At 34.9% G+C, this 72,089-nt stretch overlaps 1 protein-coding gene across 6 annotated transcripts; it reads left to right on the forward strand.

Moving 5' to 3' along the window:
* Positions 1-3,163: 3,163 nt before the first annotated feature.
* LOC117116109 (neuroblast differentiation-associated protein AHNAK-like) lies at positions 3,164-50,330 on the forward strand. 6 transcript variants are annotated; one of them, XM_033260065.1, is made up of 5 exons: positions 3,164-3,392; positions 30,275-40,803; positions 41,460-42,014; positions 44,170-46,140; positions 47,623-50,330. In XM_033260065.1, the coding sequence occupies exons 2-5, from the start codon at positions 30,312-30,314 to the stop codon at positions 48,108-48,110; spliced, it is 13,506 nt and encodes a 4,501-aa protein (XP_033115956.1). In that variant the 5' UTR covers positions 3,164-3,392; positions 30,275-30,311; the 3' UTR covers positions 48,111-50,330. The 6 variants fall into 6 exon arrangements, with proteins under 6 accessions (XP_033115956.1, XP_033115959.1, XP_033115955.1 ...); XM_033260068.1 differs by lacking the exon at positions 3,164-3,392 and adding an exon at positions 8,099-8,115; XM_033260064.1 differs by lacking the exon at positions 3,164-3,392 and adding an exon at positions 21,068-21,375.
* Positions 50,331-72,089: the final 21,759 nt, after the last annotated feature.

Genomic DNA, 72,089 nt, shown 5'->3' on the forward strand with positions numbered 1-72,089 from the left:
GGTTGTAACATATTAAATGGGTAAACCAACTCAGAGACCTTTGTAAACAGTCATAACAAAACACTCACTGGCGTGTTTCACAAGCACAATGAAGGTTTATACTTAAAGGCCTATTTCTGTAAACAATTGAAGTTCAATATTTTCCTATTTTCATAATTGTTATATAATATTGAATACCAAATAAGATTGATAGCCCTAATTTTACCAAATATTTATTTATATATTTATTTATTTCTGAGTTTTAAAGGATTATTATAATGTCATTATAATGTTGAATAACTTTTAGAAGTGGATGAAATAAAAACAACATAGCCTTTAATAATTGGGAATTCATATCCAATTTAATTTATAATGGATTAATCTTTAAAGCTTTTAAAATTTAAGCATATTCTTCGAAACATCTGAGCTTGCTTGAGCTTAATCCCCTTCCCCCACCCCCCCTTCTGTCGGATAATAAGGGAAAACAAACAAATTCTGGCACAATCGTTCTTTAAAACGACTCTCAGACCATAACAGCGTTAAAAAGAAACAATTAATAATATTCCCATTTTTTCCCCCAAGATGTTATCCAAAAGGCACCGATGTACGGGTGAGGCAGTACCGAAATTAGTAAAGGAAAATTCTAAGGAAATACACAGAGCAACTGAATTATTCAGACAAGTCAACAAACAATATCAGCATGAAAAAAAATATTCGTTTTGGATGCTTCATCTAATACTGTACTAAAACTAAAACTAGTCTGCTGCCCTCTACGTTATTTTAATGCAAACAATTAAATTGCGACATGAGCAGTTCAGGTCACGTGACTACTGGCCGCTCTCTATCTGCCATCTTGGTGCCCATTGATCAAGTCAGTGGTGCGTAGCCAACAAAAATAAGATAAGCTTCGAGGCAAAATGATTGAAATCATGTTAGTTAAAAATCCATAACTCCGTAACGAAGAATCGTATCACATTATTTTTTTTTCTTGAAATGTTCTTAAAAGACTATTCTACACCACTATATAAGTTTTAAGAAATGAAAAAAAAAATGTTTCGACCTCTGCCACAAGATGGGAAAAGAAGAGCCTATCTAAATAGTGTATTAAAATAGGCCTCTGCAGTACAGTACGTAGGTAGGTAGTAATATCAAGATACTAGGCCTAGATAGCTATAAAAGTAGCGTAGTACTTTTTCAGTTACCGTATGACTTACGGATTTCTCTTATTATATACTACTAGTTATTTTGGAGATACCATCGGACTGGGACCCTAGCTGAGGCGTGCCACAAACACCCATTTACTATACTAATTTCTAAGTTGCCCAGTGCAAAGGCCTAGGCCCTGTCGCCTACTATTTTATGAGCCGAGCAAACGCGATTTTGTACGCCTAGCTAAGGCGCTATGCAATTTTGGTCAAGCAAAAACTGCATGTAATATAATAATTAATAATAGCATATTGAGAATCAATTTCTTTTGGAATTTTGTTGATTAACAGATATTTACTATGAAATGATATAAAATTTTCTTATTAATATTTTTATTTATTTTTTTCAATTGCCTATTATTTTTGCAATCGCCACACTGTAGCCTAGGCTTTGTGGTCACTCATGCATGCAAGGCACCAAAATGGCTACCCAGCAGCGTCTCATATCGCAACTCTAATTAAACTTTGTTGTAGCCCCATCTAGAGGTTTTCGTTTTGGTGTATTTTTCTTGTTCGTAAACGCTTCTGACCAATCATAAAAAGAATGAAAGAATGTTTAAGTTCGGGTGGGGCTGGGGTAGCTTGACTAGCACTTCAAACAATACAGTAATTCTCCAAGTTGAAAGTTTGGCTGCGAACAAATGCTATCAAGCAAAAGCTACAGGATCGCCTTTGTTATCGGTTAAAACCAATTCAGACTGGTAATAATAGATTAGATTAGATCCAGGGAGGAGTACTGGTAGGACCAGGGAAGTGCTATAGACTTTATCACCTCCCTGTATACGAACAATGCCTTTAATTAATTGTAACGATCGTATACATTGCCTGTTCAGTCTTTTTCAAAGTTTCAAGGTTTGTTTGCGTTGTTTCAACTGGTTCGTCGAAGTAGAAACAATAAGGAATTTTAAAGAAAAAAAAAGTAGTCAAATGGAAATTGAAACGTTTTTCTCTACATCCAGTATGGGCAACCAACAGTGACAGTATAGTGGATCATTTAATAGTTTATGATTAAACCGCAACCAATAAAAGTTATAACACCATCCGTATAAGGCCAAGTAAATTAAAAAAAAAGTAGTTTCTCGTCCTAATATTTTGAAAAAGGGAGAATGAGGGCACATTTTTTTTTTACTGCAAATCCAGATGGTTGAAGGGAAACACCTACTACTTTCTCACATTTACCAAGTAGACACATTGAAAGCAAATAAAAGAAGCACTAGACATGATTCATAGGCATTTGTATCCCCAACCACGACGATCAAATGATGCAGTTCACTAATAATAATAATAATAATGTGAGTTAGCCAGATTTTCGTACATTTCATGAAAATAAAGGAAATTTAAAAAATAAAATAAAAATGGTGAGGCAGAGAAAAAGGATGCGCGAGGGGACGAGAAACTAGTATTTTTTTTAAAATTTGGTCTAAGCCAAAAAAAACCCGTTTCAGATACTCAACATTGTACATATCTTGTAAATTTATTTAATTAAAATTTCACAAGATATTTGAACTGTATATATATTTAAGAATTTTGTTTACTAATGAATTACAATATCGAAATAGGCCGACTGTGTCTAATACACTATAATACTGTACTCGTGTATTACAATGCTTAGATGCTAAACAAAAAGATAGTGGTATCTTGGCCGCTGCGCAATCATTTTTTTTGATAGGCATTTGATTGACGCGATACTCGTCGACCACCAACTGAGGGTGACAATACCTTTATTGGCTCCACTTTCGCACTACATGCTGAACAATTTTTCCTACCAAATGTTTTTTTTGCACGTCTTTATTCTAAAACAAAAGAAAAATACAATCTTGACATCAAAGCTCATACTGAAGTAGTTCGCAGACGCTGCAGGTGGAATTGATTCATCCCATCACGAAAGCCATACTCCATGCTTGAATTCTAACAACAATATCCCTGACGTAATTTTGGAAGAGTCCACTTGCGGTGACTTTCTCCACCTCTACCACCTTGAATCAAGATAGCCTTGAATGAAGCATCAAATAGCAGGGGTTAGTTGCTGCTTCGCTCATCGTTTCTAATCTATTTCACAAGTTGGCCATTCGAAAACTTATCTTATTCGCTCTTACAAACTGCAACTATTTTGGAAGATTTTCTCCGACTGTTTGATTGAGATCGACGTTGAAGATTTTAAATGGAATTTTGATGAATCATTTGCCGTTTCCAAGACAACGATTGATAGTAGGTTCATTTCATTGTTATTGTTGTTTCAGATTTCAGATATTTATCATCAACGTTGGCGCACTGATGTGATGATGCATATGCAAGGTTATTCAATGTTACTTATGATGATAAATTCAGTGTTTTTTAAGATGCTTTTCCTTACCAATAACTTACCGCCATTGCGTCAGACGGTTTTTTTTTTGTTTTTTTAAAAATCAAAAACACGTTTAAAACCACAATTTCAGATCTTTTGAATGTTGTGATTGCCTTTGGCATAGTAAATAGTAGGTAGAGAAAATCTAATGGCGTTTTGCTTAATAATCACATGATATTGCGCTGTTTGTATTGTATTGCATTTTATTGTATGTTAAATGTTAATTATAGCAAGTGTCTGTAGCCTGTAGTAGGCTCTGCGGAAATTTTAGTAAAATGCTTGTTTTAATTGTTGTGGTATTTGTAATTTATTAATGGATAAAACTTAAATTCAGCACCATTGGATTTTAAAAATACTATGGTTGCTGAGCTAAACCTTCGGCAAACGTCCTTACACGGATTCAATATTTCAATTTTTTTATAAAGATGTAACACCTTCCCCGAGAACACTGTTAATTGAATCGATTAATCCATACATTGAATTTAACGCATGGACAGACAGTAACCGTAGTGTTACTGGCGAAGTAAAAGCAACGTAACACCAGTATGTTGCGACTACTATCGCCTTACTATTTATGTTTTGTGTGCAAAGGAGATGTGTTAGCATTGAAATCTGATAGCCATCTATGATAAAAGGATTGGCCAGAAAAATACTGTACCAAATCCGTTGCATCCATCGACCATCAACGGAGTGAGTTTACTTTGCTTGTTGCCGCCACGATTCATTTTAATTAAAATGCGGGTTCAATATAAATCACAGAGGACGCATTTGTTATTATTTACGCCAGGAGTAGTGTCTATCTATTCCAGACGTATACAAACATGGATAGATAAGTTACTTATTGCTCATGATACAAACATATCACAACATTTAAATTCAAACTGGGGTATATTCATTATGTATTTATAGGCAACTCCTTTGAAACATGAAATACGTCCACGTGGGCGGTGTAAAATAAACATCGTAGAAACATAACTCAATGGAACTTTCCGCCAAGTCCCGCCCCTCGAATGTCCACAAAAAGATAGCGTAAACGTGCATAAAAAGACGTGCGTGTGTGTGGGACACGCGTGTTTGTGGGACAAGTGCGTAATCTTAGTGACGTTCTGATTGGTCAGTTGTTAAGTCTGATTGACTAAGCCCCGCCCCTTGGATATTGTTGCTAAGGTCCCACAAAAACGACAGTACAGTACGGTAAAACCATGGTAATACATACGCAAACACGTGCGTTTGTGAGACGTGACACGCACGTGTTCCTGACCCTGCTCTGATTGGTCAGTTGTTAAAATAAGTTGTTAGGCAGTTTTTGGAATTATGCGAGAAAAATAACGAAAAGCTTAAAAATCATTTATATACTGCAATTCGAATGTTCAATTGCTATATTCAAAACATATAGCCATCTATGAAACATAATATAAATGAATAATATGAATGTTGATGGTTTTCGCAGGCAGTCAAATTAATTTTACTTTATAGTTAGGCCTACTACTGTTTGTACCAGTTTTTTCCTCTTGTATATTGTAGGTCTATCAAAATGAATTACTACTATAGTACTGTACTAGTATTACTCTGGTTCTTTCCAGTGGTTATGTATAATTGTTATCTTTTTGTGCCAAAAATAACGCATTATTTAGGCTGGGTGTTGTATTACTTTTTTTTTTCATCTCGATTATGTTTATTAATTGCATATCCGGCTTGGCGCGTGTGATTGCTTCGAGGACTATATTGCTATCCCGTAGGAATAGTATTCAAATTCACCACATTATGTTAATAGAGTCCTTTGATCAAAGGGCGAATACGAAAACACTAAATGCAGTGGATTTGTATAAATACATCTCTCCTTATCCGTTACTCAGTATGCTTAATCCCAAATCGTTGTTACAAATACAATATTTTTTTGGTATTGTATATCGTAAATTCCACGTAAATATAGGCCTAACTTTGGACGCACCTTGTCGTCATGTAAAGTATGTCACTGTTTCGAAAGTGTAGTATCCAAATCAATTATTATTATTATTATAATTATTAATGCTGTCCATTCAATTGGAAGCGAGGTTTGCTGCCCTAAAAATCTTGATCTTCTGCGCCATCGTTTTCTTCATTCGCCTGATATTAAAGTCAATTATTAATCAACCAATGATAATCGTGTAATCGTGTGTATTTCACCAATTTTTATACCTCCTTGATTTCACCTCCTTAAGGCGGTACTATAGTGGAATATGAAAACATGGAATCTGTTGTGACTGCAATCCAAGCAGCTGCTAAAAGTGTTAAGCATGACGGTGTCCAGTGAGCATACTTTCCTTGACTTGTACTGTAAATTGAATAATTATATTTAAAATATACTGTATTTTTTTCTGTGACGGATAACAACACTGTTCATTCTCCGCAATGCTGTTTTCAACACAAATGAACATTTTGTGTGTTTTATAACTTCCATGCTGTTGTATATTGTGCCTAATGTTTTATCAAGCTTTTTCTTCTTGCGCGACAAGCAACACAACTAAAATTTTAACTCCTTAGTTATTTTTTTCCCTTTTTTTTTGTAAATTGTATATTAAGCCATGATTAAGCTGTGACCTGATTATTAATATTCGCAATCGATTTTACACGATGCTACTATCTTCTTATATAAACGAATCAACGCTCATGCTGTATAGATTATTTTCTCTATTCCTTATTACGTAATTCATAAGTTACGTAATTTAAACAGAAACCGTGAGTGTATAATTGGATAAATAGCAATAGATTATTTTATCCCTCTGTATATTCAAATAGATTATAACTAACGAATTGTAGAAAAATTAACAATTCAAAAATCAATGAGATTATCATGCATATGTAGGCCTATTTGGGGATTATGTGAAGCATTCGATCGATAAATTATAGGCCTATGTGGTTTATTTTGTAGCATTACCAAAGAAATATTCCATTTCTGAACAAACGGTGATGCAGGGTCCTGTATTTTTTTAGCACCCACCACCAGTGGCGTATCTAGCGGATAGGGGTTGGGGTGCACCCCGTAGATACGCCAATGTTCACCACACTTTATAACAACAAATAAATATACTGAATTATCTCATCACGGCGTGAAATAATTTCTCGTCGAACTAGCCAGTTGGGAAACCAGCATCGTTGTGAATTCACATTTTATTTTGAAGTGGTACAGTATTGGACATAGGCGAAATAGGCTGTGACTCTTTCAATGTTAGGCCCTATTGTGATATGGAACTTTTGTTATCGTCCTCGTGTGACTGTTTATACATTTCTAATGACCATGGGGGCCAAGGTGCCTTTGTTAAATAAATCAAATTTACTTTGCAAATTACATTGGTCGGTTGCTTTGAGTTGCAGAGAATACAAAGCGACAGGCCGCTTCTCTTAGGTATTAAATAGAACCGTCGCAACACAATGACAGCGGAACTAATTTCTATTGTATTATTTAATTCGTTCAGACTAAGTGTTCAAACATGTTTTGTAAAATGTTGGTACGTATTGATCGGTTCTTATTTTAAAACAATATAATAACAAAATAATAATACAGATGATGATGACTCCGATGTATACCCTCTGTAATTGTCTTCCTCCAGTAAATGTCGGTGTCCAATGTCGACATTTCGTAATAACCAGGGCTTCTCGTAACCGAACTCTTCCCAAATGAATTTTTGCTCAACTTACCTACGATAAAAAAAATCGCCTACCGCGGATATTTCGTAACTTTTAATGGCTACAAAAAATGTCCTCGGCAATCTTACGAAAAGTCCGGGTTACGAAGTGTCTGCCACGGCCACCTGATGAATATAATGCCAATTTTTTTTATATAGCAAAAACTAATGATTAACCCAGGTAGTTAAAGTAATAAACATGATTATTATTATTATTATTATTATTATAAAAACTTTATTTTTACACGGAAGGCTTGTCTCACTCGGTGGGTGCTCTACCTACAAGGCCGTACTGTTTCTGCTTCTTGCGCTGAAGTCCGTGGCTCAAATCCGGCCAATGTCGGATTTTAATTAGAGTCGATCGCTCGGCTCCTCGAATAAGCCTCGCATAAGAGTTAGGAGAGACAGGGGGCATGGCCCAGCCACAATTCCTAATGACAAAATAAAATAATAATAATAATAATAATATAGGCCTAATAATAATAATAATAATATAGGCCTAATAATAATAATAAATAACGAATACAGTAGGTGAAATTTGAACTTCTTCTAGGTCATTCAGGTAGGCCAAATATAGTACCGTGTTGGTAAACAAATATTATGTGCCCGAATTAATTTCTGAAACCTGGTTCCATTAATACCAATAAAGCTTGATATCTACATAATTTATGTATGTCCTATAGAATGGTTTATGGCTCCAAGGCTTTCATCGCTGAAGGCTAACAAACAAAACTCGACCTTCTTATGTTTTCATATTGTTCAACCTCGAAAAACATCACCAGCCAATAAGCTGACATTCTGAGCTTTCTCATCAGAGAGCATTATGCATTAGGAAGAAACTATTTTTTATTGTTTATCGATTGTTCGTTTTTATGGTTTTATCCAGTCCATCTAGTACCTGGTTTCAAGCTGAAACTGTTACGTGAGTCATCATTTGCTACATTTTATGTTTTCTTGTTGTAGAGTAATATCAAGTGCAGCTAAATACCTAATATTGTTGGAATTCCAGAGTTCGTGTCGTTCGAGTTGAAAATGTATATAAGACGACTGATTCGGCCTATAAGGACCGAGGAGTGTAAGGACGTAGGTTATTTGACAGGGTAGGATTTAGTTAAGTCCTTATAGTTACATAACTGAGATCAATTCAAAAATAATGGGCTATTAAAGGATAATAAATTTTCTATATATATTTTCATCATCCAATACAATATTAATAGTATTATTATATACAGTAGGTCCAATAATTAAATATCAAACGGACTGTAGTGTTGGGGGCGCGCGCGTGATGTCACTGATAGCGGAAGGATCCGTATAGAGTACCGTATATAATAAGAATATGATTATGAACTTAATGCAAATCCCGATTCAATGATGTTTATATCAATAAGCAGAGTAAATGATTAATGCTACATCAGCACGTTTCGTTTGTAGACTGGTTTGTCACGTATTTAGTACATTCCTTCCAATCCCAATGTCCAGGGTTCAAATCCAGTGAGATACCAGAATTTTCGTTCACGACTAAATTCCCTAAGCATCATTAAAGGGACTGGAGAATGTCCTGAATACAGTACATAGTATGAAAGATTACAGTATTCTTTTTGAGCCTCTGTTATCCATGCTAAAGATGTTCCCCAACACATGGCCAGAAAGTGGCTGGTTTTAAGTCTAAGAATGTGAGCAGATGCTAAGCGTACATGGTATTGAACTATCTCCAAACATAATTTCACGTTGTCAATAAGTATGTTAAGGATTTCGTAAATAATCTATTTAATGCTGGCCTACTTCCAGACGGAAAGTGTTATAGGTAAGAAGAACAAGTAAGAAATGGATGGATACAGCGTTGTTTTTTTTTTTTTGTCGTCTACATTAAGTCTTGACCTTTGTCAGATAAGTTCCATTGCCATCAGCATAACCATCACCATCACTTAATTTATGTCCATTTAACTGTGATAGACATCATATAGTATACTACTACGAAGATCGTAGATTGCTCTCGTACTCCTTCTAACGTAACACCGACAAGAGGCTATAGTATTACCAAAGAATAATAATACTAATTTGCACAATACTTGACAAAAACATCTCTCGACTGAGCAATAGAGACGCGTCGAGATTGTTTATATTGTCAGTGGAATTTCGGTTACGGACAGGTATTTAAGCATTGCGCATGCGTTATATATATTTGTCCAGATCCTTTCTACATGTTTGCTTGTGAAATTTGATAACAGTCGGGTCGAGCGTTCGCTTGATTTCTCTGAATGTCAAATACATTGTTCACATATAATGCCCGACTTGGTTAGGTAAGTAGCTTTGTTTCTTGTCTCCAATATCAGATTAATTCGAAAAGAAAGCTAGATATGTATTACAAATTGATTTAAAGGCAACCGGGGACAAAGTTGCAATACAAAACGATTGTTTAATTTAATTTATTATTTTTAAAAGAACTTCGATGTTATATATGTTTTCTCTCAAATGTAATTGTGGGTGCGTTTACATGATGATATTTTTTGATAACATTAAATTGATTTCTCTCTTTTTTACAATGTATGCTTTCTTCATTATTTCAAATAAATTAATGCAATTAATTAGGCAGAAAGTGCATTTTATTAAGTTTGCGTTGTTGCAGTTTCCATGTACTTGTTTAGACAATGTTCATCGATGCGACAGTATGGCTTGGATGTTCATTAAAATTATGATTTTTAATTAAGACCAATGAAATATAACATGGTAATAAGACGTAGGCCTATAGTTTACACAAGAAGGTACTTGTGTACTCGTATTAATTTTGGATAATTTTTAAAAGTACAGTATTACTCTCATAAACGATCCCCTCTTGCGCGCGTCCACGAAGCGGAACATTATTGCGTTTTACTTTCTCTGACAACGCAAGAGTCAATCATATATTATTATGAACGTCTTGGTATTTACCACCTTTGCTATCCCTCGCCAAGATAAGTATGACTCCCAGCTGTTGCAAGACATCTAGGCCCATGAAACTGTATTCGACGCCATTTGGATATTAATGCTGCAATGCGAATGCCGTAATCTATCTTCAGTCGACAAGGATATCGGACAAAGATGACGATGTTAAAGATGATGACAAGTTTGCGATGTGATAGATGATGTAAAAGTCTTCTGCTAAATGCTGCCACTCCCCTATGACCCGTCCAGGTCAATTTAGTGGAACTATAAAGAAAGCAAACACTGTTGTACAGTATGCCGAAGTCATGACAACATTCAGTTAGAATTTAAAGAAATCATAATTGACCGTATTAAAAAACATTAAAATAAAATAATAATATTGAAAAAACAATCATCTCTCTTTTTACTTAATATTAATAATTTTTCTTAATTTTTCAAAAGGATGGTAGGATTTTAATGTAGACTCTTTGCAAAGGTGAACGTACGTAATTTAGGCCTAGTTGGTTATGTGATTGGTAGTAGGAGTGTATATTTATATTATTTCTATTTCAAAATAAACTAAATATGTTGCAAATGGATGTACAACATCAATGGCCGTATTCGACTGGTCGTTCTTCGTTAAACCACGCCCACCTGCGCAGAGGTAAATCCTTAACGAAGACAACCAGTCGAATAGAAAACTTGTAAATACTCGATAAAACAAAATGGCTGCATAGTTACCGCGATACACGCTGTGTAATCAAGATTGCTCCAGCTTGTGTCAATATGGGTTATAAAAAAATTATATTCATCTAGTTTTTGAATTCTGTTGGCCTATAATTATTTTTTGACTTCATGTGGGTAAATATTATGATTTTTATTTTCTGAAATTTAATCTAAATTATATTAACACAAATGTTGTTTCTAAACTCACCAATCGGCCTTGTTTGTTTTGGTCACGTGAATAACGCTGATTAACGCATTCTGGTTTACGTTAATTTTCGTTGTCAACGAAGTCTTCGAACCAGTCGAATGAAAATAATACTCAACGAAAATTCGTACTCAACGAAATGAACAAGTCGAATACGTCCAATGTCGCGGTTCAGTCATGAAAATAGACCTTTCCGGAGTTAGAATCAACAATACCCAAGGGGCGGGGCTTGGCGGAAAGGTTCATTACAGAATTGTCACGACCACATGTGACTACCCATGTCTCAGAAAAGAGACCTTTAGAACATTTTAGCCACATGGAGGGTAATTCCTCCATGGAGCAACCAATTACAATAGGCCTACTGGACGAACTGTTATTAAAAATATAAAGAAACTACATCGATAAACTACACTTTTGTTTTTATAAGAACCAGTAAAATTTTGCCCAGACTCAGTGTTCTTATTTTTTAGCCAATTTCAGGCTCAAAATGTTCTTATTTTACACACTTTTCAAACATAGAAAAGTATTGTACAGCAGTATACAATGTAGGCCTACTGGGAGGTGAAAGCTGCCCTGCAAAAAATGGCCCCGAATGGGAGGTACACCTACTGAACTGTATTATAGAGGGTATTGCATAGTCACACCTACTGCACATATAGGTAGATATAATTTTTTGGTTGTTTCTATTTTGACATTCTACCTCAGCCTTAATTTTCTTATTTTGTTCTTAATTTTTAAGCAATTTCAGCCTCAGTGTTCTTATAAATGTGTTCTTATAAAAAAAAAGTGTATGATTACAGTAAGAGTCAATGCAGACAATAATGGAGATAAACACTACAGTATATTTAAGCATGGAGGAAAGAGCTTTTTTTCTCATGAAGGTACAATCATGTTTGTCCAATTCACTATACAGGTAATAGTGATTTCCAATAAACGTTCTCGGAAACACCGGAAAGAAATGTTGAATTTCTTTAAGTTGTTCATTAATTTACTGTTAGAAAGGATCCCGCAGGGAACATGGGATAGGCATATTTACCCATTCCAGCCTGGGAATAAGTTACTTATTGTTTTGTGAATTTCCAGAGTTAAAACATTCTGAACGTTGGTTTCGCACTGAATACACACAATCAAGCCAATCCGAGATTTACAGGCCTAGGCCTACAATATTAAAACAAATTAATCTTTTATTATTAAACATATGCCGCCGTATTTGAATATTTTTTATTTAGGCCTATATATTGTAAATAAAAAGATATTTTGTGCAGTGCAAATTGTAGGCTTAGTCACGTGGTTAAAATTTCTTAATTTCATTCACAAAATAATTTACATGAAAAACTTTTACTAATATTTAAGTAATTACTAAAATACTTATTTAAATAAATAACATTTTATTTTTGATGTATTTATTATATTAGATGTTGCTGGAGTTATTGAATATTATGTAATCTTTGAATGGATTTTAAAGGGAAGTTGTCGGTCCGGAGTTTAGATAGGCATATATTTAAATACGTGTGAGAGTACAGTATACAATAACCGTTAGTAGAATTGGCTAAGACCCAAGTACTAGTCGAGGCATAGGCCTATTTAAAAAGCATTAACTAAATTCAGGTTGTAGTGAAGGTGTTGAGGTAGGTCTATGAATGTTATAATTATCTCTAAAATTATTACTACGTGGTTTAATGGTCTCGCGGAAAGTCATTTCGGGATCCCTTGAGGGCATTGGCGGGTCTTTACACCTGAGGTCAGCATTCTCGCAATGTTAATGATCACCGGCCAAACTCTGATAAAATAAATAGTTTAGGCCTACAGTACGATGACCATTAAATGTGGGGCACAGGTCAAAATTTGACCTTGCTAATGCGTAACAATTGAACTATAACCCTGCATGTATTCAAGTTCGGCGTTTTATACCTCGCGGCGGGTATTGGGTCATTTATCACGACGTAAATTGAATGTACAACTCTGGTGCAAATATCAGTGGTAATTTTGTAATAAATATTTGACATTACAATCATGGTGAAAACTTTTGATATACATGACAAATTGAATTTTTATCAAATTTAAGCACTTATGTTGCAATATATTATTATGTACATTTAAAACATTTGAAGCAAACATAGCACCGTTTACTAAACTTGGTAATATGAGAAGTTTAGGTCAGGATCAGTGGTGGATTCAAGGCGGGGTGGGGATGGGACGTCGGCCCTAACCCCTTATTTTTTTTGAAAATTATTTAAATGAGAAAAAAAATTATATTCAATTTTAAGTTTGAGTGCCATTTCCACTCTGGAGGGAAAAGGAGCGTAGCCACCCTTTTTTACGTTTGTAAATATTCAAAAATCTGCATCTCATTCACCGTTCCCCAGTTCTTCGTCAAACAACTTTGTCTTGGAAAAATCAGTTCTACAACGTATTCATTTAGTTCCCTCCGCAGTCCGACTTTAATGCCTTCTGAACTAGTAGTGCCCTGGTATAATGTACTTTTGATGACAGTTTACACTGTCTCGTCAATAATATATAAACTAGGGCGCGTACACTTCAGTTATACGGTGTACTTTGTGCATGTCCCATCGATCTTATTTAACAAACGATACATTGTGGTACTGTATAATGGATGATTGGACCAAATATGCGAGATATTCCAATATGTGCTGTGGATGCAGATATGATAAAGTTTAATTCAGGTTAAGACTACCGTAATTAATCATCTGTTGATTGACTATCTTCATAAGTATGTAATATATATCTCATTAATCTGTTCCGTGTGTACATACCAGACAACGGATAATATTGTCGTACCAAAATGATAAGCGTTGGATATAATTGTATCCAGATATGACGGAGTCGTACATTTACTTTTACAGAAGCAAGTCATTATGATGTTTTTTATTCTCACACAATATACATAAGGATATAGGATCAGATACTGGAGCGGATCCAGCCCGGTAAGAAAGAGGGAGTGTGAATGTGCCATAGAGATAATAATAAGAATAGCACTATGGAATGTGCAAACCGAGTTCATTAGGAAGAGCTCCTAGTAGGGAGGGGTACAAGGGAGTGAATCCCCTTAAACCTCTACTAGCTGAGATGACGACTAAATTGGTGTCCATGCATTGAAAACATTGAAAGATGGAAGAGTGTCAAATTAAACCAACCGACCAATCAGAACATGAGTCATGATTACGCGAATGTCCCACGGAACGGCTCATCGTTAGAGCATAGAAGAATATAATATATTTGAGCGCTAGAAGTGGGGGGGGGGGGAAGGGGTGAGGATTAAGGTAGAGCATTACTGTATGGATAATAGAATAGAAGAATTTTAGATCATCGACCTGTAGCGCACTAGACCTCAACGGATGATGACGATGATGGAAACAGAAAAGAGCTAGGATTACGCGCATGTCCCACATAAAGGTGTATCGTTAGAGCATGTAAATAAATAAATTGAGCTAGGAGTGGGTGGATTATGGTAGCGCATTAGTGTATGGATAATAGATTATAAGAATTTTAGAAGATCATCGACCTGTAGGCCGCTCTGTGACCTCAACCGACTGATCACAATTGAGGAAGTATACAGTACCGGTACTTCTTGCAGTATCTTGTATGTGTAAATTTAAGCTTACAGTGTTGACTGTACTCTCAACTTTGTTGGTACATCGGTAATGAGAAAGGTTGCTGGTGATTCTCCCAATGGTGTGACTTACCGGTACAGTACCTCCTTGTAGGTTTCAAGTGCTTGAGTTTCCCTTTGTACAACGTTTGATAAATAAACATGAACATAAAAACAGGTATTCCGATTAGAAAAGTAACATCAACGTCGTTTTCTAAACATGGCATAAGAAATAATTGCTTAATACTTTTTTTTATTTTTTTATAAGAACACATTTTATAAGAACACCGATGCTGAAATTGCTTAAAAAGAACAAAATAAGAACAAATTGAGGCTGGGGTAAAATGTCAAATACGGTTTTTATTTTAAAGAACCTAGAGAAAAACCAACAAACCTATCTTTATCTTATGTGCAATAGGTGTGACTATGTGATACTTAATAATAATTTTCTGTCTTTGAAAGTGTGTAAAATAAGAATAATATAAGAACATTTTGAGCATGAAACTGGCAAAAAAAAAAGAACTCTCAGCCTGGGCAAAATTTTTCTGGTTCTTTTTTTTTTTTTTTTAAATTTTAATTTATTACTGTAGGCCTGCATTCAGTAGTAGGTGAATTCCGCCTTCCTATGATTGAAATTTCAATTATAATATTAATTATTCATACATAATTTACATATAAACATACTATTAAACCTACAATCACTGTTTAATGTAAAATACTGTACATTCTATGTTTATAGTAGTCTCTTTTATTGATCATTCAATGCAAACAAATTATTTAATTTTTTCTGAGATTATTTTAAGCGCTATGAGGTAATCGGGCGCTAAAACAAGCTAATTCATATGGGGTTTTTTTTCTATATTTTGAATGCACTTTCATGTGACACTGATGTAAACATAGTATATTCATAAATATTATGATTAAAAGTTACGTATTAACCATATCAAGCTAATCCACACATAGGGGCTTATTTGATTTATGGACACATTTTTGGCAATATGTTCATTTAATATAATTTACAGATAGACGGAAGTATTATATAGCCTTACCAGTACCGATGACTTACTAATAGAAATAGTTTTGGTAACGTTTCAAATTCCTATTTTGCGTTAAAAACCCACCCGTAAACACACGCATTGGGGAAGTGAAGAAATAACTAAATTGCCAATGTATAATTTCCTTATAAGTTCCGATGACCCATTTGGCCCTCAATACCGTCTGAATAAGGAGGTAACGAGCAGACTGTGGGCTTGGCCTGGTTCTGTTTTATTAATTTGTGACTGAATGGACAGATGCTGAGAAAGGTATTAAAAATCCACCTGCAGGGCTGAGGCGATACTAGTACATTTTTACCCATTTGTAGTATACTTTAAGTTTTAGATTTATGACGTTCTTGTGTCTTGAAACCCATTCTCACCAAGTCCGCACCACACGCGAAGCAAACAATAATACAGCGTATGTTTAAAATTTCCTTAGTAGACGATTTAAGCGTTTAAATTTTGCGTACTAAGGTACGTACGGTAACCACCCGCAGGGTTCTGGTTGTCATTATGATCACTATCCTCTACACCACCATCATACCATCGTTACCATCATCACCATGACGTCATTGGTCTAAGCATAGGGTATAATGGTCTTAGTAATTATGTACTGATACATCATGAGGGCGCTTCTGCTAACCTAAGATTTACGTATGTTAATTTTTGCGTAATGATTTCACTTTTAATGAAAAAAAACGTGGATATTGTTTGAGGGCGATCTTCCTGATGCAATCCTGTCCTAGTAGAATATTTAAATTACAGTATATATAGGCCTAGGCCGGCCTTTGTAATTACTGAAGATAAAATTCGAATACCGAATAATCCTTTGCGTGTTTATAGCGTTGCGGCATAATTGATGAATATAATAATTACAATGCATGATAAATAGATAAGTGACCCTGGAATCATTACTTAAAATACCAATGTATTATTTCCTCTTAATACGCGGTTAGACTTAACACACAATTCTGAATACTGTACAAAAACAAGGACGTATGGCCTGGTGACACTGTGTCTGATGAAACTTTTATTAAGTACTGAAAACCACTGAAAAGTAGTTAGGTCGCGAAAAAGTTTCTTGATCAGGCTTTATATTTTTACAGGATTGTGTGGATTTTTAGGAAAGTGAATTGAAGGAGACAGCCCAAAAAGATAAAGAAGAGGATGGGAAACGTGTTTCCCCCCTCCCCCCACCAACTTTTTATTTTTATTTTGCTGACTTTTCCTCGCATTTCAAGAAGTATTACGATACGCAGGACGGGGCGCGACAAGAAAAAGCATTGGATTTGTGGTTGCGCGTGGTTCACGCATCTCTCAAATCTCAATAAATCTCGTATATGTGTACTATGTATGACCATGGAGGAATTATTATTATTATTTATTCCTCCATGGTATGACGAAAATAAATCTTGAATCTTCAATCTTGAATCTTCTCTCTGTGGTTACATCCGGCGTCACACTGTTTGAGAGTTTTGGTAAATACAAAACAACGGAAATACTCACCACACAACACCATTTGCTTGTATAGAATGTGATACGATTTGCGATGGTTAAATAATAACAGGATTTGTGACAATGATACATGTAGGCGAGGGGATACAAACAATATACAGTACTCTACTCATTCTTCCGATACCGAATTCTTTAAACTTTATTACAATCTATTAGACCGTGACAAACACTAAATGTGTTATTCAATAATAATAGAACTATAATAATATGTACCATACATTTTGTTGTTTATCTAAGATTATTTTATGTTCTGAAAACAGTTGTGCGGAAAATCGAACTCCGCAAGCGTTCGTAAATGTTTAAATTTATCAATTATTCATATAGCAGAGAGTGAATGATACGGTGAAGTTTATACCAGGGCACAGCATCAAGGCTGTCTCGACAATAATACGCAAAATAATGTTGTAATGCTTATCGATTGCCTCTACTCTACGTCTGATGGACACGAGCGCGTGGTAATGAAATTATATGGCGAAGTATATGCTATAGATCGGTTCCGATGCGTGGTTAGTGTCGCGACAGAGTTCTTCCGCGGATTTGACATTATTGTTAGCTGCCAACTTTTACAACAAAAACATACTTGAAATGTGTAGGCGATCATCCTTTTTGATAGTGACCTAGAAATCCAGCTAATTCAGGTGAAATCGCTTACTGTACTTTTATGTGATTTGTAATGCAGGGAGAAATAGGGTAACGATTTATCAATTTTCAACAGGTTAGTGTTAAAAATTAAATAAACAATTAATTCATTTAGCTTTAGTCTTTGACAATATTATCTGTATTACAGTACTTACGATGGAATAAAATACCTAAATCTTAATAGAAGATTAATTAATTCCGAGTTCTTAACAATTGAGGGCGCATGTCAAACCATACCTCCAAATTTGGATAATGTTTTCGTGTCAATATCACGTGGGAATGATGAATATAAATATGTTTTTCAAATAATTTATTCGTGTGACATTACATTTGATGGTATTTGGCAGACACTGATATAGTAATATATGCTAATTAATGCATAATTACCATACTCTTCGAACATTGCATAAATAAATAGTAATACTGTAGGGCCTATTACATAATAACATTTTTCACTTTAGAATTGTACTTGAAATAGGAGCAAGTAGAATATTATCAACGTGACACGTGAATCATATAAATTTTAATTGATGAAATTACATTTCGGTATCTTTATTTCAACATCAAATATGTACATGAAACAAATTGCAGTATAAACTGAATTGAATATTGAGTAATTTGTAGGCCTAAGTAAAAAAAATAAATAAAATTGTTATTGATAGCAATTTCGTTAAATAAAATACCTAACGAGCGTTTGAATGGAGCATTTTCAAAATTACGATAATTACTAAGAGATATATAAGCTACAATACAAAACACCTATCTTATTAACTTTACATGCGGAATCAATACTTAACTCAGAATCAACATTTGATCGAAAGTGCCAAGAAGCATCCATATTTTCATAATTTCATCATTTACATAACATACTTTATAAGAGTACATATCTACATCCTCCATGTGATTTTCCCTCCTTAATTGTTTCTCGTTTTGAAAATTAAAATATTTTTCTTGCGTTTTTTTTTTTTTTCGAAACTTAAGAACAGCTCAGCTCGTTATAAAGTCATTCCCCTGCTTAATTGTTTCTAGTTTTGGAAATTAAAATATTTTGTCTTGCGTTTTCTTTTTCGAAACATTTAAAAAAGCTCAACTCGTTATAAAGCCAAGAACAATTCAATTGAACTACTTAGAACGAGAGGATCTATTGTGACCATGTAACACAATGTATCAACCTTGCCAAGGTTCCAATTTACACCTGTTATTGTCTGAATAGGCGTGTTCCAATGGTCATTATGCAGTTGATGGGATGGAGAATAGAGCCATTTTGAATGAATTTTTTTTAATGAATACACCTCGCGAAATGGACTAAATAATTTCGCCAGGGTGTTGAAATTAGGCACCAGGGCTCATGTTAGCTGATATAGCCTACCTGTTCCTGTTCAGGTCTGACAATTTCCGGCTGAGGGAAGCTGGGTCGGGTAGGGAGTACTGGTGAGGTACCCCTCCCCTTATGCGTCTAGAAAAACTGGGCAATTTTTAAAGGTGTTCGAAGAATTTTTGGAACGTATTACTGTATGGCCAAAAATAAATAAAAGAAAATATGATTTCCTTATTTTGGCCCGACGAGTTGTGGTAGACGGTGGGAGAGGAGGGAGGGGTTTGGTCTGTCCGACGAGGGTTTAATCCGTAGCGCCGCTATTTGCATCATATACGGTACTATATTAAGGTCGCGATTTTTTTTCTCTTGATTGAACCGATTCTGAGTTATGCTGTTCTAATTCCAATCAATTGCACTGGCCATCATAAACGTTAATGCATAAATGATGTATTATCGCTCGATTCTTTTTGTGTTTCGATGTCCTGACAATAAAATAGAGCTGTCACAGCATTGTAATTATGCAATAATTGAACCGATAAAAATGAAATGATGGTAGTTATATTGTGGTATGAAATCGAGGCTACGATCACATAATATTTTAGTACAGTACGATAGGCTCGATAATCAGGGTACTGTATACTGTACGCGTTATCTAATCAATCGGAAGTTAATTCTGCCTGTATATTAACTGTCGACAAAATGCTGGTCGGAATAGTTAGATTATTCTGATACTTCTCATTGAACCCGGTACCCCTAACACATAAATACTTTGGACCCTCCCAAATTCCAATACAGTATCCCAGCAGACAATGCTGAGTTGACATTCTTTTTCCTGTGTTTTACATCTGCCAGATCCATCCCTCTTTTAATTTTTTATTTTTTTTTCAATTTCAAAAGACATTTATTTACTTCCATAGAATAAACACAAAAATATACAATACAATATAATTTAAAATAATAACGTAAATAATCGATGGAAGAAGGCATGATCCCGAGAAGATAAAAAATCTTGTGGGCATGCCTTGAAGGAAATGAAAGTCGATACAGACATTAAAGAAAGAAAGAGAAAAAAAACAATGAAAAAAAAAATAAGTGAATCTCTATTACGTGATTATGATATTCATATTTAATATGGTGGTAGATCCAGAAATTATTCTTGGTATCTTTTTTATTGCTCAAAATTAAAAATATAATCGCAGCCAGTAGCTGAATTGGCGTATTCTTATTACAAAGTAAATATTACATTGCACAACAAGAACTCACCTAATTAAAAAATATACAAATACAGGAATTTCAACAAATTACAGTAAAAAAGATTAAAGATTAAAAGAAATCCACATAGATTTAAGGCCCATGGAGAAAATTTTGGAGATGCAGGGCCAAGATCGTCTCGGTTCCAACATGAATGGGATGAGGTACACAAATATCTATAGATGGCGGGCACTATCAGACATAAATACTGAATGCAATTCTTAAAAGTTTTTTTCCAATTTGTTTTTAACTTAAGAAAAACTTTATTGGGGGTGGGCGTGGGTTGGCGGCGGCCCTGTTGGATTTTGCATGCACCAAAAAATAATCACATGCAACAGAATATAAGGTAGTCACTTGCCTGGGACCATCTGTATTTTATTCGGGCCTTGAGTTAGCCGATCTATATACAGTAATTAAACAAACAGCTTTTTAGATTTTATTTAGTTTCGTTTCAGAAGAATACCTCTTAAGTCATCGATTCAGTAAAGTTGTGTAGGTCTATTCATGGTCTATTCAGCTACCATGTTGTGGTTTTTCATTATTTTGCTACGCGTAGGTTGACTCGGTTTTAGTCCTGTGCTTACCTATTAAGTGAAGGCAACCAATCGTGACGCGGTTTGAATTGTATCAAGGTAAGCTTCATACAAACGCGCATTAGGATTAATGAATAACAATGCTGAAGACTTTTTCTCAAAACGTAAATGGAATAGTCATTTGAATTGCAAAGTGGCTACCACACAGTAAAACGAGTTTAATTACCCAGCAGTAAGGTCGCAAGGGAGTGTACCCTAGGCAAAATAGCAGGTATTACCGAGAGGGATGGCTTCTGAGTTACGATGCTAAGCTGAAGTTTTTGTTGCTGGAGTTTTTCAGAAGGATTTTATATTCTCACTCTGAATCGCTTATAGTATTTTGTATTTGTTTATCAAGCTTCGACCAGACGATTGGATAGCCGTATTTGTGATTGTTTGGAACGAAAGGTTCGTGTACTGAATTTTCTTCGATCGTTACTAAATAATATGTCTAGGTATAGCATTATTTATCGTCCATAGCACAACCAGGTGAACATTCAGCATGTTAAAGCAATCTTTTGCATGGGTTTCACGCTTTTAATTTTAATATGCTGCAAAATACGGTATTTAGACACACTTTTGGATGTTCATTATTAGAGTAGAATGCTTTGCTAGTTAGTAAGGTACTTGTGTACATTGGGTTTGTGTGACTGTATAGTAAAATTATTTATAACATGATCAATACATTTGTATCGCAATTTCATTTATGTTAATGTATTGTCATGGAGGCAATATAATATAACTGCACACGTTTAAATTTTGTATCTATGTCATCATGGAAATATCAACGCCGGGTATCACAATTGCCAATTGTGTTTTCCTTCATAACTAGGTTACTTCATATTTACCATTATTATTACTGTATAAAATAGTCTAGCATCTTTATTTAGTGTACATACATACGGTGTTTATTTTATATTGTGTTTATATTTTCTGCTGTTAGAGAAATAGATAGAAGCATTTCATGTGCGTCAATAAATGAAATCTGAATTTAATTAAGTAGTGGATTCATCGATTAGATAGTTGGATAATCAACCTATTAAGGTGACTTTTACGATAGATTAAACTAAGCTTATCCATGTGTAATACTGATATATTATTATAATACGAAAAGGCCTAACATTAAAAGTATAATCATGTGATGTGTGAAGAATGCAGACCTACATCGCTTCACCACCACCACCACCACCATGTTTGCACATACTATCTTCCCTCAATATCGTATTCATGGCAACATGTTGGTACTTAGCTTAAGTAAGCCTTGTATTCATGGCCAGCTGAACCGGCGACCTAAAAGGTCCTTGAAAAAGCAAAGCGTAGGTTACAATAGCTCGCATCCTATTTACCTCGCATTTAATTAATTTGAAATATATTGCAAATAACCATATGTTTTAATTCCCTTGCACGCACGATACCTAAATTTGAAAAAAAAAATTATTTAAATATATAAAATAAATGCTTTAAACTACGATCCGACGTTTATTAGAATTACAGTTAGGCCACATTTAAAACAGAAAGTTTTCAAAACTTCATTTTTTTTTTTTTTATCATAGTAGAGCAATTTTAGGGCGTTGCACAGTCGCAAAACAAGCGCGCAAAACAACTGGGTTACTTGCGTTTGCTCCAGCGCGTCTAGTGTAAACTCAGCCTTAGATATACGACTATTTTGTGTGCGTCGCGACGACCATTTTTATGAAGAAAATGAAAGAAAAATAACTGAGTCTTTAATATCCCCTTTTCTCTAAAAAGCACGACGCCTGATAAAAAATGACATCGTTTTAATATTATAAAACCACGTAGGCCTATATTGGATCTGTGATAAAACATATTCCTCCATACACTGACCACCAACGACCATCTGTTGCTACTTGCACCGCGTGTCGAGTGTGTGAAAGATTTTAAGTAGGCCTACTGTTCGTTCACAACGTAGTCTATATACTGCTCATCAGATTATTTTTTTCCATTAAAGAGGTCATTGTTACTTCTAATAAACCAGAGGGTTGATCGAAACTACCTGATTCATTAAACATATCGATCCGTTCGCAACGATAATATAGGCCTACAGTAATTTTCAAAGCAAAGAATAAAATAACAAGTATCCTTAGCATTTTTTGATCAGTGACTTATTAACTTACATTTGATGGCAAAAATATACAAATTGATATTTTTGCGTCAGTATATTCATGTTTGTATGTTTTATACCATTACGGGTACTTCTGTCTCACCCACAAGCTACCAGAAAATATTAATTTGTTTTTAAGTGGAGCTTGGGTTTGATTGTGAATACCGAGATAATGCCCCCACCCTTCCAAAAATGCAGGATGGTAAATAACAATACAATTGTTTTCTAATGTTATTGCATCCTCAAAATACACGGTCTTAATTAGGCCTGCAATGCAATTGTTAATTAAGTTCAATTGTGATTCCAGTAAAGTAGTCGCCAACGTTCCCAAACTTCTCGTATTATTTACCCTCTGAAGTTGTAGTGCAGCCAACCCTTTAACATCTTATTCCAAACTCTTTTGTTGTTGTTTTTTATTTTTAAATTGGTTCGATAACCATAAGGTATGTAGGCCTAAATCGAAAGCTGCCATAGGGTTAAATCTTATTCTTTGCCGATTATGTGGCTACAACAGAAAGGTATTGTTATATTGGGGGTTTAATTTTTTCTGCATTCTGTTGGCAGAAAACAAGTACATAATAATCAATGGTTTACAGAATATCATAAATCCAGCCTACTATAAAGGAATATTAATTTATAAATGTACGTTCCTATTTTGTGTATAATACAATACTCTATGTACACATGGAAATATATTAGGCCTATTCAGAGATGCTAGTTATCAGGCCTACGTTTATTGGTTCCAAGGTGGGTCTCGACGGCGTTTCGTGGTATTTATTTTTGTATTTAAAAAACAATCGTAACGATTGATATCTGTGCTTTCATAAACGATATTGTTCAGAAGTATGAGAGTTGGAAACAGGGAAAATGGAATTTTAAATCTACTAAAATATTATTTATGTAGGCCTATCTAATTTTTAGGTATAATAATATCTCAATGCATACCAGCAGGTCTTTACAGTTTGATGACAGCATTTCTCTCTTTAGTGCGGCATTAATTACACAATGTTAGAGTGGCGTTTCGAATGTTACCTTTTTATTTACCCATAGGACACTTACGGTTTACCTTTTTTATCAAATTACCATTTAATTATTTCTAAAATGAGCTTTTAGTAGAAATGCGTCATTAGTACATAGCAATTGCGGTGTAATTAAATTTAAGTATTTTTATGATACAAGGACCATGGAATATTTAGTCCCTTTGAAATAGGTTGTTTGGTGGTGACATAAGATAAAAATTAAGCTTATTGAGGTACTTGGCGAAAAAATAAATAAAAAAGCAAACAAACGTCCCGTTTAACGCGAAGATTATGAGAGCGCGAAACTCCCGAAAAACCCGAAAATACGTCAGGTTTGGTACGCAGCGATTTTTGAGATCGGCGATAACTTAAGGAGTTTCTATCTTTTTTAAAATTTTATTTCAATCGTCCAACAGGAACTCTTCGTTCCCACTTACTTATTCCTCCATGTTTTGACACTCAACATCTACTGCTTTACTACTATTATAAATTTTATCCTTGCCATGACAACTGAGTATCTATACGAATCAATTTTGGGCCGGGGGAGCAGTCCTGGTAGGGAACACATGGGCCTGGTCTTCTGCGAACGCATCGCTGAATATGAATAGATAAACCCACTAATACAAATACTGTAGGCCTAATATTATTACTGTACCTCTTACTCATCGGTTATTTGAGGTCAATCATACCATGGTCATACCTCCATATGATCTGGTTTCATACATAATAAGAGCATATACGAGCTAAGGGACACTGAACTTACTTCAGAGCACCCCGAAGGCTTACCGTAGTACTGCACATAACATGTTAAATCGTTAATCAAATAATTAATTGTTGGCAATAATAATGTTATGGTGTGTGTGTTATTTGATCAAATATATTTCCTACGGACACAGTAAAAAAAAAAAAAAAAAAAAAAACATGTTGTATACTTTTCGACTCATTATTTTAGAAAACCCCATTTTAAGGCATCTTGCATTGCTCAGCTGACCCTGGATAGGCCACGATAAACTCATCTCAGTAACCTGGACGACAGAATTTAGCTAATGATACTAAGTGCAACTAGTATACAAAAATAGTCACAATTCTAAAATAAAAAAATTCTTGTATTCATTGTGATTCTAACTCAAGAATAATTGCTTAAATATTTACTCATTTTCCCAGTACAGGACACACTTTTCTCGAGGTTTGGTAATATCGTACATGATATTGTATTCCTCATTTCGGAATATACATTATACGGAATTATTTTTTAGTAGCTCCTATAATTTCGAATCTTAATAAAACAAAAGTCTGGAAGCCTGGTTGGTACATTATTTTTCATCAAGATTTTCTGTTTTATTAAGATTCTAAGTTTATTAACGATTGACCCCTCAAGTATTCAGTAACCAAGGCCGCTACATAGTGTTGGCATGTGTCTGTATGCTATATCCCAGGGGTGTTTTTCTCCAGATTAGGCATACAAACCAACATTTGTGTTTTAAGCAAGGAACTGTTTTGGAGAATGCTTGTGAAACTTCAGTCTAGTAGACTAGTACAGTATATTCTATCTTAATTTGTGTTTTTGTTACATATGCATTGTGAGAAATTACCAAGCATGAAATTATATTAAGAGCATTTTGATATCTGAATAAATTGTAAATTTATAAATACGATGCATCTGAAACTTTTATGAAGCGACAAACAAAACAACTTCAGTGATCTATTATTAAGGCAACCCCATACAACTGTGAATAACTCGTTGAATCTTTTTTTTTGGGAGGTGGGGGGACAAGTTTCTGTTTGTTGCGTGAATTCAAAGTGACTTTTTTACAACAATTTTTCTCGTGGAATTTTAGAATCTTTTAACAATCGCTCCGGTTTTTGTTTTGTTCTAACAAACAGCAAGCTTTAGCAGGCTGGTGATTTGGAAGAAAGCAATTTTCAATGGAATGTATAGCTAGCTTCACGCGTGGGCTCTGGAATGTATTTTGGGTGTGAAGCTTTGCGCATGATCGTAGAGATTTCCGAAGACTTGAATGTATTTTGCCTATTAAGTATTACGCCCAGTTTGTAGGAAGCGAATAGAGGTTAGATTTTGCACCACGGGATACCTTCAAAGAAAAATGGAATAGGACTAATAGTTCACTTGAAACATTCTGTCGCTACATTTTATAAATAGGAATCCAGGCAATAGATATAGGTAAGAGTAGAATTTATTTGTAGTAGGTTTTCTTTCCTTAATGATGCTGTTAATTATTCAAGTTTTAAAGGATACGCGGGTACCAAACAACTTCGCCACAAGGGGGCGTGTCTTGGTGGCGTTGTATGGCAACTCTAATAATTACAATGAATATCATGTTTATACTCTGCCTATACAAGTACTATACTGAATTTATTTGAAAATGCTTATAAATGTACGGATATATGCACACGGTACATATGTCGGTTTGGCAACAAACAACTATGATATCGCTGCCCATAAAGTAGAGTAAAAACGAACATTACTAGGAGGGATATTTTTACTGGTTTCATGTGAATTAGGTAGGATTTGTGATTCGAGGCTAGAGTCATGACAATTCGTTTAGATCGATTTAATTAATACCAGAGTGTAATTAATATTTAGACCTATTGCATAGTCGAATGAACTCACCCGATTATGAATCATTTATTGATGAATTAATTCTTACAAATCATGTAAAAATATTTTGATATTTGAGAATTCATAGGGCCCAAAGGTCATGAACGAATTCGAACATAGATTTTTGGTTGCTACCATGGCGATGGCAAAATAAGCAACGCTGTACGTTGCCATATCTCTTGGGGATTCTCTCCCTTATGACGGTATTTTACTATTCCCCACGGCAAGGTTAACTTTTGGAATGTTCTGAATGCAGACTTTGTTAAAAGTTAAGCTATTAATTTTTGGTTACTGAATAATAGTATTAGTTAAAATTCAAAAGCAATTCCTCCATCAAGTATATTTCGGGCGTCAATTACAACCCTTCTGGAAAAATATTTACGTTAATAAAATTCACTGCCAGTGTTGTGAAGTATATTCTAAATCATAGATAATATTGATTATTTACTGTTCTAATTTTGTTTGATGAACCTACAGTATTCCTAGAAGGGAGATGCAATAGAAAGTATAATATTATTCTGCTAATATCCACAAGATGGCCACGTATCTGTGGGACATGCGCGTGTTTCTGGGTCCGTTTGTTCAATTTGACATTTTATATATTGGTTCTTCAATTCCAATGACATTACCGTAAATGCTCGAATAAGTGCCACACCAAACACAATTTTTTCGTTGGGCACCGCTCTCGAATAATCACCGCTAACAGCATAAATTTAAAAACAATAAAAGTCTGCTAAAAGATTAAAATGGCTAAAAAAATTAAAATTGGTTAAACATTCTGTAAAAAAATCAGCTTTGGCAAAGGCAAGCAGATTGGGGTATACAGAATAGGCCTATCTTTTCCACATTTTATTAAATTGTCTCATAGCGCTTGGGAGAAATGATTTACAAATTCTATTTGTCCGCATCCTTGGATATAAGATACGTCCAGTCCTGCTGAAGGCGAGGTACTGATTAAGAGGGTGATTAACATCTGATATAATTACTTCCATTTTTTAAAAATTAAAATGAATAAATAACACAATGAAGACACAAACATTTTTTTTTATAAACGTTATTTACGATGATGTAGGACCTATGATAGGACTAACGAGAATACGTGAAATAGGGAACGGGCATGGAAAGCGCCACAGCTATATTTTTTATAAGCACCGCACCGAAGCCTCCAAAAATTTCATTGCCGCTTATTCGAGCATTTACAGTATGTCACTGAATTGGTCCATGGTCCATGACACTCATTAAACTAAAAGCAACACAACTTTTAAGCTTCATAAAGAAACTTGGTTTACAAAGCATCGTCCATATAAGAGACAGTATATATATATATATATATATATATATATTATATAAAAGAGTTGCATATTAGAGGTGAAGGAACAATCAAGTTTAACAAAGAAACACAGATTAATCCAAATATTAGATTTTTAAACAGACCTATAAATGCTATAAAAATCCTGAAATTTATTACCAGCTAATTTAAGGAGTCTATTCAGAAATATAAGAAATGATAATTATGTATCAGTCAATTGGTGAAGGAAATATTTTATCATTCTATTGTTTAATTGGAACTTGGAAGCTTATAATTTAGGCTCCTGAACAATTCAGATATTTATTTAATTTATTTTTAGTATATCGCAGATGGTTGAACTTCATAATCCAATAGGTAGTGATAAGGTACTTCAAACCCTGCAGTATATCAATAACAGGAGGTAATTGGTGTGTGATAGGTTGGTCTGATTGCACCTAACGTGTGTCTGTACAAAAAGATTGTCTAATTCAAACTCATTGAATCAATAATCAAATGCTGTTTACTTTTCAAAACCATGAAACTGTAAAGATTGATTTCATGGCCTGTAATTGATCCTTACCAATATGAATAATTTGAGTTGTGATGAATTGTGATTATTTCTGATTTTTATGTCGTTTAATTTAATATCAAAATAAGGAAATTAAATTAAAATATTACAGCCCATATTTTCTTGGGCAAAATCTATTGAAAATACACTGAGCATTTTATTTATATTTTACCGCTTCCAAATAGGTTATGTATTTATCGCTGTTTGTCTGTCTGTTAGCACGATTATGCAAATACAAATGAATGGATCATCATACAATTTAGTGGAGTATTACATATTGGTTTAAGGTAGAGGGGTTTAAAGTTCAGGATGAAAAAGTCAGAGAAAATCAAGTTTATGTAAAGATGTTTGAAAAAAAATGCATTGTAAGGATGCAGAGTGATCTAATTATAATATAATTGTGGTTATATTTTAAGGGAACAAATATTCAGGGACAGGTCTGAGGTACGGTCTATATATAGGTACTGCACTAGTACCGTAGTTCCTCGGGCATAAGCCCACCACCTACTTTACGCCAAATTCTACATACCAGCCTTTCCTCGGGCAAAAGCCCAGTCCATGACTTACAAATATTCTCAAATAACAATTTCAAATATTGGCATTGAATTAGACATAGTGCTGAAAAATTGCCATTTGATTAAAATTTGTATTCTTCGGGTAGAAGCCCACTCCCCAAATGTTGGCCCAATTTTGTGATTAAGTGGGGGAGGGGGTGGGTGGGGTTATACCAGAGTAATTACGATATTATTATTTGATGATTTTTGCTACTGATGTTCTTGGGTTGAGAGGTTGAGCCTCAAGCTCAGATTGATGTAAGTTTCATATATTGTTAATTCCCATAAATTACTTAAATTTTACCCATTTGTTTTTATTTCTGTTTCAAAATTTACTATGTCTATACAGCTTTTTTGAAATAAAAATTGAGGTAAACAAGTGTTACTTTGATGAAGTGAGAAGGTGCTAGCTTAAAAAGCCTAAATGTCATGATTTTTAACTACTAATTTGTGCTATCAAATTTGTATGTCTCCTTAGGTGTGGAAGTTATTTTATTGTGGGGACGAGCATGCATCGCCTTTAAAGTCAGGCTCCGGAGGAAAAAAAATTTTTGATATGTTGTAGAACTGATTTTTCTAAGACAGAAAAAAGTTGTTTGACGAAAAACTGGGGAACGGTGAATGAGATACAGATTTTTTAATATTTAAAAACTGGGGGAAAAGGGGCGTAACTGCCCATTTTTACACCTTATTCAACAACTTTTTTCTGTCTTAGAAAAATCAGTTCTACAACATATCAAATTTTTTTTTTCCTCCGGAGCCTGACATTAATGATAATCATTAGAAATGATAGACATGATAATGGATTTTTTAAATATCACAATACAATGTTATGTACACTGTAAATGTATACAGTAGGACTGTGGCCTGGTGATAGGTCAACATAGTGGTCTAGCACTGAAGCTGTTCATACTGTGGCTTAAAAGTTGGAATAAATGTGCATTCACGCCAAATCTGATTTTTTTTTTTATCATTTTGTTTTATATTTTTTTCATGAGAATGATTATTTTCAATTTAGATACATGCAATTTTTTTACAATAAAAAAAGATGGAAATGTTAGGTTTGAGTAAAACACTTTGTTTTATTGTTAATTTTGAATAAATAACTAATATTAACTTTTTTTGCTTTTTTGCAGAAATCCAAACATTGGCTAAAGACATCAAACTATCAACATGTCTTTTAGCGTGTCAATAGGTGGTGGAGGTGGTGTTGGCCTTGGTGGTGGAGTTGGATTAAATCTTGGAGCTGATGTTTCTACAGATGCCAAAGTTGATGCTGGAGCAGCTATGGATGCTGGAGCAGCTATGGAATCTGAAGTAATAGGTGATGCTGGAGCAGACATCGAAGCTGATCTTAGTGCTGGAATAGGATTAGCTACTGATGTCAATGTCGACAAAAAAGCTGAAGTCGAAATTAATGCTGGAGAACTTAATCATGATAATGCAGTGAGTGCTGGAGTAAATACTAGTGTATCAAATGGAATTAAAGGCAGTGCTGGTGTGGAGGCATCTAATGGAGCTGATGTTAACACTGGATTGAATGCAGGCTCAACTGACGTGACGATGGAAGGAGCTTTGCCGTCACCAAAATTAAATGGAGAACATGAGGCAGATCTTCCTACAGCACCAGTTTCAGCAGAAATCAGTGCTGGTGCTGAGGTTGAATCTGAACATAAACACAAACATAAGAAAGGATTTGGATTTGGTCTATTTAAATTTGGATTTGGAAAAGACAATGACTCCTCTTCATCATCGTCGTCATCATCCTCCTCCTCCTCCTCAGATGAGGAGGATGGAAGGAAATTGGAAGGTGGTTTTGACGCCTCAGTAAATGGAAAGAAAAGTGCAAAAAGGAAAAAGAAAAGATCTGGTGGATTTGGTGGACGATTCAAGTTAGGAAAATCTGATTCAGATGGAAAGCATGGCCAAGCAGAAGCAGATGTGAAAGTTGCATCAACAGCAGAAGCAGGAGGAACTGCACAACTTCCAGAAGGTCAAGCAGAATTAGATATCAAACCAGAAGTAAAGAAACCAAAACACAAAGGCAAGAAAAAGAAAGGTGGTTTTCGTTTTTCACTTGGAGGAAAGAAAAAGTTAGAGGATTCAGCATCATCATCTGACGAGGCTGAAAATAATAAGCAAATTGGAATCGGTGTTGACTTACCCAAAGTTTCACCTGATGCTCCAGATATGGATATTTCACATGATGGCGAAGTGAATGTAAGGACCGAGAAGCCTAGTGCTGGAATTGGTGGAAATTTTAAACTTGGCATAGGAGGGGATGGCAAAGGAAGTGCGGATATCGATAGCACAATTGGTGGTAGTATTCCATCCACAAACATTGGCATCGGGGTACCCAAAATAGGTGAAGGAGCTGATTTAACAACTGAAGGTGATGATATTAAACTTCCATCGAATGATTTGGATATCAAAGGACCAAATGTTGGTGGAGATGGAGGTAGCATTGGATTGGGTGCCAATGTTCCATCACCTGATCTTGCCATTAAGGGACCTAGTATTGGAATTGGAGGTGATGCTAATATTGGCATGGACATAAGCGGCGATGTTCCATCAGCTGATCTTGACATCAAAGAACCTACTGGTGGAATAAAAGGTGATGCTGGTTTAAGTGGAAGCATAGGAGGTGATGTTCCATCAACTAATCTTGAAATTAAAGGACCCAGTGGTGGTATTGGATTTGGCAGAGATATAAGTGGTGATGTTCCATCAGCTGATCTTGACCTTAAACAACCTAGTGGTAATTTCGAAGGTGGTGCTGGATTTGGTGGAAACATAGGTGATGTTCCATCAGCTGATATTGACATTAAAGGGCCTAGTGGTGGAATAGGAGGTGGTGTTGAATTTGGGGGCGACACAGAAGGTAAAGTTCCATCAACTGATTTTAACATTAAAGGACCTAGTGGTGAAATAGGTGGTGGTGCCGAAATTGGTGGGGACATAAAAGGCAATGTTCCGTCAGCTGATATTGATTTCAAAGGACCTAGTGGTGGAATAGGTGGTCTCAGTGGGAATGTAGAAGGTGATGTTCCATCAGCTATTAAAGGACCAAGTTTTGGAATCGGAGGGGGTGCTGGATTAAGTGGAAACATAGAAAAGGACGTTCCTTCAGCTGATCTTGACATTAAAGGACCTAGTGCGGAAATTGCAGGTGGTGCTGGCATTGGTGATGGAGGTGGAAATCCTGGTATACCCTCTACAGATGCTTCAGTAAATATTGGTGGTCCCAGCATTAATATTGGAGGAGTTGGTGGTGAATTAGCAAAAGGTGGTGATATCGGAGGTGGTGTCGAAATTGAAGGAGGCATCAATGCTAATGTTCCCACGGCTTCTGGCGATATTGATGTAAAGACCCCAAAAGGAAAGAAATGGAAAAAACCTAAAATGCCATCTTTTAAGAAAGAAAAAAAACCAAAGGTTAAAGCAGGAGCTGATGTTGATATCGACATTACTGCAGATGGAGAGGGACATGGCAAACACAAACACAAGGGTGGATTTGGACTGCATCTTCCTAAATTCCACTTTGGTGGAAAAGGTAGCTATGACACAAATGTAGATGTAGATGCTGATGCTGATGCTGGCATAGAAATGAAAGGTATGAAGGACATTGGTAGTCCCAAAGTAGAAATTGATGGTGGAGCTGATCTTGTGGCACCTAAATTAGATGCTGATGTTAAAGTTGCTAAACCAGACGTTGATGCTGATATTAGTGGTGAAGTACCTGAAGGTGATATGCCATTATCTTTGGAAGGAGGTGGAGATGTTGATGTTAAGAACCCAAATGCTAATCTTGATGTTTCAACAGATGTGGACCTAGATATCAGTACCAAAGCAAAAACACCAAAGAAGAAAGGGACTTTAAGTTTGTCTTTTAGAAAAAAGAAAAACAAACCTGATGGATCGGGTACCCTTGACAGTGATGTAGAAGCAAAAGGCAAAATGCCTAAAATCAATATTCCATGTCTTTCACCTAGTGGTAAGGCCACAGTTGACACAGATACTTCTGCATATGGTGCAAAGGCTGATATTGACCCACCTAAAGCTGATACTGACATAAACACAGGTATTGATGTAGGTGATGCTAAGGCAAAAAAGAAGAAAACTGGATCATTCGGAATCAAGAAACCAAAATTTAAAATGGGAGGAAAAGCTCCAGAAGGAAATGTTGATGCTAACGCTGGTGTCAACATAGAAGGCGATTTGGATGCTAATCTGCCAAAATTAGAACTTGAGGGTGGTGATGAAGTTAATGTTCCAAATATAGATTTGGACGTTGAAGGAGGAGCTGGTATTGCTTCAGATGTGAAGGCTGCTGAAGGCAATTTGGATGTAGGAGATGTGAGTGTTCCTAAAGGTGACATAGATCTTGGAGGTGATGCTGATGTTGGCATCTCAGGTGATGTTGGTGGTGGTGTAAAAATTCCTAGTGGAAAGAAACCAGATGTTGATGTCAAAGCTGGTGCTGAGGTAGAAAAGCCTAAAGGTGGATTTGGATTGAAATTTCCAAAAGGCAAGGTCAAAAGCCCAAAAGCTGATGCAGATATAGATGGAGACGTTGATGTTAATGTTGATGGTGATTTAGACATGAAAGGGAAATCCAGTGATGGCTTTCATATTAAATTACCTAAATTTGGCTTTGGTGGCAAATCTCCGAAAGGCACTTTAAAAGCTGATGTTAATGCACCAAATATCGATCCTGAAACCTCTGCAGATATTGATGTTGGTGGAGAAGTAAAAGGTGAATTAGATGGACCAGGGGTTGAAGTAGACTCAACAAATTTAAAAGTTGATACAGACACTCCGAAGATTGATCTTGATGCATCTGGAGAATTTGATGGAGATGCTGGTCACAAGAAAAAGAAAGGATTTAGATTTGGATTTAAATTTCCAAGCTTTAACTTTGGGTCACCAAAAAAGGCTGCAGAACTTGATGTTGATGTTAATGAACCAAACGTTAATGTCAAAGCAAGTGGTGGAGGAGATATTGATGTCGTTGCTCCAGTGGTCGATGCTGATGTTAATACTGAGAAACCTGATTTGTCAATTGGAGGTCCTTCAGCTGACCTAAATGTATCAGGACCAGATCTTGACGCCAGTGGAGGTGTTGACATACCAAAGGTAGAAATAAAAAATGATATGCCAGATGCGGATGTAAATTTGAAAGGACCTATGCTTGAGGGTGACATTGGAGGCAGTGTTAATATAGAAGGTCCTTCAGCCAACATCCCAGAAGCAGATTTAAGTCTTAGTGGCCCTAATGTGGGAGGTGCTCCCGATGTTGATCTAAATCGTCCCGGATTAGATATTGATGCAGATGTTAATGCGAAAAAACCAAAAGTAAAAGGAGGATTTGGATTTGGCTTCGGCAGTAAAAAGGATGATGACAGTTCTTCTGAATCAGGTGATGAAAAAAAGAAAAAGAGAAGATCATTTGGATTCAAGTTTCCTAAGTTCTCGGGAAAGTCTCCCAAAGGAGGAGTGAAAAGTGACTTTGACGGAGACTTAGGGGTTAATGTTGATGCTACAGGAAAGAAGCCAACTGGAGGTATTGGAGTTGATCTGGATGTCTCAGGACCAGACCTTGGAGGAAGCACAGGGGTAGATGCACCTAAAATTGATGGTGAACTTGATGCTGGGGTTGTTGCACCTGCAGTGGATATAGATACAAAAACAACAAAGCCAGCAATTAGTAGTGACCTTGATATAAACTTTCCAAAAGGAGATGCTGAAGTAACCATCGCTGGTCCTAAATTAGGCGGCGATATTGATGTCCCAAAAGCTGACATTGATGCTAAAGTAAAAAAGCCAAAAGCCAAAGGAGGGTTTGGTTTTGGATTTGGTGGGAAGAAAGATCATGATGACAGTTCTTCAGAATCTGGTGATGAGAAGAAGAAAAAACGCAGGTCATTTGGATTCAAGTTTCCCAAGTTTTCTGGAAAGTCTCCTAAGGGAGGAATTAAAGGTGATATTGATGTGGATGCTGGAGGAAAGATGCCATCAGGAGGAATTGATATTGATACTGGAGGGAAGTTACCATCGGGAGAAATTGATATTGATGCAGAAGGGAAATTACCATCAGGAGGAATTGATATTGATGCAGGAGGGAAGTTGCCATCAGGAGGAGTTGATATGGATGCAGGTGGTGAATTGCAATTAGGAGGAATTGATATTGATGCAGGAGGGAAATTGCCATCAGGAGGAATTGATATTGATGCAGGAGGGAAGTTGCCTTCAGGAGGAATTAATGTAGGAGGAGAATTGCCATCTGGAGGAATTGAAATTGATGCAGGAGGTAAATTACCATCAAGAGCAGTTGATATTGATGCAGGAGGAAAATTGCTATCAGGAGGCCTAGATATTGATGCAGGAGGTAGTCCACCATCTGGAGGAATTGATATTGATGCAGGTGGGAAAATGCCATCAGGAGATATTGATATAGATGGTGATGTTGTTGCACCAACTGTTGATGTTGATGTAAAAACAGTAAAGCCAGATATATCCATTGGAGGTGGTGTTAGTGGTCCAAAAGGGGAAATAAATGCTGAGCTACCTGATGTAGGAGCAATTGCTGGTGGTGACATCAATGTTAGTGGTCCAGACTTGGATATCAAAGCTGGTGAAAATGTCCCTGATGTGGATTTGGATGCAGATGTTAAACTGAAAAAACCAAAATCCAAAGGAGGATTTGGATTTGGATTTGGATTTGGTGGAAAGAAAGATCATGATGATAGTTCCTCAGAATCAGACGATGATAAGAAGAAAAAGCGAAGATCATTTGGTTTTAAATTTCCACATTTTTCTGGCAAGTCTCCAAAAGGAAAAGTCAAAGGTGGTGTAAATGGAGATATTGATGTTGATGTTGGAGGAAATATGTCACCTGGTGATGTTGATGCTGGAGGAAAAATTCCATCAACGGACTTAAATTTATCTGGACCAGATGTAAAATTTGAAGGAGCTGGAATTGATGTTGCAGGTGACCTAGATGGTGGCAAGGTTGCACCTGCAGTTGATGTTGATGTGAAAACAGAAAAGCCAGACATAGATATTAAAGCTGGTGGAAAAGTTCCAGATGCAGATGTAGATGCAGACGTTAAGCTGAAGCAACCCAAAGCCAAAGGAGGATTTGGATTTGGTGGTTTTAAACTTCCACATTTTAAGTCTCCTAAAGGGAAAGTAAAAGGTGACCTAAATGGAGACCTTGATATGGATGCTGATATAGGAGAAAGGTTGCCATCTGGTAAAGTTGATATTGATGCTAGTTCCAATCTTCCATCAGCTGATATAGATTTATCTGTACCCGATGTTAAAGTGGGGGGAGGGGCTGGAATTGATGTTGAAGGAAAACTACCAAAAGATGAAATTAATGTTGGTGGAGACCTTGATGCTAATATAATTGCTCCAGCTGTTGATATTGATGTTAAAACAACAAAGCCTGATGTATCCATTGGAGGTGGCACTGACATTGATTTTCCAAAAGTAGGAGTAGAAGCAGGCTTTCCAGATGAGCAGTTAAGCAGTGACCTTAACATAACAAAGCCTGATATATCCATTGGTGGTGGCTCTGATATTGATTTTCCCAAGGGAGGAGTAGAAGCAGGACTTCCAGATACGCAGTTAAGCAGTGACCTTAACATAACAAAGCCTGATGTATCCATTGGAGGTGGTTCTGATATTGGTTTTCCCCAGGGAGGAGTAGAAGCTGATCTTCCAGATGTAAAGTTGAGCAGTGATCTAGATGTCAAAGCTGGTGGGAAAGCTCCTGATGTAGATTTGGATGCAGATGCTAAACTGAAGAAGCCCAAAGCTAAAGGAGGATTTGGATTTGGATTTGGATTCGGATTTGGTGGAAAGAAAGACCATGACGACAGTTCTTCGGAATCGGGGGATGAAAAGAAGAAAAAGGGGGGATCATTTGGATTTAAATTTCCCCATTTTTCAGGCAAATCTTCAAAAGGAAAAGTTAAAGGTGACCTAAATGGAGACCTGGACGTTGATGCGGACGTAGAAGGAAAGTTGCCTTCTGGTAACATTGATATTAATTCCGGTGCCAATATTCCATCTCCTGATTTGGATTTATCAGGAGGAGCTGGAATTAATGTTGATGGAAAACTTCCAAAAGAAGAAATTAATATTGGAGGAGATATAGATGCTAGTGTAGATGCACCTGAAGTTGATGTTAAAACAGTAGAGCCTAATGTACCCATTGGAGGCGGCCTTAATGTTGACGTTCCTAAAGGGGAAGTAAAAGCTGATCTTCCAGACACAAAGAAACCTAAAGCTAAAGGAGGATTTGGATTCGGATTTGGTGGAAAGAAACATCATGATGACAGTTCTTCAGATTCAGAAGACAAGAAAAAGGGATCATTTGGATTTAAATTCCCACATTTTTCTGCTAAGTCTCCTAAAGGGAAAGCAGACATTGATATTACTGCAGGAGAAAAGGTACCATCGGGTGATATTAATATTGACACTGGAGCCAAGGGAGGTGTGAAGGCTGACATCCCAGATTCTAAAGTAAATGTAGGTGGTGACATCAGTGTTAGTGGCCCAGATCAAGATATCAAAGTTGGTGGAAAAGTCCCAGATGTCGATTTGGATGCAGATGCTAAGATGAAGAAGCCCAAAGCCAAAGGAGGATTTGGATTTAGTTTTGGATTTGGTGGAAAGAAAGACCATGATGACAATTCTTCAGATTCTGAAGATGAAAAGAAGAAAAAGGGAGGGTCATTTGGATTGAAATTTCCTCATTTTTCAGGCAAGTCTCCAAAAGGTAAAGTAAAAGGTGACCTTAATGGAGACCTTGATATTGATGCTAATGTAGGCGGAAAGGTGCCATCTAGTAATGTTGATATTGATGCTGGTGCCAATCTACCATCAGCTGATTTATCTGCTGGCATTGATGTTGATGGACAACTACCAAAAGGAGCAATTAATCTTGGAGGAGACCTTGATGCCGGGGTAATTGCACCTGTAGTTGATGTTGATGTTAAAACAGCAAAACCTGATATTTCCAATGGTGGAGGCCTTGATGTTGGTGTTCCAGAGGGAGGATTAAAAACTGATTTACCTGATGCAGAAGCAAAATTGGGTGGTGACATTTTAGTTGATGGACAAGATTTAGATGTTACAATTGGTGGAAACGTTTCTGATTTGGATGCTGATGCTGAAATAAAGATGCCCAAAGTTAAAGGAGGATTTGGATTCGGTGGAAAGAAAGATCTGGATGCTACCATGAAAGGAAATGTTCCATCTGGTGATGTTGATATTGATGTTGGAGCTAAGGGAGGTGTAAAAGGAGATATCCCTGATTTCGGAATTGACACGGGTGGCGATGTCAAAGTTGGTGTCCCACATGTAGATATCAAAGCAGGTGGAAAGGCTCCTGATGTAGATTTGGATACAGATACTAAATTAAAGAAACCGAAATCCAAAGGAGGATTTGGATTTGGATTTGGAGGGAAAAAAGATCATGATGACAGTTCCTCAGAATCTGGTGATGAAAAGAAAAAAAAGAGAAGATCATTTGGTTTTAAATTTCCAAGTTTTTCTGGCAAATCTCCAAAGGGAAAAGCTGGAGTTGACATAAATGCTGGAGGAAAGATGCCATCTGGTAATGTAGACATCGATGCTGGTACAAAGGTTCCATCTCCATCTGCGGATCTCGGTTTGTCTGAACCAGATGTTAAAGTGGGGGGAGAAGCCGGGATTGGCATTGAGGGAAAATTACCAGATACCACAATTAATATTGCAGAAGACCTAGATGCTGTTGCCCAAGCTATTGATGCTGATGTAAAAACAGAAAATCCTGACATATCAATTGGAGGTGGCCTTGATGTTGATGTTCCCAAAGGAGAAGCAAAAGCTGATCTTCCAGATGCAATGTTAGGTGGTGAAATTGGTAGTCCTGATCTAGATATCAGTGCCAGTGGAAAAGGTCCAGATGTAGATTTGGATACAAATGTTAAAATGAAGAAACCTAAAGCCAAAGGAGGGTTTGGATTTGGATTTGGCTTTGGAGGAAAGAAAGATCATGATGGCAGTTCTTCAGATTCTGAAGATGAAAAGAAGAAAAAGAGGGGATCATTTGGATTAAAATTTCCTAATTTTTCAGGCAAGTCTCCAAAAGGAAAAGTAAAAGGTGCCCTAAATGGAGACCTTGATATTGATGCTAATGTAGGAGGAAAGGTGCCATCTGGTAACATTGATATTGATGCTGGCGCAAATCTCCCCTCAGCTGACATAGACTTATCTGGACCAGATGCTGTTGTTGGGGGAGGAGCCGGATTTGATGTTGATGGAAGTCTACCAAAAGGAGGTATTAGAGGAGACCTAGATGCCAGTGCAGTTGCACCTGTAGTTGATGTTGATGTTAAAACTGCAAATCCTGATGTATCGATTGGAGGAGGCATTGATGTCAACGTTCCCAAAGGAGGAGTAAACGCTGATATTCCAGGTGCTAACTTTGGTGGTGACATAAAAATTGGTGGTCCTAATCTAGATATCAAAGCTGGTGAAAATGTTCCTGATGTAGATTTGGATGCAGCTACTAAATTAAAAAAACCCAAATCTAAAGGAGGATTTGGATTTGGATTTGGTGGAAAGAAACATGATGTCGATGCTGGTGGGAAGCTGCCAAAAGGAAAGTTGAAGGTAGAAGGAGATGCAGATGTTGTCAGCCCTATTGTTGATGTTGATGTGAAAACAACAAAGCCAAGTTCACCTGCAGGTGAAATTTCAGCAGGTCTCCCTGGTGTAGGAGTTAAACTTGATGGTGATGGTGATTTTGATGGCCCGAAAGTAAAATTAGAATCCAACATTGATGAGGCTGATATTGCAAAACCAAAAAAACCAAAAGCTAAGGGAAGTTTCAAATTTGGTTTTGGTGGTGGAAAGAAACACAATGAATCAACAACATCATCAAGTGAAGATGAAGGAGATCATGGAAAAGCAAAGGGAGGATTTGGTTTCAAGCTTCCTAAGATTGGCGGTTCAGTCAAGTCACCAAAAGGAGGTGCTACTTCTGATGTGAAATTACCTGATGCAGATGTCAATGCGGATGCTTCAGTCAAAGCAGATCTTCCTAAGAAAAAGTCAAAAAAGAAAGGATTTGGATTTTCATTTGGAGGGGGTAAAAAAGGACATCACAGTACTACAGAATCAGACACTGATGAGGATAAGGGGAAGCTATCCCTAGGATTTGGAGTTAAGAAACCCACAGTAGATGTATCTCCTGTTGACAAGCCAAAAGCTGACCATCCAAAGATTGATCTGGCAGGAAAATTGGCTCCTAAAGCTGAATTTAACTCATCAGGTGATATTTCAGGTGACATTGATATTTCTGCTAGTGGTGTTGGATCACCAGCTACTACAATTGTCACAGCACCAGCTCTTGATGTTGATATTGTTAAACCAAATGTTGATGTAGATATAAAGTCATCAAAGCCAAAAGCAGAAATTGATCTAAATAAGCCTGCACTGAATGTTGGCTTTGGAGGTAATATAGAAGTACCTGAAGCTGATGCTGAAATCCCAGATATAGAAATGGATACTGCTGCAGTTGTACCCAATGTTGATGTTGATGTTAAGACCTCAAAACCTGGATTTGGCATTGGAGGTTTTGGTGTAAGCACACCAAAAGCTGATCTTGGTATGTATATAGTATTTTTGATGCAAATTCTGTCTATATTCAGTTCATTGTAATTTTTATTTTATAACAAACCACCCCATTAATTTATTAAAGAAACCTAAAATCAAATACAATTTTCATTATCACATAAAATATTTTCACATTCTCAATTATAATTGAAAGCTAATAACTTTCAAGACTTACTCAGAGCATGTATGTAGTTGCGGATAGCGTGTCAGTGGCAGTTCGGCCACTCAACCTTGTGGTCAGTAGTTTGAGCATATCACTTGTGCTCCTGGCTAAGGCCATTGCCTCTCTCTATCCAGCATTATAAATGGGTACCTAGTAGGAAAAATGGAAGTTTATTTAGAACAGTGTGATAGTGGTAACATCGGAACTCTAGAAACATTAAAATATATCCACTGAAGGTACTGTACAGTCACTGTACTTAACCGTTGGCTCTACCGTTTATGGAATCACCCATTTGTTTGCTCAATGCAGCATGACTAGGTATGCTCCCCGGGAATTGGAGAAGGTTGTCATTTACTGGGGTAATAATAACGGTGCTAGTGCATTGTATCCTTTAGTAAAAGGTGTGGTATAAATTCATATATTATGTAATTACATTAGTTGAATTCAGTTAAGATTGTCTATGTTACGATACATTTTTTTTAAAGATTTAGAAGTGGAAAAGCCATCAATTGAAAGTGGTGAAATTGGAGGTGGAGCTGATGTTGACAAACCATCCTTTGAAGGTGGAATAGGAACTGATGTTAATGCACCATCCTTTGGAGGAGGATTCGGAGGTGGACTTAATGTTGAAAAACCATCACTTGGAGGTGACATTGGAGGCAGAGTTAATGTTGACACACCATCATTTGGAGAAGCAATCAAAGGTGGAATAGATATTGAAAAACCATCAGTTGGAGGTGGAATTGGAGGTGAAATTGATGTTGGCACACCATCTCTTGAAGGAGGAATTGGAAGTGGAGTTGATGTTTCAACACCATCATTTGGAGCAGAAATTGGAGATGGAATTGATATTGAAAAACCATCATTTGAAGGTGAAATAGGAGGTGGAAGTGGTGTTGAAATTGATACATCCTCATTTGGAGCAGGAATCGGAGGTGGAGTTAATATTGAAAAACCATCACTTACAGGTGAAATCGGAAGTAGCGTTGATGTTGACATGCCATCTCTTGATGGAGGAATTGGAGGTACAGCATCTACTGGTAAGTTTTTTTCAACACGGTAAACCATTACAAATTAAAAATTCTGTTTGCAGGCCATCATGTGGTTCCAAGTTACAGTTATTATTGCACATCTTACTAAATGCTGTAAGGCAGCAGAAGCGGTTGCAATTTGGGTATACTATTTGTATATCAATTAAGCATAGAAAAGGCTACTAATTAAACTATGAAAGAGGGATTTTACCATAAAATTAAGCAATAGAACAAATATTGATTAAGTTCTAAAAAGATTGAATAAACTAAAGCAAGCCTTAATACTGACAGCATATGCAAGCTACCCAGGTTTAATTAATCTGTGTTAAAATGTTTGTGAAAGATTGTAGCCAACATTTCAGGGCATAGGCTCCTTGTTTCTTTCTCCGGATAGTGCCGTTATGCAATTTACCTAAATGTTTGCTTTTCTTGCAATGTTTATTTGTGATTAATTGTGTTCATTGTTGTACAAAAGTGTATTAAAATAAAAATATTATTTTTAAATTATTTATCATTGTTATGATAGTAATAGGGTATTTTTGTATTCATGTTGTTCTTGATCTAACAGAGTTGTAATAGTCTGTTTTCATGAGCCGTAATATCTCCCATATCTTTTTTTGGTTTGTTATCTTGTATGTTAAACAAAAGCATTGAAACATAAAACGGTAAAAGTTTTTCCAAATGTTAAAAATCTGGACCGGAAAATAATGTGTAATACACGCTGGGAAGAGTTGTTGTTATTATTAGGCTAAAAAAATATATATTTCTCTGCCACACATAATTTCTCTCATTGGGAAATTTTTATATTTATTGTCACATTCATAAAACACTCAATGGTGCTGTAGCTTGGGGTTTAAGATGCTTGTGTCCTTCAAATCAGAGCCCTAGATTGAATTCCTGTCAAATATCAAGGTTTTTGCTTTACAAACAAAACTCCCTAAGCTTCATAATGAAACTTAGTTTATGTAGAACATGTTTGTCATGTGTTCAATACAATTCATGTTGTTTGATGGTCCAGTATACTGATGGCATTACAAAAAACCTGCAAAACAGCAAAATTTAACTCGCCTAGCTTATAAATATCTATTTATTTGTTAAACCTACAAGATAATAAATTACAAAGGCTCTTTGGAAATGTGACATCAGTGCAAAGGTCTATATTGTTTTAATTTTTTCCCCATATAGGACACTCTTATTGAATATTAAAACAAATATAAACCCCTCTTGTATGAGGCAGAGATATAAATTTGGAAAAGCATACCTGTATATGTTCATGGTTAACATTAATTTTACTGCCAAATATAATAGATTGTCAGCTAAATTTAGACAAGCTTTAGCTAATTGAGAATCCATAATCAACATTTACTTATGCACTTATGAGTCCACAATTATTTCAAATAATAATAACAATAATAATAATAATAAAAATAATAATAATAATAATAATAAAAATAATAATAATAATAATAAAAATAATAGTAATAGATATTATTATTATCATTATATTTAATATTATAATAATTATTATTTTCAGTATTATAGTTTTACCAAATTTACAAAAAATCCTTTTATATTAAAGTTGTATATTCAGTATGTATAAACTTAAACAGGCCTACATTACATATACAGTAGAGGTTTTCCTAAAATATTTTCAGGGGCTACTGAAAAGCATGACAGCAATAAGATGAAGAAACCAAAAAGTGTATTTGAATTCAATTTTGGATTTGGCGATAAATTAAGAGAGTCTTCATCCACTTCTAGTGATGAAGATGACAACAAAAGTAAAGGCATCCTTGACTATATACTGCCTAGTTTGAGTTCAAATCCTAAAGTCCCACCTGAAGCTAAAACAAATTCTGATATACCAGTTGAATCTCCTCAAATTGAAATAGAGACCAAGAAAAAAAAGCCAATGTTTGGAACCTTGTTTGGAAACGATCCCTCTGAATCATCTGATTCAGAACCGGAACATGAGAAAGAAAGTGGATTTGGACTCTTCTTGAGTTCAATCCTTTCCAAAATTGTACCAGATGATAAACCAAAAGGTAATTTAGGTACAGAGATAATAGTGTCTGGTAGAAGTTTAGGTGAAGGTATACATAACAATAAATCAATTCTCTGTCTTGGTGATGACATATTATTAACAAACCAAATTGTGATGTAGGTGCACCTGATATCAACTTTGGAGGTGGTTTGAATGTTGGAAATCTAGGTTTCAGTCTTGGAGGTGGTGCAAGTATTGGCAAACCCAATTTTAATATTGGTAAACCAAATATCAACTTTGGGAGAGATCCTGAAACAACTGATTTTAATTTAGATGGAGGTGCAAATATTGACAAATCGGGTGAAGGTGTTCAAACACCAGGTATCAGTTTTGATGGCAGTGCAAGTATTGATAAACCAAGTTTAGACGTCAGCAAACCTGATTTCAGTTTTTGTGGTGGAGCAAGTATCGGCAAACCCAGTCAAGAGGTCAGCAAGCCTGATCTTAGTCTTGGGGGTGGTGCAAGTATTGACAAACCAAGTTTAGATGTTGACACACCTGATCTAAGTTTTGGTGGTGGTGCAAGTATTACCAAACCCAGTCTAGATGTCAGTAAACCTGATCTAAGTTTTGGTGGTGGTGCAAGTATTGACAAACCCAATCTAAATGTTGACACACCTGATCCGAGTTTTGGTGGTGGTGCAAGCATTGACAAACCCAGTCTAGATGTCAGCAAACCTGATCTCAGTTTTGGTGGTAATGCAAGTATTCACAAACCCAATATAGATGTTGGCACCCCTGATGGTGCAACTATTGACATACCAAGTTTAGATGTTGGCGCACCAGATTTTGGTTTTAGTAGTAGTGCAAGTATTAACAAACCCAGTCTAGATGTCGGCAAACCAGATCTTAGTTTTGGTGGTGGTGCAAGTATTGACAAACCAAATTTAGATGTTGGCACACCAGATCTTGATTTTGGTGGTGGTGCCAATATTGACAAACCAAGTCTAGAGGTCAGCAAACCTGATCTGAGTTTTGGTGGTGATGCAAGAATTGACAAATCCAGTATAGATGTTGACACACCTGATCTAAGTTTTGGTGGCGGTGCAAGTATTGAAAAACCAAGTATAGAAGTTGGTACACCAGATCTTGGTTTTGGTGGTGGTCCAAGTATTGACAAACCAAGTCTAGATAATGGCACATCTGATCTAAGTTTTGGCAGTGGTGGAAGTATTGACAAACCAAGTTTAGATGTTGGCACACCTGATCTCAGTTTTGATGGTGTTGCAAGTATTGACAAACCTAATCTAGATGTTGGCACACCTGATCTCAGTTTTGGTGGTGGTGCAACTATTGACAAACCCAGTCTTGATGTCAGCATACCTGATCCAAGTGCTGGTGGCAGTGCAGGCATTAACAAACCAAGTTTAGAAGGTGGCGCACTAGATCTTGGTTTTGGTGGTCGTGCAAGTATTGACAAACCCAGCCTAGATGTCGGCAAACCTGATCTCAGTTTTGGTGGTGGTACAAGTACTGACAAACCTAGTTTAGATGTCAACAAACCTGATCTTAGTTTTGGTGTTGATACAAGTATTGATAAACCATGTTTAGATGTTGACATACCTGATCTCAGTTTTGGTGGTGGTGCAAGTATTACCAAACCCAGTCTAGATGTTGGCACACCAGGTATTAGTTTTGGTGGTGGCACAAGTGTTGCCAAACCTAGTCTAGATGTCAGCAAACCTGATCTTAGTTTTGGTGTTGATACAAGTATTGATAAACCAAGTTTAGATGTTGACATACCTGATCTCAGTTTTGGTGATAGTGCAAGATTTGCCACACCCAGTTTAGATGTCAGTAAACCTGACCTCAGTCTTAGTAGTGATGCAAGTATTGACAAACCAACTGCAGAAGTTGGCACTCCAGATGTTAGTAGTGGTGGCTGCACACATATGGAAAAACCAAGTGTAGATCTTGGTGGTGGTGGTGGTGGTGGAAGCATTGACAAATCTAACATAGATTTTAGCATACCCTCTCTCAGTGTTGGTGGTGATGCAATTATTGACAAACCAAGTGAAGATGTTGGCACACCTGCTGCACCTGCTATCAGCCTCGGTGGTGGTGGTGGCTTACACTTTCAATTGTCCGCAGGTGAGATATGCATAGACCATGGATACGGAACCAAAACTTGAGGAATGATAATGTGTCTTCCAGCAGTGTTAAACACTGGGAGAAGAACAACAAATGAAAGTGTGTATCAAGTTTTGGTTCACAAGTATTTTCATTTGGGTCTGTGTATGGAATGTTGCAACAAACTGGCTGAAATTAATGTGAGTTACCTGCTAACCTTACACAAAATCAATTGTTTACCTTACACTTAGCAAGCCCTACTAATTGCTTACACTGCTTTGTTAGAATTAGTTTTAACATAGGTAGATGTAGTCCTAATTACAATTAAATGCATATACAGTATACATTTTCAAATTTGAGATTAAGATGTAATGTGAGAGCAGTTTTGTAATCTCCAGCAATGTAATTTTGTATGGTTATCAAATTATTCATATATATTCATATATATTATTCATATATGATTTTACATAAATATTTATAATTTGTTTATTTCTTACATATTAATCTTGTTTTAAATAAAGAAATTTACAAAACAATGCAATAACTACTGTACTTTGTCAGTTTCTATATTTTAATGATCTACTCAATTTGTATACACCATATTATCATTATGATACCAAAGCCTTATTGGCCTGATTATTAAGGTGTTTGTGGTGGTATTCAAACATCAGACTCAATTTGATTACAGATATAAAATGTTTTGACATACACTGTAAGAAGGGCAGGAGTTTATAGTATAAGCTAAATAGTTCACATTAGTTTTGATTTACTTGATACTTGTGATTTGCTGTCTCTTGCAACACTACATTTAGCTGTTTTGACTGGTAAATTTGCCAGTTGAATTTACAGTACTGCTAAATGAGTAGTTTAGTTAATTTATAAGAAATTATAACTGTACAAAATCTAGACTTGTTCAAATAATTATACATATTTAATTAAAGATTATAAGTACAATTTCATGGTATTTTGTCCAATATACAAGATAATCTGTATGATGTTATATAAGAAATACTAGTTGTACAAGAGATTAACATGGCTTGAAATTAATATTCATCATCTCATATCACTGAATGTTATTATTTGTTATATTTTGCTTGCTCTTGGCATGAAAAATGTACAAATATTGTGCTTAATAAATAAAATGTTAAATAATTACCCATGACCTTTTGGTGTGTTTGAACTAAACTGTGCAGATCTACACAATTAAAGTTACAAAATAGCCAACTGCAATGATAAAAAGGCTGTTTCACTATATTATTTGATTTTGATTTTTTTTTAAATTGAAATAATTATTATTAAATAAATACTAACTAACTATAGTACTACTAATACTAACTTCTATGTTCTGATGTTGATGTATTTAATGTTAATATGTAATTCAAAGGCATTCTAATGTGGTTGTGAGAAAAAACCTCTTGAAAGAAACGAAAATATTTTGCTGTGAATAATGATATTGTGGTTGTAAATTTGAATAGTTGATCAATGTTTTAATTTCACCTTCAGGTGCTCCAGATATTTCAATGGGTTCCAGTGTTGATGGAGATATGGATGGAAGTGGAAAAGTCTCGGTAGAAGTTCCATCTGTCCCTGATGTTTCAGGTGGCGGGGGAATACCTTTTGGTCTTGGAGGCAGTGATGACGTTGAGGGAGGAGCAGATGTTGAAGTTCCATCTGCCCCTGATGTTTCTAGTGGTGGAGCAATTGCTTTTAGTCTTGGAGGCAGTGCTAATGTTGAGGAAGGAGCAGATATTGAAGTTCCATCTGTCCCTGATGTTTCAAGTGGTGGAGGAATAGCTTTTAGTCTTGGAGGTGGTGCTAAGGTTGAGGGAGGAGCAGATGTTGAAGTAAAGAAAGAAAAGAAAAAGCGAAAAAAGAAAAAGAAGCGAGGACTTATCAGTCGTTTAACAGGAGGCTCATCTAGCTCGTCATCCTCATCCTCTTCATCCTCCTCATCTTCCAGTTCATCAGAATCTGACAATGAAAAGAAATAAAAACTGAAGTAAATAATTTGAGAGTACAATATTGAAGAATTGACATGTCAATTTTGTCTACCTCACGACATGAACATAAGACTTGGTTGCGTGCCTTGTTCATAATTTGCATGGGAATGTCATGCTCAATTTTTAAGGAACCTTACTGAAAGATAGCACGGAAATGCAAGCTGAAGTGTTTCATTTAGATTTTAGAAACAACTACTTGATCAGTTGTTTGGAAATACGAAAAAGGCAAATTTTTGTCTTCAGCATATAACATTATTATTTGAACCTGTATATTAACAGTGAGCAAAGGAAGCGATTTGATAAGCGTATGTAGAAATGAACAATAGCTCCAGTTGATGTTTTCTACAAAGTGTGGAACTGTGTCATAACATATTCTTCACCACAGCTCCAGCAATGTGGTGGTAAATTTGTGAGAAACTTGATACTTGAAAGTTTAAGAGAAGGATTGTTTCATTAGGATTCAATATAAGACATCTACTCCAGCAAATATACATGTCTTATTTTGAACTTTAAATGGAAATTATTATTGCAAGCTGTGGATTTGTTTTTGGAGATCACCGGATCATATTCATAGGATTTGAAAGCATGTAAAATTATGGAAGTGCTATTGTTGTGAATTATTGCTCCACTTCAACAATATGGACACACAAAGAAAACTAAAGATTGGTAACATCTATATTTAGTCTCCAGCTAATGAACATTTTTGGTTTTCTGTTTTCCATAATTTGCATTTTGAAAAGAGGTATGGAAAAGAACTTTAAAAAAAAGCTCAAAACTGCAATAATACAATTGCTTTTTTATTTTTTATTATTTACAATGACATGTTTTCATGTTTCAATAAGTTTTCAAATTATTGTTTAGGATATCATTTTGAAACTTCACAATTTTCCTTCAGTTGCAATTGGAGGATACAAATATTAGCCAGAATAAAGATAACAAAATAATAAAGGAGGGGAATATCATACTGAAAATTAATAAGTCACCAATAAAACAGATAAAAATTTTTGCAAATCTTTTTGACCATGTTGGCAGTTTTAGCCTATTTGGTTATAAATATGTAAATATTATTGCCTATATTCACTTACAATTGGTGTCTTTTCATTTTCTTTTCTATTTGGTATCAATAACATAAATCATTGATTCCATTATAATAAAAGAATTCAAGAAATGAAGAGGAACTGGTAACCCATAATTTATAATACAAACAAGTTACTGGGTATGTTGTATTAAATGCAATTATTTGAATAGCTAGCTAGCATGCCATTATTTATGTATAACCCCCAATAATTTATTCCAACTTTTAATATTTATATATATCAAATTTCAATATCAACTTTTAATAGCTACAGTATTCAGTTATTTAGATCAGTTCATTTGAATATCGATATATATTGATCACATATGTAAACATACATTTTAATTGCTAATAAAGTCCAGTATGTGAGGTACAGTTATCCTGTGTATTTGAAATGTGAAACTTAAATGCAAAACTTCATTTCACGATGCCAACTAAGTATGAACATTTTGCTTGATTATGTTCTTGATAATTCTGTAGTATTACTGACTAACTGTTTGGTGTTTACCATTACAACTTTAGGAGAAATTATAAATGTAACCCAACGATCATGGCTATAAATATGTTTCTGGTAATAAGGAAATCCCAAAAAATAAGAATAATAATAAGGTAACACAGTGTATTCTAAAGACTTAAAATTTCTTTGTTAAACTGATACGACCGGGAACCAGCATGTAAAGATTAATAAGATGCAGAAAACATCAATGCACTGATGTTTTTTATAGAATTTAGTTATACTTCCTAGAAAGTGATAACAAAAGTGATAACTTCTCAGGTTCTCTCAATCTGTCCAGCAAAATCCTATCACCATAGTAAAACAACATTAATGTAGAGGTAAAAAAGTAAATAGCATATTTCTTCACAAAAATGTGTTTCTGGATTTAACTTGTGCATTTCATGTGATGTAATAGCATTTCAGCTTTCATTTGAAAAACATATTTTTGTATTTGGCAAGTTTTAATGTTCAAGTTATGCTAGACAAATAGAAATAGATATTTCGTAAGCAAACAGTATATTTTTGTGGAAGTGGGGGAATCTAACATTTGTACTTTTTAACAATAGAATATTCTTATCTCTGTTCTGCTATACATTGTACATGGTACTTCAGTTAATAAATTTTGTAATCCAAACTTGAATTTCTGTTTCCTATATTTATGGTGGTTATTTAATTAGAATTATTTTATAGGCACAACCTTGGACGTGTACCTCCATTATCTATCTGTACTTCAATGACATAATCAATCCTATAATAGAAAACAAATATTGTATTTCCTGTAACAGAAGCCCATTTAAGCATGCATTAATATTCTTTCATGAAATTTTAAGTAATAGCTATTTAAAATTCATCCTTTACAGTATAATTATTCTTCTAGTCAAACTTTAAGGTGATAATTACTATAAAAATTAATCTAAAAGAACTGCAATAATGCAATTATTAATTATAAGGTTGTTTCTATTTCCTGACAGAAGAAATATAGACCACAACTGTTGCAAGACCATAATAATAATGATTTATGGGGTTGCTGCATTCCTACAACAATAGCACTTGGAAAATGGTGCATCCATAAAAAGAAAATGAACAGATGATTAGACCAATAACAAAGTACATCAAAACAAATTTCTATGGTTTCCTTCACTCAGAAAAAAATGTATAATTACCAACAACAAAGCCTATATTTACCCACAGAGATCAAACAAAAAAAGACACTCCTATATTATAATAATAGTAATAATAAAAAAATAAAATTAATAAAATAATAAAACTAATAATAATAATAATAATTAGCATTTATAAACTGCTCTTTATATTCTTTGCATAGAACATGAAATGTGTTGCTATTTTACTATTTTGTAGTAAAGTCCGTAAATTATTGAAAAGTGTAGTGTTTAAAAATGTCTCATTTGAAGGTGATAACTCCCCGATATTCAAACTCCGGCCCGCCAAAGATTTTGATCCGGCCCACACAAAATCCCTACAAAATAATCATTTTCCGTCCGATTTTCAACACTTACAGAAAAAGTTTTTCTGTTAATAAAAACGTGACTACTTTGGCATTATTAGTGTTTCTTAGTGTAGCTCACTATATCTATCTAGTGTCTTGCCATGGGGAGACGAGACGGGTTGATGATTCTTGTCCTAATTTCAATGGGGGAGAGGAAGACTGATGGGGATAAATGATTAAGTAGGGATCAGATATGATGTACATCTAACCATTAGCAGCGCCATCGGCGGATCCGTGGAGCGGGCTTTTTGGCATGTCATTCTGTTGAAAACACTGCTTTGATGTGTCTTTACTGTCTGAATGTGCCATTTCCGAGAATCTAGAGGCGTTCATTTAAAAAATTTGCTACCACAGCCCCAACCATGAGCTGAGGCAAATCAAGGGAAAAGGAAACTGACTCCTTGTCGGGAACTTTCTGCCGCTGGCATTTTTTTTAAACTACTTAGTACATGACGGTATATTTTTTTTGGGGAAAATTTCTAGTGGTAAAAGGGTAGAAAATTTGTTGTATCCTCCACCCTTCCCTATGCCAACTACATCCCTCATTTTTACAAAACAAGGCTTATCTTAGATGATGTCAAAAAACCAAGGCTAATAATAGGCCTATTAGGAAGACTTGTAAGCCTATAAAGTGGGTGGGGCGGACATTAACAAAAATTGGAAGTAAAATTTATGTTGGCCTGCTGGTGGTCTCAATAGATTGAAACTGGCCCCCAGCTTAAAAAGGTTGAATATCAGGGTGATATCTTATTTAATTGTTAAAAATCTTTTCAATCTTTCATATAATCAAGGCATAATATAATGAGATACAACCAAAATTAATAATACATCTAATAGTGCTATGTTCTCTAGTTCATGTGACAATCATGGGGTGATCATGTTACTATTGGTCAGATAACGTATACCATAATACTGTAGCTAGGAAGCGCAGATCAGTATGTTTACATTTTTAAAGGATTATTTTGTTTTCATTGGACTGTCATGTTAAACAATGATATGAATTCAGGCTTATATCCAACAATTACCCTGTTAAGATGCTCAAGATTGTTTTTGCTTGTCTATTTACTACTGTATTACAATGATGAATATTTTTCGCAACTTTCACAAACCTGTTTTAAGAATGTCTTTTTCCAAAACCTACTCGTACACTACATGTTTAAATATGCAAAGGAATCTAAAGAGGTACTTAACATGAATTTGTTTACTCTTAATACCATACTCTAGGCCTATTCATAGGCTTCTCTCCACTGATTCTGCACACCATATTAAAATATACACAGAGGCAGCTGTCAAAATAGTTGCTACATACCGGCCCAGATATTTGTTCAGATGATCTTCAATCAAAGGTCATCTATTATAGGCCTCTGGGCTACGCTAGGGGTCACAGAATACATGAAAACTGATTATTATTTATTCCATATATTGCACCTGACTGGAAATTAAATTTTATTGGAACATGGTTTCGCAAGAGTCAAATTTCATTTAAAAATAGAATGAGACCATTAAAATGTATGTTTGGTTGTATACATTTAACGTCTCTTGGAAAGCCTACACTGTCGTGAGCTAATTATATTGAAATTTGTATATTTAAGCAGTGGCGGACTATCAGTCAAGCAAGGTATGCAGTGCATACCCTGGCTAAAAACTTAATTAATTAATTTAGCATTTCTGAGTCAGAATCTTCTGTAAAACCTTAATTTTTCGAGTGGATTGCTACAGTTCATTGGAATAGCAAAGTTGTTCAAAGTTTGGCCTAATTTAGTGTCTAGAATAAGTTACAGTCAGGCCCAGTACATTTGTGAACCAAGCTCACAGAAGGGCTGTAAACTCGCACCGCACTGTATTGACAAACAAGCCTTCATAGCCAGAATAGGGCGTACAACGTGAATTTTGTGTGAATTGGGTTTTTGTGTAATAAATAAAGTATAACTTTTAATCTTACTATTCCTGAAGTTTGAGTTTAAAATTCCAACTGTAAGAGGTAAAATGTAGCAATTTTCGGATGGGAGCTAGTCAAAAATGAATAGAAACCTGCCAAAAATAAAAGTATTTTTCTCAAAACTTGATTTAAGAAAGTTGATAAGATGACAAGTATTCAAACGTTCATAACTTTGCTTCCAGAAACCCGATTGAGTTCATTTAACTGTCATTTTAAAGTAAATGATATGTTCTATGCCATCATAACAAAAACTCATTTTGGCCTGAGAGAAAAGGAAAAAAGCAGTTGGTAAAAAACAAAAACAAGTTAACTGAAAACATTACCAAATTAACTAAATCATAAAATGTGTATGAAAATATTATCTTGATGGATGACAATAAAAAACTCTGAAATCTTGCATTATGTATTAACCAATTTCAAGATACAATCCATTACAACTGCTCCAATAACCAATTTAACATGAAGGCGTTCAATTGCACTTAAATTGGCAATTGCATGGCCAATTGAGGAACTGAAAACAAAATGATTATTACATAGACGCAGTGAACCAGCATGCAAAGCAAGTTCCAAAGTAGCTCTCGCACAAGTTGACCTATCATCTGTAACTGTTTCTGCACTCGGCTAGTTAACAGATAGTCTAACGTACAGAACATACTTCGAGCGCATTCAGTAAGTTGACATATAGCCTAACATTTATCTTGGGTCTGGATAATTAATCGATAATACCCTTTGGGGTGTATCACATTAATCAGGCCCGAATCGCAGACTGTCATGGTACCATAAAATAATGCTCTTTTTTCTCCCCATAAAATACTGAATTTGACTGGTCTTTACAAATGAGGCTAATTACAAATGAACAGCTCAGCTTATAAACACATAATAAATATAAGTGTATGCATGCATATATACAATTTCTGTGTACTGTATATTTTTTGTATTATAGACAGTAGTTTCTTGAATTAGCAAGATATTTGATAGGAGAAATTCATTAAAATTCATTAATAAGTTCATAAAACAATACGACAGTGTGATAATCATACTTGCAGTCCATTTCAGTCAATTTGCATGACTCCTATATAGGTTAATCTGTATAGATGCTTTTAAACAGATGAAATATCAAACTCACATTGAGCAATTTGCTAGCTAGTGCTACTATATAACTATTATGAATCGGTGCGTACCATTCTACAGAAAATAGAATGGAACGCACGAAATGAGAATTCAGAATAATAATAACGACACTTCATTTATATAGCTCATACTGCAAGGAAGTATCTATAATGTTAAAGGTATTAACACCTAGTTGCCACTTACGAGTACAGTATTCAAATATATTTTAAAGCATATTCCTGGCAAAATTTCACTAAATAAATAATTTTTTTTTAGAAAAAGTGCATATGCGTTACTCTAATTATTATAAACCATGGAAAAATATTGGCATAAATCTTTGTTTTACGCAAAAGGATAAAAAAATGAGAAATATAGACTATTTCTCATAGGGGATTACCATTTTCTTTATGACTTCTTCGTTACTAGGCAAATTTAGAGGTTGTAGAACGCATACGCTGGAATGCTCTCCGCTTTGTGTATACTTTATACAGTCAATAAAATGCGCCCTCCCTAATGAGATTAGTTTTTGTACTTCGCATCTTGCACATTGCGGTCCATCGAGTAGGCCTGAGATATGTTTAATTGTCAAAATCTTGGTCAGAATCATTTTTTTAACAAATTTGAAAAAATTCCAATGAAATACTGTATTTCACAAGCGCCAATACTAGCAACGGAAAATATTATCATGAACCTAAATCAATGTAAGGCTAGGTCTAGCCTAGCAGTGTTGCATAGGCTAATCAAACATAAAAAAAATTCATCTGCATTTATTTTTTGTGTGGAGCAGAAAAAAAATCAAATTTCATGTTTAGGAATGTCTAAATTCAGTTAAATAAAGAATTTTGTATTATATTTATAAATCTTTATATCATATATTTTTTATTTAATTTTAATTTATTTCTTTCGAAATTGCACTTTTTATTACATATTATTGCACTGTCTAGTTAGGCCTAGGCCTAGCCCTAGTCTTATTACTGTCTCTTATACACATCTAGATGTGTATAAGAGACAGATATATATATATATAAATCAGATTTTTCTTAACTGAAATTTTGCCAGGAATGTTTATTATTAACACATTCTTGACTTTTATGTTCCATGGACAAGGAAGCTAAAACACAACCCTAAGCATTACAAGCAATGGTAACAGATGTAACAAACACTCCCTTAGCAAGATTTATGAGTGGCATTTCTATCTGGTTTACTGTCGCTTCTTATTTCCAGCTGGGCTCAAATTTCTTCCATTTTCCCACCAGAATTTTATTAAATATATTGTTTTTAGTAATTATAAAAGATAAGTAGTTTAAATTCAGTATTTAGCAGTATTGATGTTTACAGTATTGATGTGCAAAATGAGTAGTTATGTTTATTTAAAAACTGTAAACTAAACAATAATTATGAGTGTATGCAAGGTGGGAGGGGGGTCGGGAAGGTCGTACAACCCCCCCACAAAAAAAAAAAAAACATTTTCAAAGGTCCACATTTTTTCCAAAGACATTTTTTTCTAGGGCCTTTTCACAATGACATAAAGCCTGTCTGATGCTACTCCTCCGGTAGTATGGTCCCTTATGTGGTATCCCGCCAATGTTGTATGACGTGTACGAAATGATTCTACCTTCAAAGGGAATATGCAACATCTGTTGATTTTTCATGATCTGGAAAAAATGATGCTAATATTCAGCTAATTATGACAATCAAACTTCTGTGATAGAATTTTGAATGAGTTGCTCAATTGTTTCTGCGTTTTTTAATGATTTGTCAGTTGCACATGTGGTCGAATAAATGGCTTCTGGCCAAATAACTGTAGACTAAATTCAATTGGATAAACATCTGTTTGTAGAATACCAGCGAGGTGTTGTAGTCACAGTAGTAACAAAAACTCCCTGAAAATAATACTGAAATTATCTATTAAAATACACATTTTTTTAACAAGAACCAGTAACATTTTCCCAGGCTCATTTCTTTTCTTATTTTTAACGATATTAACTATTTAGGACAATTATTTATATTAATTAAATTGGCAAGGACAATATTTTTTCTTTCTAGTTTCTAAAAAGCAAGAAGGTATTTGAAGTTTGATTTAAATATTTTAAGTTGATTTTTTAAGCTTGTTATTATATTAGCCCATATATTAGCAGCAAACAACACCAGGGGCGGATCCAGAGATTTCCAAAAAGGGGGCAAAAAGGGGACCGGAATTGGGATAACCCTAGGGGGAACTCCCCTGCGAAATTTTTGTTTTCTAGACGACAAAAAATAAAATCTGAAGCATTTTGGGCGATCAATTTTTTCTCTTTCTTTCTTTTTTTTACTTTCCAAAAGAGGGACCGGGACCGGCCCTCTCCCCCTAAATCCGCCCCTGAACACAGTACACAAATACCATATATTTAAATATTAATACTTTTAGTTGTAAAGTGGACCAGGCCAGATATTTATATCTAAAAAAAAAAAAAAAAAGGCAAATACAATTTCTACAGTTTCTATAAAGCAAGGAGGTATTTTAAGTAAAATTTTTAATATTTATGTTATGTTTATTATATTAGCCATATATTGATAGCAGTAAAAACACACTACACTAAACAGTAGACTATATATTTGAATATTAATACTAATGTAAAGTGAAGCAGGGCTGTGTAAAAGCACTTATGTGATTTAAATTTTCTGGCTTTTCATACATAATCAGAAGTAAACCATTTGTTGTCAGCATTCATCATGGTTTGAATATGTTTTGCAATTTTGATCTATTGTCATAGAAATGACAACACCTGGCCGAAGCTAAGACTCCAAGTTTAGTTCTACCATTGTTAGGGATGACCTCAGAAAATCTCTCAGCTTAAATCATGTGTATGAGATTTTTATTTATCGCCTTCTCTTTTACTACTACTACTACTACTATTTACTTGAGAGATATTATAGCTGTAACAATTGTCTTGTAGAAAATAGAAATTATTATAGGATTATTCAAGGGCAAAACTGAGCACCTACACAGTACGACTGCCTCCATGTTTCCAAATGCCACTTAAACTAATTTAAGCTAAAATAAAATTTATTTATAATTAATTCATTATAAGATTAAGCTAAAATAAAATTTATTTATAATTAATTCATTATAAGATTAAATCTGACATAAATTCACAACATTTAACATTATTAAAATGATGTTTCACAAGGTAAATTAAAATATAATCGCTATATCAGTGGCGGCTCTAGGATATATTTTGTGGGGTGTGGGGGTTGTCGGGGGCGCTGAGCTGTAAGACGGGGGAGTTGAGCTCGTAGGCCCGAGACTGGGAGACTTGTATGAGAGGTTGTTCCCCCTCCCAAATGAAATTTTTTAAAGAATAGAAACCTCTTGATGGCCAGAAATGATACTCTCAGATTGTGACAGACATTTGTTGGCTTGGCGTGGGCCTATTTCTATATTTTTTTTAGTCCCGCTGCCCGACAAGCTCTGTCTGTAAGGGTGGGGGGAGGTGGCTTGACCTGTCCAATGGGGGCTTAAGCCCCTGCTGGCCCCCTTCATGATGCTAGTGATATTATTGAATATATACGCATACCGTATATTATGAAAAAACCAAGGAAGCATAATGAAAGTCAGTTGTCCTTTGCACTTGATATTGTCTTCAATACATTTATCGATTACATAATAATGGGATTGATGCATAGCCATTTAAAATCCAAGTGGAAAGAATTCATAATTTATGCAGCATGAAACACAAGACATATATTTTTCCCTCTGGAATAAGGCTACCGAGGGGAATTCAGTCTGCCCTAGGGTAAACCTTCAGCAACATCTGGTTACCCCGGCAAATCTGGGTAAGACCTTCAAAAAGAGATGAACCTGGCTAGCTCTTGCTCACAGCGGCACATCTAGGGGGGGTGTGCGGGGCGGCGCATAGCCTCCAAAAATACTTGAGCTCCCCTCCCCCAGAAAAATCACGTTCAAGTAGTTAAAAATCGCCTAAAATTACCATATTATGCAAGTTAACCCCCCTCACATAATCATGACCCTTGCACTCTCCCATCAGCCCCCACCACCATCTCAAGACTCTTGGACATGCCACTGCTTGTTCAGGCATGAAAAAAAAAATGTTTGTGCCTCTGAATATGAACATTTTCTCATTACAATTCCCCTAGCACCAAATGTTATCGGTACTATATATAGCCCAACTGTTTATTTACAAAATTTTTTCCCCTAAAAATGCCTCCGGGACATTCATTAAGCCTCTGACCACTAGTCGCGCGGTCGCACTCTTTTTCCAGCCCTGCTCTTGCCGTGGAACAACATGTACAAATAATTGGTAATCTGTGGTCATCAAGGGATTTGAACCAATGCTTTTGCAGATATAATGCTGAGTCTAACCAATATGCTGCATGACTTATCAATCCTCATTAAAACCTTATAAGCTGGCATTAAGTCAGAAATCCAATTAGATCGTTAATTTTCTTTGACTGCTTCAACGATTGATAATAATTTCTTATTAAGACTTTGTTAGTGCTAGTATTCTGTATAACTGCCGAATTCATTTTTTGGTTTACATTTCTATTTTTCTTAAATGAATGAATGACATGTGAAGACAATTATAATTTTAAAAACAATAAAATGTGACTCATAACTTGTATTCCAAATGTTAATTAAACAATCATCCACTAATGAGAATGCAATTGAAGAAATTCAAGATTCAAGATTCAAGATCATTTATTAGTATGTCCATAATATTGAAAGTGTATTGATGGATTGATGACTTTGTACAAGAGCATCACAAGTTACTGATTACCAACAACTCAAGGACTGATGAAATAAAAATGTCTAGCAGGAGTGTTGAGGGGTTGAGAGTAGGAGGGAAGAGGTAGTGCTCTTGAATAATTAATTGATGAATACTAGTAAAAAGCACAGAAACTTTCCCCTCCCCTGTTAATCCAATCCCTTGCTTTAATCCTAATGCTAATGCCCTTCCGATATACTTTTTTTGTATTCAGCATTCCCGAAAAACGTTTCTGCCAAGTTGATCAATTTATTTTTCATTTCAATGGTACCACTTCACACAATTTTTGTGCAGTATCAAAGACGATATTATGATAATAACTACCATAGTGCCTTGATATAAGCCTTTCTCAGGTGTAAGCCCACCACTCTACTTTAAACCAATTTTACATATTAGCTTTTCTAGCAAAGCCCAGTGTATTATTTTCAATGAGTTGCTTAATTGACTTTTACAATAATTCAGGAACAATGCCAAAGATTGGCTTTGAATTTGGCACGCAGTGCTGAAAAATTGCCTTATGACTAAAAAATGATTTCCCGGGTATAAGTCCACCCAAAAATTAGGGGTCCTCAATTAAATATAGACCTATTTTCTGATGTGGAGTAGTTGTCAAATATATTTCTAGAGGACATTATGTTTACCAACTTCATTGAATACACATTTATTTATTTGTTACATTTCAGGAGAAAATAATACAATATAAATTTCCAAGGTGGCACAAGACCTCTATTAAAATGGGTACCCACACGAGAAGTGGGTCGCTGCTAAATACCTGGAAAATAATTTGGTTCTTCAGCCATAAAGTTTCAGAACTGCTTCTATAGAAATACTTCTATCCATTTACTTTAAAAGAAGTAATTGCTCAGAATTAAGGAATGTTTTCATTCATTGAACTCAATAGATTATAAGAATATTCTAGTTAAATTGTGCAATCTAGTGGGTTTTCTGACATTCCAACAATTCTTCAAAATCTGTAGAAATCTACAATTATTAAACAATATATGTCAAATATTTTGTAGTAAAACCTATTGTGTCTTTTGAACTCCAGGATAATTTTGTGATACAATTTCATGGTTCCCTACCATTTCTTAGTGTCTTCAAAAGAATAGAAACCCCCAGTATTTTCTTTCCTACTATTTCTAAATGAAGTAGTAAATACCAACATTCTTGTGGTCATAATAACTTTTTGTATGAGTTCAATAGATCAACTTGTTGATATGGAAAAAATGTCAATAATTTGGAGTAGCTCTAAGGGGACTACTTCCCAAAGGAACAATTGCACAAACCCTCTCTGTTACTAACTTCATTAAATTTGGCTGGGAAGGTGTTTAATCTTCAACAATTTCAACAATTCTTCATTTTTTAATATAAATAAGCACTAGTTTCTGGGGTTTATCTTTAAAGTATGGCACATGCACAGGAGAATTCCTGAATGAACCAAGCAAGCAAACTTCATTGAAAAGATTTAATAGGGTGTTGAGTGATGTGAATAATTAGATCATATGAAAAGGTACAAAATTAGTAACTTCATTGCATTGGGAGTATGTTTTACTAGCACTATTTTTTAATATGCCAACTCAAGATGTTTTTCTTTTGTATTTTATGAAAGATAAAAAAGTTTATTCATGTTTTGTATATTAACGTTTCACAGGTGTAAAAATGAATCATGTACTGTAACATAGAAAAGTTTGTTTTGTGTGTTCTATATGTATTTTAAGGACATATACTCTAACCCTCTCACCAACATAAAACACTGTAAAAGCCTATTGATTAACAAAATAAAGTGAAATGTAGGCTCATGTTCATACTCTAATCCTAGGATCCTTGGTCCAAATTAGGTATGTAGAATTCCAGGAATAATTTCCCAACAAAATATTTACTCTGATATATCGTCGTCGTCTAAAAATTAGGGTATTCAAACGCTGCTATAAGTCAGTACATGATTGAAAATAACTTGGTAATCGGTTTGTTGGTTTGTTTCCCACAATTACATGGACTTGGTATAGGCCTCATAATAATACAATACCAGCAAATATAATCTATGAAACATTCAGATAAACAAAAGTCTTTACTTGTTTAATTTATGGTATGAAGAGAATTTTAAAAATTCTTCTTATTAAGACCGGCAACTGTCTCTTGTTTGTTTACTAAATTACGATTGAAGAGGCTTACCATGTTTTTTTTTTACTTCAGTGTTTACAAAAGCATTCATAAGTACTACAACATAACAAAACACAAACAAAATCATGTATTACATACCTGATTTCATTTATTTCTGTAAATTATTATAGAAATACAATTTTTTAAAATTCTGAAATAAGATTAGAAAAATGACAAAAAAACTAGAAAAACATATGACTTTGTTACAATTAGTGCGGCATTACTGTAAATAAGCTATCTTTTACATTATTATATTATATTGTTTTGGCTCTAACTTTTGTACCATATGGAGTATTCAAAAGGACTGATCTCACTTGAAAAATAGGAATGAGTCACTTATTCCTATGAGTGTGCGTGGGGAGGCCATGGGCCCATGATTCATGAATTATGGACTCCCTCTGATTATTCGGAGTAACGCTCATGTCATGCTTATGTTTACTACTACATTGACTAATATCTGCTGGTATTGTATTATGTTTACAATATGGAAGTATGTGTTCCCATACCTTTTTATTCAGGTCCGAGAAAGGGTAAGATGTATATTTCGCAGGTGATACTACTGTATATCTACATACACAGGTCTGTAGCCAGGTTCTTCCAAGGTGGTTGGGGTGGGGGACTTCTCTGGGCATGGGGTCCCAGGGACGAAGCCCGGTGAAGACAGCAAAACCCCCGATGCTAGAGGATTTTGTGTTTTATGGGTCTAAATAATGCTATAAAACCAGTTATAATTGAAAAAGGTCTGCAACAAAAAATTCCGTCTGAGTCTGCAGTGCATTATTTGGGTGAGAGGAATTTGGGAGGGGGGTTTGCAGGAAAAGGGGGTTTGCCCAAACTATAAAGACCTTCCCCTGGCTACAGGGATACAAGAACCACCAGTGCAATTTTTTGAAGTTTAAACATAAAAATTAAATATATACTGTGAGTTAACAGTATATCAATTCCCATTTGGTATTGCCCTATTAAGGGGACATCCATATTAAGGGGACACTTTTGTTAGCCATAAATGAGGGAAATGTATCTTTTTAGACTATGGCCAACCCCTATACAGTGACTATAAGAGGACACTTTTTTGGTCCTGAAGGTGTCCCCTTAATAGGTGTTCTACAGTATTACTATGTGTTAGTTGGTCTAGGCCTGGTTTTGTTTTTTTGTTTTTTGTTTGATTGATTTATTAATCGATTGATTGACTGATCTATTTATTAATTAACGGATTGATGGATTTATTTATTTATTGGACGTTCTGGTGCATCCAGGCATATCATGAAGTAACCTATAACTATACATTTCCTTTCAGACAGAAACAAAATACAATGTTATGTGGAAAAGTTGTAGTGTACATATAAAAGAAAGTGAAGCATTGTACAGTACAGTAATTTTTACCCATTTTGGGTTTTACATTACTTATATGTATTTTTCCTTTATATTATATTTATAACGTGTTTTCATTCTTTTGTCAGTGTGGTTTTCATTTTTATTTTATTATTTTATTTTTTTGTAAAGGGGAAAATACAACTCAAAGTAATCTAATTTTATATCCACCTTTTGCCAGCTGTATTTTCATTCTTTTTTGGCAATAAAGTTGAAAGAAATAATCCCGACTACATTATCTCATTCCCAGTGGTATTTCTAGGATTTGCAGCCGGAGGAGGTATACTTTCATAACTATCGTTTTTACCATAAAATTAAATGAAATTATAAATGCTCCACTCCACACAAACTGTCATTCAAAGCAGCAAAGAAAAGCAGTAGTGTATCTAGGGGTGTGGGATTTCCCCCCAAAAAAGCCTGCGTCCCCAGTCTCCACTCCCATTGAAAATATTCAAAGCAGAAAAATCAAGTTCAAGTAGTTAAAAAATTACCTTATTTTGCGAGCTAGTTCCCCTCCTCACTCAATCATCGAGCACTAAATTTCACCTTCATGCCCCATTGGCCACCCCCATTTACAGACTAGATATGCCACAGAAGCGCCCCTCCTCACTCAATCATCGAACCCTACGTTTCACCTTCATGCCCCCATTGGCCACCCCCATTTACAGACTAGATACGCCACAGACAAGAAAAATACATAAAAAACATAAATTTTTAAAATTTATTCTGTAAAAAAAAATAAAAAAGAACCTCATGAATGATTTTCAGTATTCCACAGTTCTCCATATAAAAAACCAAAAAACTAATACCAGTATTAAATCCTAATGAAAACACAGTTTAATTTAATGGAGTTGGATAATGAAAAGCTGTGTGCTCAGGCAGGCTCCAGGGACCTTGGCCTACAGATTGATTTAAGATGAAATCCTTGGCATTGAAGTGGTTCAATGGAGTTCAACAGGACAAATCCCTAATCTAAACAGATTTACTTTACAGAACATCCCTATCGGGAGGTTAAGCATCAGCGATTCATGTCCTAATCTCCCACAGAGAAGACAAATTCAGAGTATAATGATGGAACAGTGCTGGATAAAGTACCTCCTTGTAACAAAATACTGTTTGCTACTCAAAGCCTTACAATGTACTACTCCACTTTAAACTCCCTGATATTACTAATAACAACAGTAATTATAACACTGAACATTAGTAGTCCAGTATGAAACATCATAATTTGCAATGTATATGGTTATCAAAATAGCATCGTTTACTATCACCATGGCAACTGAATGCGAAAGTTCTGCTTCGATTTGTTCTTCCTACAAGACTTCCTCTCCTTTCATATAATCAATACTGAAATGATTATCTAAAATAATACACTGTATTTACTATGCATAAATTGATTAATCATAAATTAAAACATCAAAACTGAAAACAAAAAATATATTTAAAATATTAATAATTCAACCCGTCCTCAGGCCTTCTTCATGAGCCTAAAGACAAATTCTCCCGGAAACTCAACAATTTGTTTCTGTCCATCATTGGTTACATTATTTATGATGCAGTTATTAACAAGAAGAATTTCCTGTTAATTAAAATGATTATTAAAACTAAATATGTTCATTAAATTTCTGGTAATTGGACAAGTCCTTTCAATGATATAATTATTTCAATGTCATTGTTATGTTTAGTTGTATATTTTTCCAGGCCTGATGAAGACGAATCACTGTCAACAAAGCGTGTTTACGTAACTATAACTGTCGTCATGGAAACTGCATCTCAATCACAATGTGAATGACAATAATGTGTATCTGTATCTTTGTACACTAATACGTAGAGTGTACATTACACATTAGGCCAAATAAAAAAAATTACTAGTTTTTCATCCCCTCACACATCACTTTTCTCTACCTCACAAAATTCATTTAATTTTTTTTTAAATTTCCTTTATTTTAAAAAATGTACGAAAATCTGGCTAACTCACATCAGCAAAATTCCTCCCTCGATCATTAATGGTTGGGGATACATATGGTATGAATCATGTTTAGTGCTTCTTTTATTTGCTTTCAATGTGTCTACCTGGTAAAAGTGAGAAAGAGTAGCTGTTTCTCATCAACCATCTTGGATTTGCCATCTCGGAGTAAAAAAAAAATGCCCTCATTCTTCTTTTTTCAAAATATTAGGACGAGAAACTACTTTTTTTTTAAAACTTGGCCCTATTTCTCCCAAATGTTATTTTGTAATTTCCAGCATGAGCACACAAATGCCTAGCAAGCAAACTCAAGTGCATTTGATATATGGCAGTCAGCTTAGCTGCGCCCTAGAGAATCTAATGTTTTGCTTGTAATAAATTCTTAGTAATAGAGTTACTTTAACAGTACTAACTATTCTAAGTGACCTTACACTTACAGCAAAGATCATGTAATAGAGTTACTTTAACAGTAAACTATTCTAAGTGACCTTACACTTACAGCAAAGATCATGTTAAAGATACTCGCATAACCATCCCATCTAATTATTTGTATGTATGTATATAGTGGGATTTAAGGTCTCTATGCGCTATACTATACTACTACTTGCTTGTTTATCTACAGTATCCCTGGATTCTATATGTTAACACGCTGATTGCTAAGCCTTTTTAATAGTTTCCTATCATGGGCTGAGACATAAAAGGCGCCACCATAAAATCATTCCCATCAACTGTAATGAAACACCAACATACTTCCAGGTTCAAATTCCCCGAACCACTAGGGTGAGAAAGTTCACGTTCTGGCGACCACTGCCAGCGAATGTTTACCTGAAAAACTATAGTGGTATGTTTAGACACATGTGGACGTGAACTCACATCTGCTCTAAATGAACCCTGTTGGATGTGAACTCGCGTCCCTAGCAGCGAACATGTTAAACATACTGTAAGCTCTTTATCCATTGATCGTGTGCCACAGCTCATCCGACACGCCACCTCCACTGACCTCCGTATGCAATACATAATGGCCCATTACTTTAACAACATTCGGGCAGTGGCGTATCTAGTGGATGCCCGGGGTTCACCCCAAAAAAAAACTTTCACCTCACTAGTCGCCCCCACCTCCCATTGAAAATGTCTGAAGCAAAAAAATTGCACTAAAGTAGTTAAAAATCAATTCATATCATTTTATTTTGCAACCTACCGCCCCCATTAAATCATCGAGCCCCTCCACTCCACCTTCGTGCCTCCATCAACGCCTCCTCCAATTTCAAGACTCCCAAAGACACTACTGCATCTGAGATACAGCAAAAAATACACTTCCCAAAAATGTCTGCTGCTTTTGTTTTACAATGTTTTTGCCTGTGATAACATTTGGACATTGTGATTACTTATTGTTTGTTTTTGCTTTTGGTAACATTCAATATGATTTAGAGCAGCATCAGATAACTTCTACTTGTTTTCTTAACAATTAAATGATAATTCTGTTCTTGGCTTTTATTTGTTCACATTTTTAAACTTTCAGGTTTATTCCAGTAATAATGATAACAATATGTTGGTCTTATATAGCGCTTGTCTAAAGCCTCTAAGCGCTTCACATTATTACCCCGGTCATTGGATCAAACATGTATGAAACACATACTCAGCTCCCTGAATTCCATAATATTGCAGCTAGTAATCAGCACAGTTGTGTTCGAACCTACCAGGTACCCTGGGTGGAGAGAGGCAAACATAGGTAAAGTGTCCTGCCTAAGGACACAAGTAACGCAACAAGCGTTGGTCTTGAACTCCCCATCCTGCGATCAGAAGTCCCACGCCTTACACGCTGCGCCACATGCCACCACAGTATGCCTTTTCAGTTATTTTTTTGTTGTTGGACATACTCTGTTTATATATAATTAATAAATAAATGAATAAATAAATGCAATGTAAACAATATAATAACTGGATTGATAAAATGCTTTATATTTCATCGTAAAAATTATAGGTTTTATATGTGGAAATTTCATATTGGTGGCAGGGCGTGATAAAATTTAATGTTAGTTTCTTTTTCTATTTTCATTTTTTTTTTCATGGTGGTGAGTGCACTATAAATCCAATAATAAAATTTCATTCAAAATCATCATTATTAGTGAGTTGCAGGTTCATGAGTCAAAGATAAGAGGCTTAAAAAGAAATTACTTTTGTGTGAAAAATCAACTAATAGGAGGGAGGGGCACTAACTTGATTATAAAGATTATTTTTTGGCTTCTCTGATGGTGCTTAGTACAGGTAAAGGTATTTTAAATTATTTTCATTACTTTGTGACAAGCATGCCTGAATTTTACCACAATACTTGCTCTTTCTAGTTCAAGTGTGGCTCGCAAAATAAAAGTAATCATCTACATTCTTGTTGGTGAGGAAAATTGAATAACTCAGTGACTAACTCTATTGTTGTAATTATTGAAGAAAAGCTGTAAAGAATGCTGAAAATATTTGTGATTCCTGGCTTTTAACCAAAAGTGCATTTGATAAGTTCACTGTGATCACAAGCACCTCACCATGGTTTATTCCTGCATGCTCTCAAAGACTCCTACGGCAAATTTGGATTTAAGTAAAATGGAACGCTTAAATATTGCTAAGTACAAACAAAATTAGTAGGTTGTTCAGGGGAGGAGCCAGAATTTTTTAAACAAGTGGGCACAATTTTCATATAGGCCCAGTAATATAATTATACAGATAAATAATCAAATAACCTAATATGGATGATTTGTGTTCATTATACTAGTATACTGTAACATTTTATGTGCCATTTTGATTTTTGTTTTCTTTAATAAAAAATAAAAGATGGCAGTGGAAAAACTGGTAGGATGGAAGGAACGTTCCCTTCCCAAAAACTGCCCCTGTTGTTGTTTTTGTTGATGGTCAGTGTGTTCCTGACCTACATAGTAGACAGCATAGATCGAGGGAAAGGGGAAAAAACAGTAGTTGTGTGAGCCATATGTTCATGAATATAAAATATTCAAATATTATAGACTTTGTAAAAATAATATAAACAGATGTGGAATATATTATGTAATTGTTGTTAATTAGGTAGGTCTGTGTATTTGCATTGAAGAAACATTCATTTATGGCCAAAACCACTGAAAAATAGAGAGAGGCACTAAAGGAGAATTCTATCTTTCAGCCTTAAACATGAAATATGAGGGGGTGGGTTTAATTGCACAAGGTTCAGCTATAATATTACAGTAACCAACACCTTTTAGCTTTGACCCAAATAAAAAAGGTGTTGTATTGAAACAACTTGGGGCCACCATTTGAGGAAATTCTAGGCATGTAGGTTAACTTACTAGTGACTGACAAACCACACAGTGCGTAAGACAAAAAAATAACATCATGCTACATATAATTAATAATTCAACATTAAGATATTTCCTATATGAATAATTAATATCAATTACATTACAGACGATTACCAGTATTGTATACACCCACACACACAATACAAAGTGTGAGTTTGTATTTTGTCTTGTATTAAAAGAACAGGTATCACTTTCAATAAATAGGAGACCAGGTAGGACACCTAGGACGATGTGTATAAGAGACAGATAATATACCATCTTTAATATGGCACTCTCAGAAATTAGCTACTGTCAGAATACATAAGCATTAACAATTGATTCTTAAAAAGCCACTTAAATCTAATAACTGTATAAGTGGATTTCAATGTGTGTGTGTGTGTGTGTGTGTGTGTCCCTACTACTGAAAATCTACATCAAACTGAAATCAATCTTAAAACCAACAAGGGCATCCTTCAGGCAAAGAAATTGCTAAATGAAGCATACACAGTGATCTAATATGGAAATCAATACAACTATCAAATTAACAAAGACAAATTAAATTCCCTGTAGAATAAACGTTGGCTCAGAATTTATCAAGCCTATTATACAGTAATGTTACCGTACCTCATATTTCCAACATTTCTGCATACGATTAGATTAGGTTATTATGATTATATATTTATATTTCAATTTGTATTCAAGACACATTTACAAATAGTGATAACATTTTAAATACACATTTAAAATACAAAAAAAAAATGTTTATATTCACGATGCATGAATTTTAGTAATTCTAAGTGGACCTTTAGATTATTTAGAAAAAAAAGTAGCAAGTAACACTCGGTAAGGACAGCAGAAATCTTGTAAGCTTTAAACGAATTAAATTTCTCAAAAACTCAAATACAGCATTGATTTGCTTATTGAAAAGGATTGTGATACTTATATTATTATTGTATTTTATTAATGAAATATTATATGTTATTTTTTACAAATCAGCTAAGTATCATTTTATTTTTTATCCTATCAACAGTATACAAAATAAATACAAAATTTAACATTTACAGGAGAAAAAAGAAATAAATATTAAATAATAAATGCAAAGAAATTCAAAATAATATTATTGATTTTTAAATCATATTTACAAATAAATAATTTAAACTTGGTATAGAAATGATCCAGTTATGTCGGAAAATAAGGTAGAAATAATAATACAGCCATTGTACTACACTAACGTTCTGCCAACTTTTTACTTCACAGCCTACTTGAGATTCTAGGCACCAAGCCACAGCCCAGCCACGCCAGGGACCAACATACCAAAACCTGGCAAGAACTTCTTAAATTGAAAATTACCTCCATGTTCTTGACATACAATAATTTGACATCATTATCTGTTCTATTTGTGACAAAATTTTGTATAACCTATGTATTTACTATCAAAGAAGCAGTTTACAAAAATGAATCTGATTTTTTTTTCTCCCCACAGCCCTCCAAAAATGTTTTCTGTCCAAAAATTGGGCCAATGCCCATAGATTGTGAAACGTCATACTCACTAGTTCAGTATTAAAATACCAATTGCAAGGTCCATTAACCAGCATCACTTAATTCATGAATATTCATGATCCCAAGGGACATATTTCTAGGTGTAAATTAAGTCAGTGTTGAGTTAACATTAAACAGTCAGTCATACAAGGTATAAAATCGATTTAGTGCCAATGTGTATATGGTTCACATGATATTTGGGTTTCAAATGGTTTCATCTGACAATTTAAATTTAATACTACGGTATACAGGTATAATACAAAAGGCATACCCTGTAGGTTATATAAGTACAAATTATATAATATAAACTTGTCTGCTCTGTCTAAGGCAAAAGGGGCGGATCCAGTAATAAATATTTTGTTTCAGGTATATTCCATTTGAGGAAACTTTTTATCCAAGGACATGAAGTTTTAACCAGGGGCACACAAGTGGCCTGTCCCCCCTTCCCCCAGTTTTGCCACTAAATTTTTAAAATTTCAATGCATATCAATGTTATTTGCTAATCACTTATATATTTCAAACTTGAGTCCCCCCTTCCTTATCCCGTTTCAGAAATTCTGGATCCGCCCCTGGGCAACAAGGAATTGGTACTGTACAAAATGCCACTAGAGAAAAATGTATTTCCAATATTGAAATAAGATAAAAACTTTATTAATTGTGCTTGGGAAATTCTTTGAAAAAATTACAATATAAAAATATATAATGTATGAAGGTATTATTTAATAAAAATAATCAATAATAAATAAGCCTATGAAACAAATATATAATTCATGTATGGCTGCAATGTGCAAGACCTTTACATGTTACTGCAACTGTTTATTGATAACAATAGAGTTTAGCACAAATTCATTTAAATGATTATGATGATAAGAATATGATGATGATAATGATGATTATGATGATGGTTGGATGATGATGATAATTATTACAATGGTAATAAAAATCATAATTTTATGATGATGTTAATGAGAAGCATAATCACAATAATAATATAATAACACAATCCTATAAAAACTAATTATATTAATAAGGACATAAATATTGATAGTACTGTAATATCTATAAGGATAGAACAAGAGTATTTTTTATTGTGAATCACACAAAGACCGGCGGAGTTTTCAATGGGGTCTTTCTGAAAAGTCTAATATGGTGATTCTTTTAAATGTTAACTATTTTTAAAAATAAGAACCAGTAAAATTTTGTCCAGACTCAGTGTTCTTATTTTTTGGCGGATTTCAGGCTCAAAATGTTCTTATTTTGTTCTTATTTTACACACTTTTCAAACATAAAGAATTATTATTGTACAGTAGTATACAGTACTAATTTACTGCAATGTATAGAAAAATTGCCCCAGAAAAATTGCCCCAGAAAAAATGACCCCAGAAAAAAACCCTGGCAAAAATGGCCCCAAATGGCAGGCACACCTAATGTACTGTATTATAAAGGGTAATACATAGTCACAACTACTGCACCTAAAGTGCAGATACACTTTTTTGGTGTTAATTTTTTTTTTTTTTTTTTTAATAATTAATTAAAATCCTCATTTGACATTTTACCTCAGCCTATGTTCTTATTTTGTTCTTGATTTTTAAACAATTTTAGCCTCAGTGTTCTTAAAAATTTGTTCTTATGTTTTAAAAAAGTGTAGCTGATTTCACAAGGCAAATAGAAAAAGAACAGACACCAATAGAATGTTCTGTCTTTTCTGCAATAACATTTTCTTTCAAATGTTATAAGATTTATAATGGTTAAATATCACACCAAGTTCAGCTGAAAATTACATGATTAATGCAGCAGAGTGTGGCTCTTGACAGCAAATGGTTTAGTAAGTTCCAATATCAGATTCTTTAACCATACCACTACCATCAATCAAGCCAGCTTCCATAAAAATTGTGTGACATCAAAAACCAAACATCTCATAACAAGGTTTCTGGGCCTAAACATGGTAGCATTTTCATGGCATACATGTGGTACCAATTTCAGGGTCCTAATCTCTAATGTCTCCCCTTCTTGGCATTCCTTAGTATTACTACTGTATTAAGCTTGGTTTCCATACAATCGCTACACTATCACTACAGCCTTTTCAGAGCAATAGTTGGCCTGCATAGCAGTCCCCAACGCAATTGGAAATGCTCCCGGATTCGACCGACCAATCAGCATCACCGAAAGCTGTTGGCAATAGCATTCAGCAATTGTATGGAAACCAAGCTTTATAGGAAGGTCAGGTATCAAAAGGTATTTTTGAACTTCCTCCACCTGGTTTTCCAGGGTGTTAAAAAACCTCTCAAAATTCATAAAGAGTTGTTTTGAAAGCTTTGAAATTTCAAAATAGCAATAACGTTATAAGTTAATAGGTCCCAAGTTCCAAGATTTGAAATACAGGTCACATGGACCAAACCACAACTAGCGGTGTTGTACATAAATTATGAACATCCTAGATACGAACGTGAATTCGTTGCAAATGATTTTTTGTATCTGTTTTAAATTGTAGTCTCTGAAATAAAATTTTAATATCAATTCAGCTTAAAACTCATTTTATGCCAATGCACTGATATAAATATATTTAAATATCAATAAATTTTTATCAACAATCCTTTAATAACATGAAACAAAGTAGAAATAATCAAGCTAGGATTAGGCTGTGAACTTCACATGTTTTAGGCTTAGATGTGGGTCAAATACGGCGGTCTTTGCTGGTCAGCAGGTTTTCGTGTTGCTTTGCAGTTT

Source organism: Anneissia japonica, unplaced genomic scaffold (assembly GCF_011630105.1).
Source record: "Anneissia japonica isolate Jap-2015-1 unplaced genomic scaffold, ASM1163010v1 scaffold287743_len2803612_cov181, whole genome shotgun sequence".
Lineage (NCBI taxonomy): Eukaryota > Metazoa > Echinodermata > Crinoidea > Comatulida > Comatulidae > Anneissia > Anneissia japonica.

What these genes read in the sequence shown, in the direction of transcription:
- LOC117116109 (XM_033260065.1), top strand. Translation starts at nt 30,312, where the DNA reads ATGTCTTTTAGCGTGTCAATAGGTGGTGGAGGTGGTGTTGGCCTTGGT. An exon ending in CACACCAAAAGCTGATCTTG is followed by an intron (nt 40,804 to 41,459) that starts GTATGTATATAG and finishes TTTTTTTTAAAG; the next exon opens with ATTTAGAAGTGGAAAAGCCA. An exon ending in TGGAGGTACAGCATCTACTG is followed by an intron (nt 42,015 to 44,169) that starts GTAAGTTTTTTT and finishes ATTGTGATGTAG; the next exon opens with GTGCACCTGATATCAACTTT.